General features: G+C 46.5%; 1 long non-coding RNA gene across 1 annotated transcript; it reads right to left on the reverse strand.

Moving 5' to 3' along the window:
- Positions 1-4,479: 4,479 nt before the first annotated feature.
- On the reverse strand, positions 4,480-52,770 carry LOC136625720 (uncharacterized). The gene is made up of 5 exons (XR_010792571.1): positions 52,656-52,770; positions 42,265-42,348; positions 8,895-9,395; positions 7,825-7,915; positions 4,480-4,759 (listed from the first exon to the last, which is right to left on the reverse strand). It is a non-coding gene; the product is annotated as an uncharacterized lncRNA (long non-coding RNA).
- Positions 52,771-72,089: the final 19,319 nt, after the last annotated feature.

Raw genomic sequence — 72,089 nt, forward strand, 5'->3', positions numbered from 1 at the left:
GGGTGGCTCTCTGTAGCATCCTTGGGTGAGCTTGGGCCCAAGGAATAATGCCGACACAGGAGGTCATGAGGCCCAGGAGCCTCGTTGCGTCCCTAATCGTTATTTGTTTCTTCTGGCCGCATTGCTGTGCTGCCAGCCTGAGGTTTTCCTGCCTGGGTGGAGGCAAAGACAAGATCTGAGACGCTGAGTCTATCTGTACCCCCAGGAGGTCTTTCGCGTCTCGGGGAGAAGACTAGATTTAGGGAAGTTAACTATCCACCCCAGTCTCTGACATAGGGAGATGATTCAGCTGGTATCCTCTTTGAGGATCTTCGGCGCGGATGCCATTACCAGGAAAACGTCCAGGTATGGGACAATGTTTATGCCTGCCACCTGGAGATGCGCCACCATCTCTGCCACTATTTTAGAGAATATCCTGGGTGCCGTTGAAATTCCGAGAGGTAGGCACTGGAATTGAAAATGGTGTACACGGCTGCGCATCCTGATGGTAAACCGCAGGTACTTGTGATGTTCCGACAGGACTGGGACGTGGTAGTACGCGTCCTTTAGATCGATGGTACTCATAAAGTCCCCTCTTTTGATCAGAGTTACTGCAGACCTGATGGTTTCCATCTTAAACCTTTTGTAGGTAATCAACCTGTTCAGGCCCTTCAGATTAAGGATCATCTGAAACTGTTGTTCGGTTTTTTTGATCAGAAATAGGGGTGGGTAGAACCCCAAGCCCTGTTCTACTGCGGGGACCTGGACTACCGCCCCCATCTGTAGCACCTTAGAAATTTCATTTCTAAAGATACCCTGCAGGGCGGGGGATTGCGTGGGGGCCGGGAAAGCTCAATAGTCTGCCCCCCACCTGGTACTTGCCTACAGGGGAAGGGGTTGTTTTTGTCTTACTCCTGCCTCCTTTGGGGTAGGACCAGCACCCCGTCTTTCCTTTGCCTCGGTATGGCCTGAAGGATGGCTGAGGTTTGTGGGGAAATCCCGTTCTTGCTCGGTCCGGGAAACTGTGGGTCCTGTCGGTAGCTCTTTTTAGGATCTCCTCCAAGTCCGCGCCAAAGATGTGCTGGCCATGAAACCGAGATGTTACACGGCCTTCCTTTGGAAGCCATATCTGCTTTCCATGTTTTCAGCCAGACCGCCTGTTGCTGATCTAAGTAGAGGCATGCATTCCAGTAACGCATCTCTAGGGGCCTTCTGTTTACTCTGGTCGTCGAGTTCCCCCAATCAGAGGAACATCGGCCTCGCCACAGAAGTCGCTGCGATATTGGACTTCAGCGTATAGGCCGTTGTTTGCCAGGCTCGTTTCATCAAGGCGTCAACCCTGTCCATCGGGTCATTAAGATGAGGAGTCCTCGAATGGCAGGGCTGTCTTTTTGGCCATTATGGCCACCTGTGCCCGATGCCGCGCGCGGCCTCGCCGGCATGCCTGGAGGAGAGAGGCATCTGAGCCTATGGCCCGCCGCTCTCCCCAGCTGAAAACAACTGCGCCGAGCTGTGGCAGAGGAAGGAGGGGCCCAAGGACCTCTGGTCCGCCGCTCCGACGGTGAATCCTGGGCGGTCAGACCTGTGGCCTGCCGTGCTCCCGGACCGCGCGTAGATGCTCACGTCTTTCTCCGCAAAGCGGAGTCCCTCTTTATATACGCGGGACAAATAGAGGTGTTTGTCCACGCAGCGCACTCATCCCTGATTACTTTCTTCAGGGTATCATTAACCGGAAACACTGTGCGGTTCCTTGGTCTGAGCCCGCCGGACATGTCGTCCTGTACGGACCTTGGCTCGACCACATCCTCGACCTTCATCGTATCCCTGACTGCTTTGATCGGGTCAACCAGGTCCCCAGATGAGAAATAGTACTTTTTATTCTCATCCCTGGCGTCAGGGGGACAGTCAAAGAGTTCGCCATCTGACAAGTCGCCCAGGGATTGCTCAGACTCTGAGCTCGTTAGCGGTATGTGGCTCGCCCTTTTAGCGGCCCTTCCTTCCCGCTGAGCTGTGAGCTGGGGGGAGACTGGAAATTGATGCCCGGACCTCCTCTCTAACCAGGGATCTAATATCTTCCCTGAATGCGCCTGTTCATCCGTAAGGATCTTGGAGGTACAATCGGGGCATAGCGGCTTTTTTATACGCCTCGTCCAGTTTTTTTTTTTTGTTTTTTGTTAAAGACACAGAGCGCCTTTCCTGTGTTTTTTCTTTAGGTCCTGTTTAGACCGAGTGGATTCCCTGTCCTGCAGAATATACACATAAGGGAAAACCCCCCACACAATGGTAAATCCCTGAGCATAACATCCCTGCAACAAGTAACACTTACAGTTTGCAGGGCTTCCATCTCTGGTTCCTTTGTAGTCATGATGCAGAAACGCAGACAGAACCAGATTAGACAGATGAATCCTTCTCTGAAGGTGTGCTGTCAGTGGAAGCTTTCCGGGGGGTCTCCATTTTCAAATCTCCCGCTGTTCCGGGTCAGCTGACGGCGTCTTGACGTCACCGCGTCACGCCGCGTCATTGGCTCCGCCCCCCGACGCCGCGTGCGGCCGCGCCGGCATGCCTGGAGGAGAGAGGCATCTGAGCCTGTGGCCCGCCGCTTTCCCCGGCTGAAAACAACTCCAAAGTGGAAGAGGAAGGAGGGGACTCAAGGACCTCTGGTCCGCCGCTCCGACCGCTTCGGTGGTGAACCCCGGGCGGTCAGACCTGTGGCCCGCCGTGCTCCCGGACCGCGCTGACTCTCCGGAGGGGAGGTAAACGGGGAAGCAGCCCTGTGGACCGTCAGCCCCGCTTGTCAGCAAGATTCCTCTTGGGAAGGTGAGAGGGGAAGCGGCCCTGTGGACCGTCAATCCCGGTTGTTATCCTGCAGCTCCCTGGAGGGAGCTCCTCTTGCATGTCCCTGTAGGGACAGGAAGCACTGGTGAATGGGAGACGGGAGGAGCCTTTTAAAGTCTCTTGCTTCCTGTCCCTACGAGGTCAAGGTGCAACCTCCATGTCTGCCGTCAGGATGACGCCGGGAAAAAATCTTTTTTCAGGCCTCATGTCCTCGGGAAAGGACGGTCCCGCTGCGGGATTCTGCATGGAGAAATCGCGCGGGCCTGAATTTCCAAGTGCACATGAGGCCTTAGGGCTCCCACACACTTGCGATTGCATTTTTTGTTAACGCGATTGACAATGGGACTAATGTTAAAAACGCAACGCACCAAAAACGCAGTTGCGTGCATTGCATTTTTTTTTACAATAGAAAGTCCCATTGACAACCGCGTTAAAAAACGCAAACGCAAGTGTGTGGGAGCCCTTAGGGTGCCATTTCACAAGTGATGGCATGCACTTCTAGTGCTCACGTTTTCCTGACAATTGCCAGGCGGTACCTAGGAGTGCAAGGTGTAACAGTGCCATTTACTGGGTGGCATCTGCGATCACCGGTGCAGACTGGCAACTATTAGGAAAACACTAGCGCTTATGTAATAGCATTAGGTCATGTTCACACGGCCAGATTTTCTGCAGAAAGTCTGTATCAAAACCTGCATCATTTGATGCCAAATTTGCCATCGTTTTAACACAGAAGTTATCGTGGAATTGACACTGGAATCCAGCTCTGCAGCATGTTCATTATATTACTGTTGAAATTAAGACGACTGAAATGCCACAAAGAATGTAAATTTCTTCTCGGGATTCGACATTTGGACGAAATTTAGAAAAGGTCATCTACAACATCTACAAGGCCTTAGAGTGAAGCCACATGGCACAACTGACCGCACACAACCAAACCACCCCTGCATGAAGCAAAATATTGTAGTTACGCGCTGTGTGGGAAGGGGTTTGGTCATATATTCGTGGTTTTATCCCCAGGGGGGTTTTCCCACCAACATGAATCACAAAGCCACAGAACAGATGAAGAATGACAAATCAGCGAGCGACTAACGTACAGATTCTATGGATACACAACTTAAGGTCTCAGTAAGCAACCTTTCCTAATATCTATTCCTTCAACTGCTGCAACTATAGGTTTAGCTTCTAGAAAACCCCTTTCACTCCTTAAAGAGCAAAGGTCTGATTTCTGTGACTGGAGGAATAGGGTAAACTAGAAGTCTTGGGCTAGAGAGTTACATCTTAATCCATAAACAGATTGTGCCGGTGAATGAGTATCTAGTAGTAGTCTAATGTCTACAACATAAAATGTAACAGTAAACATAAAACCTAGAACACACTAATGTACACTGCTTATGATTTTTACCACAGGGCTTCAGAAGTAGTGTTTTACATAAAATGATTTATGCCACAAACTGTAGAATAAGCCCCTTTATGCCAACATGTACCTCAGATGGACGCCATCAGTCACCATAGGCCCTCATGGTAGAAAAAAAAAAAAGAAGGTTGATGTAAATCATTTTTACTGCATGGTACAAGACAGTCTCATTTTTGTTTCACAGGAAATTGTAGTTCGTAACTGAATTCTAGCCAGGGTAACGGTGGACACAGATAGAAGCTTTACCTCTGCTACTTCGCGCTCTAGTCTCTGGTGTCTCCATAGTCTCTCGTTTCCATACTACAATGACTTCCATCTGTGGATCTTTGATTGCTATCCAGACGCTGGTGAGGTCATGTGAGGATTGTCTTGAAGGTTTGCTCAGGTGATAATCCATATTTTCCAGACACATCATCTTAGTGCCAGAAGATAATAAACTATCTTTAGGGTAATGCTTCTGTAGATTCAGAGAACTGAACAGGAGATGAACCTGCCATAGTGATCTCTATGGGTGCCAACATCCGGGTGCAGCTGGAAGGGAAGCAGGAGATTAGTCCGTATAGACAGCAATTCTGCCCTAGAATGGCAAATTATAGTAAGATTTTGTCACCACATAATAAAGGTTGGATAGGCAAATCAATAATTGATCAGTCGCTCGAGCCCTGACCGATTAGCTGAGCGGGCACAAGATGTTAGCGCTGCAATAGCAGAGGTCGGATTGGAAGCCTCCGCGCCGACCTCTGTAGTGGCCGGCTCTTGTAACTGCAGGCAAGGCTCCCACTGATTTCAATGAGAGCCGTGCCTAGTTACAAGTGCAGGCCACTACACAGAGGTCAGCACGGAGACTTAGGGCTCATGTCCACGGGCAGATTTGATTTACGGAAAAAACACAAAATACAAGCTGTCCAAAAGGAAACATGGGCATCCACAAAAGAAATTAAGCTAACCGATTGGATTTCTGGACCTTTTGGTCCAGAAAATAAATTACAGCATGTTCCATTTCAGTGTGGATCCCACACAGATTGCTTGCATTGAAGTCAATGGAAGCCATCCGATTTGCAGACAGGCCGTGGATTCCGTGGGAAAGCACGAGTTTTGTTTTTTTTAAAAAATAAAACTGTTAGCGCTGCAAATATACACAGAGGTCGGAGCTGAAGCAGTGGAAGCCTCCACGCTGACCTCTGTAGTAGCCGGCGCTTGTAACTGCAGGCTGGGGTCTCCTCAAAATAAACGCAAGCTGTGCTTGCAGTTACAAGCCGCGGCCACTACACCCGCAAACCTTCAGTTAGCGAGAGCTTAGGACTGCATTCTGCTGTCTTAACACTCTACACATTAGGACATTTTCTAAAATGTACGTCTTGAGCTCTCCAGACATTACATTATCTTATGGCATGTGTCAAACACAAGGCCCGCGGACCAAATCCGGCCTGCTGCCTCATGCTATGCGTCCCGCGGCATGCCGATGGCCGCTCACCACTAAAGAGATAACCAGCTGGGGTGCCGCAGCTCCCCATTGGTAATCACTGTTAGCGCTGATTCCGGCGCACACGCTGACGTCAGTGTGCGTCCAGGATCCTCCTCCCGAGTCCCCTGCTCCTCAGTTCCACAAGAAAGGACTCGGAGGAAGCGTGCCAGGTGCATATTAACTTATTCCACAACAATTAGGTTGGTGGAATTGCTGAATAGGGCAGAAATGTTGTGGAAAAAGTTAATATGCGTGATGTCAGTGTGCACCCAGGGATCAGTGGAGCAGTGTAATCCATCACAATCCATTTTGGACAAACGGAGGATGAAATTGTGGACAGTCGCCTTCAATATTAATTTTTATGTTCTGTACTGTTGCCTACCGTGGTCATGGCTTTCCTTTTCTTGTTGTTGAGTTACAGTCCCGTACATTAGCTTTTGTTTCGTACTAGTCGGGTAAGACATTTCAGGACAGTTTCACTTTCTGCAGGGTGGTGTCATCTGTGTAGGTTGTTGGCATTTCTGCCACTGATTGACTCAGATTTCTAATTTGTCCAAGCTGCATCACCTCATGATCGTTTCTGCGTAAAGATTGGTGATAGAATGCAGACTTGCCGTACAACTTTCTAAATTCCTAACAAATTCGTGTTTCCATAAGCTGTCCTGAATGTTGCTTTTGGTTGTTGTAAAGAGACCTTATAAGCTGTTCAATATGTTCTGGGACACCCATTTGCTTCAGACACTTCCAAAGCTTGTCATGTTCGACACAAATCAAATGCTTTGTTGTAGTTAATGAAAACACGTACACATCCTTGTAATACTACCAGGTCTTCTGCTGGTGCGGTAATTGGAACATTCTTGAGCACCACTTTTTTGGGAAGTGTGATCAAGACACATCTTATCCAGTAAGTTGGTTAAGATTTTGACTGACACTGGTCTGAGCAGTATGGCTGGTATGTGATTAATACCCGGATCTTTCCAGTTGTGACTTCGTTCAGATGTTATTTTTTTGGATGTATTCTGCGCGACAAACTTGATTTGCTCCCATAATTCATTAGGGTCTTACCCGATGGCACATAGCACTTCAAATCAGTTACTTAGATTGCATATCATGAAGGGATTTTGTCTACATTGAAACAGCATATTGCTGGCGGCCTCTTGATGCATTATCTGGTGACTAGCGCCATAGCCTGCACCCAGATACGTTCTTAATGCAGTTGACATGGGATGTAGTTTTGCTTTCAGTGCACGTCATTTGTGGCTGTCTGTGTGTACAAACGGTGTTTCAGCTCCTCGAACCATGTGTTGATGATCGATGGTCAGTTTTCTGTGCAACATTGGACCATACAGTGGCTTGCATTACTGCGCTTGCACAACACGAATTTGCCAAAGACTAGTAGTTCTTCTCCAGAGCAGATTTTTGCATTGCAATCCCCTTTGCAGGGGATATCCTTGGCAGGGGTGATTGACTTCTCGCTGGAGATTGGCATAGAATTTTTCAATGTTCTCATCTGTTGCATCAGTTGACGGTGCATAAAGTTGCAGAATTGTGATCGAGCGAGAATTCCCATTCATGTGTATGCATATAATCCTATTGTTTATGGCATTGAAACAATGGACTGTTTTGGCGACTGCATTGTTTGTGATAAATGCCACTCCATTGCATCTGATTGTGTCATTGCCGGATTAGAAAACAGTGTAATCATTGCCATTGAAAAAACAGTTGCCTGTCAAGTGAAGCTCACCGATATACAAACAGGTCAATGTTAAGCCGCTGCATATTTAGGACTACCAATTTGCCCATGTTCATGCCATGGACGTTCCAAATGCAGATGTTGTGAATCTTTGAGAAACCCGAACAAGACCTCTCACTTAGAGCTGCATTAGCAGACCGGTGTCCAAGTGGATTTGTCTTGCTCGCATCATTAATAACCCAACTATCCCAGTTCCAGCCTTGTTCTTCCCTCTTGGCTTGACCGGCACATCCTGGCCCAGGGGGGGCACCTTCCAGCACCAGATTTGAATGCATTTGGTTTTGATGCATACATCTCTACAATCTGATAAGTTGGCTTTAAAACTAGATGCTAAAATGATAAAAAAAAACAAAAACCCAGAAAATAAAGGCCACTCACATGTAGAGAACGTTTGCTTGAGTTTTTACAGTTATCTTGTGCAGTAGCGATGCAGGCAAAGTAAGCTGGTGACGTCATGTTTCCTCCCCTCCTGATGGTATAGTAAGCAGTGTTAATGCTGTACATAGCGGTTTACAGCGTTAACGTACCCCATTTATGTCAACGGGAGATGCAGGGCATTAAAAACATACTGCAAAGTGCAACAGAACATACAGTTTTAGTTATAAAGTGTGTATAAATGCTGCACTAAAAAAAAGTGTGAAGTAAAAAAAACTGGAGACTTTATGCATTTCAAGCCCTAAAATACTAGCCTTTAACTCCTTAACGACCTTCCATAGGTCTTTTGATGGCAGCCTTTAAAGGGCTATATTCTACGGCTTTGTTTTTGGATGGCGGATGCATCAGAAGCCTAGCACGGGTCTCCCAGATGACAGCCAGGCACTTCCTCAAACACTGGGTACCAAAGACACCTCAAATCCCCGAAGATTAACCTTTTCCACGCCGCAGTCAATGCAATCCGCATGTAAAAGGCTAACAGAGGGATTGGGCTTCCTCTGTCAGAGAAGAAACAGGGGTGCAGCAAACACAGCGGTCCTAGAAGCTTGGGTTTAAGATGAATAGCTAAAAGCCAAAAAACCTTAGATGGATAGTGGAGCTGTTACCAACCAGAAGAACCCACCAACAGTGGGTGCGCCAAATATGTGACGAACAAAAAGGGGGGAAAAAAATCTGGTGGATAACACGACTCTCCAAAAAAGGTAATGGGACGGTAGGATGCAGTATCCCATTTTTATTAAGTAAATTAAAACAAGCATAAGCTAAGTTTTTTGGGGAGAGTCAAGAAGAAATAAACTACAAAATCACGATAGAAAAAAAAATAGCAAAAGTTTTCCTATTTCGCCTTACAAAAAAAAAAAAAAATAGAATAGACTGTGATCAAAACCTTGCACAGTTCAACAGATAGTGCTATTATAAAAAAGGTACAAATCATAATATATTATACACGCAAATATAAAACAAACGAGGTCTTTTAAATGCAGCGTCAAAAATAAAGTGGGAATTTATCCTACCGTTAATTCCCTTTCTCGAAGTCATGACAGCATACATGTGGAGGTTGTCCTCTGGACTCCTGTTTGGACAGGAAGCGAAGCATATCAAAGAACCACACACACACACACTGATTCACCAGTGTGTCCCAAATAAGTATGTTCTTCACCAGAAAGTGTTCCTTATTGTGCTCAAACACCTTTAAAAACAAAGCTGAAAAATTTTACGTAGAAAGCGTTGAAGAACGTTCAAGTATGGAGGAATGCCAAATCAAAAGGAAGGTCTTAGGGTGGGACTACAGCCTGTAACTCTTCTTTTGAAGGCTGTATCTTGACTGGCCTCCAGATCTAATCTAGAAAGTTTGACAAAGGTGTGGTTGTTGGACCACCTGGCGGCTCTGCTAATTAGATCAGTGGAGGTGTGAGCTCTTTCTGCCCAGGAGCAAGATATTGTCCTGGTGTAGTAGGCCATCAATCCCATCGGGCGATCATATTCTTAGAAGTGGCCTTTTCCTTGGCTGGCCCCTGAAATTGAGAAAAGAGGTTAGATATCAGCATTTCTGAAGGAATGTGTTGCCTCTAGGTAAGCTAGTACTGCCCTTCTGAGGTCTAGGTTGTGAAACTTCCCTACCTTCTCGTTCCGGGGTCCTGGTAGAAGGAAGGGCTATTGATTGCCCCTTATGAAAGTCAGTCAGGACTTTGGATTAAAAAAAGGGATCTAGCTTAAATACCATTTTGTCCGGTTAGATCAACATATAGGGAGCCTTATGGGAGAGGGCATGTATCTCTCCCACTCGTCTAGCTGATGTAATTGCTACAAACAGGGCTACTATATACACACACGAGTAGAAGTAGGCAAAGCCACTAATTTTGGAAAATAGAAGTAAAAGGAGATTTTTTGGGCGTACCACTAAAGGCGTTAATTAGGGAAGTGTTCCCACTCAATGCAACATAAGCAGCAGTTGGAGTCCTGGGTTTACAACACTGTCAGGAATCTAACCAGGGGTCTCCCGAGCCATCCACTTGTGGACTGCTTGATTTATTGTTAGGGCGGATGTAGCCCCAGCTTCCTGCATCACACTATCCACTTACTATCCATGGGCTCCTGAAAGTGGGAGACACACTAGACAACTAAAGGCAGACTTCCTGCATATTTTAGAGATTATAAATATCCCCCGAGTGGATAAATCCAAGACTGCTATATCCCTCTGAAAATAGGAGTCCATCTTTAAAGTCCTTTCATAAACACAGGATTATGCTGTGTGTATTTGAATTAGGCGTTTCAGAAATCCGATTTACCAGAACCACAGGTTTTTAAGTCAGGGTATAAGACTTCCAAACATCCTGCCCCCTTGTATGGAACAAGGTTGCTGTATTTCTTCCTCCATTTGCCCCCTGAGAGGTTATGTAACCTGGACTCAATCCAGAGTCACAAGCCTTGTCCTAGTAGATGTAGAAGGGATTGCTGATGGAAGCTAGACATAGGGTTAGACTGTGTATCCTTGTCCCGCAAGACATGGAGTGCAGATGATATAGTGAGACATGGTAGTAGTGTGCATTGATCAGCCCATTGAACCACACATGGTTTGCAGGTCTGATTCCTTTTAGCAGACATCCCAGGGGCAGATCTAGCAGAGTTCAAAGAGCATCTGCAGGAATTGGAGCTAATCCCTACTTACATCTGCAGAGCTTTCCTTGCAGCTCTATCTCATTTTGAAATCTTTGTGCAAAGCCACAACCCCTCAGGTTATGGCTGAAGGTCAGACGTTAGCGTCAGATCAGAAAGACACCTCCTGACGCTGGTGAGAGCCATGAGGTGTCTGCCGCTGAGATGACGCCCAGCTGCGGCCTGCCGACCCTTACTTGAGTTCCGGCCTGCACAGATACCGGTGAGGCTGGGCTGTGAAGATGGAAACCACTCCAGGCTGCCATACCATCCAGCCAGCTGCATCTTGTCCCGGCGGGTGAGAGCCCTGCATATAAAGTGTCATCCGCACAGTCCCCGCCACCCCAAAAGGGAGGAGACCTCCCCTGGGTTAACTGGCTGCAACTTGCTATAAGTCTCCTTCCTACATATGGTAGGTTCACCCGCTTGGACTCCATGTGTATGCTGTCATAATAAGGAGAAAAACACAAGGTTTTTTTTAACCCCTTAAGGACACGGCCTACTTTGGGCTTAAGGATGCAACCATTTTTGGCGGATTTTCATCTCCATTTTTCAAAAGCCCTAACTTTCTTACTTTTCTGTCAACGCGGCCGTAAAAGGTTTTTTTGGGCGTGGCAAACTGTAGTTTTTGTTGGTGTCATTTTTGGGTACATAAGATAATAGGATATGAATGGCAGCAGAGTGGCTTAAGTGTAAAACATAGGCATTTATTCCAACCTTTAAAAAAAAAAAAAAAGGCACAAGCAGCGACATTTCGACCACTCAGCATGCTTCATAAAGGAGGCTGGAACCGGCACACGTCATGGGGCGGAGCTACGCGATGACGCGTACAAGGGGGCGGTGCCAAAACGCTGATGCTGCCGAGCGGAGCCGAAGAGAGAAGACCGCACAGCGCAAGCGCGTCTAAAAAAGCTAGAAGACACCGACATTAGACGGAACCATGGCGACGGGGACGCTAGCAACGGAGCAGGTAAGTGAATAACTTCTGTATGGCTCATATTTAATGCACGATGTATATTACAAAGTGCATTAATATGGCCATACAGAAGTGTATAACCCCACTTGATTTCGCGAGACAACCCCTTTAAGCCCCTCTGCTGCCGTTCATATCCTGTTATCTTATGTGACATGAGAAGTAGAGTTCAATCTCAGATGGCTATGCAGGATTTGCCTCCCCAGATTTGGGCTTGGATCTGAGTGCTGCTGGTGCAATTTTCTTAGGATTTTTGGTTACATAGACTATCATAATAATTTTTTACAATATAACCGGGAGAGAAAACACATCAATTCTGCCATAGATTTGTTTGTTTTTTTTGCAGCGTTAATCATGCAGCATAAATGACAATATATTTTTTCTTCGGGCTGGTACGATTACAAGGATACCAAGACTTGGAAATCTTTTTTTCCATAGTGTCCATTCTGACAGCATACATGGAGGTTGCCCCACCTGTGCTCGTTGGGGCAGGAAGGAGAGTTAAGGCCACCTCGAGTGTTTTTTACTGTCCCAACGGACACAGGAGTTCTGTGCTGGAGGAAGGGCGCTAGGAAAAGCTGCAGGATCCACTCACCGTAGGTTTATTCTCAGCCGGGGGGTAGGAGCTTCAAAGCGGAAGAAGCATGTCGTCCGGCACCATCTAGGAAGGTCAGGAGACCTTGGGCCGGCGGCTGGTACTGCTGTGCCTTGCGCCTAGGCCCCAATGTCCAGCAGCGGCCAGCTCGCACTGATAAGCGCGGTGCCGCGTTGTACACTGTCACTATGCAACAACGTCACACGCAGCTCGGCAATTCCCCTCTAAAAGGCGGCAAACTCAAATTTCAAAATGCTGTCTCAGTGTTTGGGACTCCATAGCACCTCCTGGCAATAAGGAAAGTGCAGAGGCCAATAAGGGGATTATGCCAAATGTAAGTAGTCCACTTGCACCCAAGGGTAAAATATTTCTTTGTAATGAGTTGGTAAAAATGGCTTCTATTACAGGAGGAAGCACTAAAAAGGGAGATAAAAAACGCATTAAAAAGGTGCGCAAAAAGATTGGAAGAGAAATGTCAAACAATTAGCCCTGACTGTACCTCTAAAATAGTGAAGGAAGAACAAAATATACTTCAAGGGATCGGCACTGTGGTCCGTGAGGAAGTACAGGCCCCATGGTCAAAACAGATACCTGACCCGCAACAAGGATCTTCCAGACAATTGAAAAGAGCGCGTACCAGCAAATAAAATATCTTCCCCTGAAGCGTCGGACTTGACGAATCAGAGGATGAATTTTCAGAGGCTTCAGCAGCAATCCGAGGAGAGGACGATGAAAGGAAATACTACTCCTCCAATCAGAACCTAGACAAACTTATCACCGCAGTCCAACACACCATGGAAGTCAGATGTTCCTCAAGCAAGATCAGTGCAGGATGACATGTTTGGTGGCTTAGGACCAGACATAAGAAAAATTTCCCGATTAACTAAAATGGTGACAGATGAAGGGCAAAAGATTAAGGTCAAGCCATTCCCAGGGAATTTAAGGAAAGTCTTATTTGCACCTGAAGATACAACCCTATGGTAGGCAATTCCGAAGGCAGACATACAGGTAGCCAAGAAAACATCTTTACTAGAGATGAGCGAACGTACCTGTTTAGGGAGATATCGCAATCGAGCGTCGTTTTTTTCGAGTAACTGATTACTCGGGCGAAAAGATTCGGGGAAAGCTGTCCCCCCCCCACTCCCCTCTGCAACCCCCCCCCCCCACTCACCCCCCCCGAACCTTTTCGCCCGAGTAGTTAGTTACTCGAAAAAAAGCGATGCTAGATTGCGAAATCTCCCTAAACGAGTACGTTCACGCATCTCTAATCTTTACCATTTAAAGATTGGTCTCAACTAAGGGATTCAATGGATCAGAAGATAGGCTTCAACCCCTTTCCTCCCAATGCCTTATTGTAGCGATCATTGGTGGCATGGTTTAAGTCTTTCAAAGGGACACAGATTGTGTAACATCAAAATCTACATTTTTTTACATTTAATTTTTATACAACACTTACCGTATATACCGGCGTATAAGGCGACGGGGCGTATAAGACGACCCCCCAACTGTCACCTTATACGCCGGTATACAGTGGAGAAAAAAAAAAAAATTCATTACTCACCTCCCACGGCGTTCTGTCGCTCGCTCCGGCAGGCCGTCGCTCGCTCCGGCAGGCCGTCGCTCGCTCCGGCAGGCCGTCGCTCGCTCCGGCAGGCTGTCGCTCGCTCCGGCAGGCTGTCGCTCGCTCCGGCAGGCTGTCGCTCGCTCCGGCAGGCTGTCGCTCGCTCCTCGTCCCCGGCGCAGCATAGCTTTCTGAATGCGGGGCTTGAAATCCCTGCTTCCAGAAAGCTAATACACACGCCGGCAGCCATGACATCATTGAATGGCTGTGATTGGCTAAAGCACACGTGGCTTCAGCCAATCACACTATTCAATGACATCATTGAATGGGTGTGATTGCTAACACGTGCGCCTTCAGCCAATCACAGGCATTCAATGATGTCATTGAATAGTGTGATTGGCTGAAGCCACGTGTGCTTTAGCCAATCACAGCCATTCAATGATGTCATGGCTGCCGGCGTGTGTATTAGCTTTCTGGAAGCGGGGATTTCAAGCCCCGCATTCAGAAAGCTATGCTGCGCCAGGGACGAGGAACGAGCGACAGCCTGCCGGAGCGAGCGACATCCTGCCGGAGCGCGACAGAACGCCGTGGGAGGTGAGTAATAAATTTTTTTTTTTTACACTTTTTTTTTTTTGTATTACCGGCGCATAAGACGACCCCCGACTGCAGAGCAGATTTTTCGGGGTTCAAAAGTCGTCTTATACGCCGGTATATACGGTATAATAAAAAGAAATTAAAAAAAGAAACACATTTGGTATCGTCGTGTCCGTAAAGACCCATACAATAAAATCGAACACTTTATCCTACACGGCAAAAAGCACAAAAAACTGAGGCAAAAATGTTAATTTTATGCATTTTGCCTCCCAAAAACGCAATAAGTGATAAAAATATATACCCCAAAATGGTACCAATAAAAACTAGAGCTAGTCTCAAAAAATAAGCCCTCAGAGCGTCCATGATAAAATAAAAAAAAGTTATAGGACTCTGAATGCAGTGATTTAAAAAAAAAAAAAAAATCCAAAAAAAAAAGGATTAACAGAAGTGTGGAAAAACCTAACAAAACGTGAGAACTTTGCCATTGTTGCAACAGGACAGGCCTGCACAAAAAAAAAGAGGTGGCGTCATTTTTGCTGCATAATTAATGCTTAAAAAAAAAAAAATCTATGGCAGGATTGATTTGTATTCTCTCCCTACGATCATACAAAAAAAATCTATTAAAAAAAAAGTTTTACAATATGGTCTATATACCCAAAAATGGCTGATAAAAACTACAGTTCGCCATGCAAAAAAAAAAAGGAAAAAAAACAAGCCCTTATATGTCTGCATTGATTGGAAGGAAAAAAAAATGTTATGGCTTTTGAAAAATGGAGATTAAAATCTACCAAAAATTGTTTGGTCTTCCACACCAAAATAGGCCATGTCCTTAAAGGGTTAAAGGAGTCTGGGAATTGGTGTCAACTGTAATCGAAGCAAATTTTGCAGCGATGTCTGTGGCAAGGTCAATGTACATATGGCTGGATCAGTTAGAATTACATCTCCAGCAGACAACTTCCAGAGACGAAATCCTAGATTGCATCCCATTAAACAAAAACACAACACCCTTTTTGGCGGACGCCTCAGCCAAATCAGTAAAATTTGCAGCAAGAAACGCAGGGCTGGAAAATTCCTCCAGAAGAACTTTATGGCTTAGGGACTGGTCAGCCGATACAGTATCCAAGAACAACATTTCAGGGAGAATTTTTATTCGGACCAATTCTGGATAAAATTCTAGAAAGAGCCGCAGGCAGGAAAAGGTTTTCCAACAATTTTTTTTCCAAAGGAGAATGCCATCCTTCCAGAAAGAAGCCTGACCAACCCAGAGCAAGAAATAAAAGGAAATCGGGCAGATGGCACTACCCAAAAGCAGGGAAAGGTAAAAGCTATGGCTTTTCCGTTAAACCAGAGCCCAGATAAAAAGGATTGCGGTAGGGGGTAGACACTGTATCCAGTGAGATGGAGCCAGATTTCTGGTAATCCCTGGGTACTGGGAGTTATCACGTCGGGATATAAAATAGACCTAGTGTCTCTTCTCCCTAGAAAATTCGTCACCCCGACACAAACCCCTTTCCTCTGAGAGACTGGAGGAAGGGATCGTATTCGTTAACTTACTGAAATTAAACGCTATTAAAACCTGTCCCCGTAGATGAACGAGGTCAGGGTTACTATTCAACCTCATTTTTAGTTCCGAAACCTAGCAGACTGGTCAGCCGATACAGTATCAGCTGACCGATTAGGGTCATTAATTTCAAGTTACTAAATAGTTTTATTTAAAATTCTACTTTTAAGATGGAAACTTAGATCCATGGTTCCGTTAATAGGATCATCTCACGTTATGTGCACAATTGATTTAAGAGACGCTTATCACATACCTATCCATACTGCATCCCAAAAGCTTTTGAGGTTTGCGGTAGGGAGTGTTACGATCGTGTGGGCAGACAAGCACAGAGCCCACATGATAGCGACCAAAGGAGACTGTGTACGCACACGGGTATCAGGCAACTGGCCCTGTGCTACAGGGAGGATGAACTGGCCCTACCTAAGTGGGGACATTGCCCCAATAAGGGCAGCCCAGTGGTCTTCAGATCTGGGTCCTAGCTGATCCTAGGAGCCACGCACCAAAACAGGACATTCTAATGCCACATGACAGGGACTGAACAGGACACAGAGCCAGAATACACAGCATACAGCAGCCACAATGCAAACACTAATAGAGGATAAGCTGAATATAAATGCAAGGTGTTAGTACATTGGCAAATGAACTTAAGCTGCAAGCCCTGGCAAGGCCCCTCGTATCTTGCAGTCCCTACACTAGCAAGACACATCTACTAGAGGGCCCTAGAGGCCAACCTAGCGCAGACATAGCAAACAAACTCAGACCAAACTGACAAAATAAACGTACAAACGGACATGAACCGCAAGGCACAGATCACACAGCAAGCTGCAACAAAAAACAGATAGGTCATACAGCAAGCTGCAACAGTACACATTGCAGGTAACAGGACACCTGTCACAGATACATCCAAACAGTACAAGACCAGCTTGAGACTGACCAGGAGCTGGGTTTATATGTGAGCACCGGCCCAGGGGATTGGCTAGCCGGAAGTATCACACCCAGCCAGCTCAATCATTAACCCCGAGAGTGCTGTGCTGCTGGAAACAGTAGTACATGTCTCAGCAACACACGTAACAAGAAGAGGGAGTATCTTCCATTTTCAGTTTGTCTGCTTGCCGTTTGGCATTTCCTCTGCCCTGAAGGAATTCACTATGGTCCTAATGGAGCCAATTAGTTATTTTCGTGAAAAAGGCATCAATATTATCCCCTATTTGGATGTTTTTTTGTTAACAGCAAAGGATACAAACCAGCCTCACTTAGTCCAAACTCAGTCTATTCTCTTAAACTGGACTTCTGGAAGTTTACTATCCAGCCTGCTACCCAATACTAGAAAAAATTTTCTAGGGGGTCTCAGATTCAGTAAGTGAAGTTTCGTTCCTCCTGGAACCTAAAATATCAAGCAAGCCGAACCACAGTAAGTTTTATTGCTCCAGCCTGGACAAAGACCATGGTTTCCAATGCTGACCTCTTTGGTGATACAATCCCCCATAACGTGCCTCTCAGGGAGGACCCCTTATCTCTAGGTCCAGTATTCTTCCAGAAAATTCAATGGCCAAAATTGCTTCTCAATAGCCAGGCTGTCAAAGACGAAAAACACAGGGCTTCTCAAAAGGTAACTGATACCCTATCAAAGATCTACTCCAGGATTTGGGATAGATTTTATGTATGATACATACCCGATTGTCCAGGTATGGATAAACCGGATTATTCTAAAATCGTAGATTTTTTTTTAGTCGGGATTAGATAAAGGACTTAATCAAAGGACCTTGCAAGTCCAAGTAGCAGCCCTTAGCTCATTGTTTGATGTTCTTATCGAGAACAAATGGATCAAAAGGTTTTTAACAGGGGGCGAATAGGATGAAACCATTTAAGGCATTCGGTCCCCTCATGGGACCTCAACATTGTACTCGAGTGATTACATGATTCCCTTTTGAGCCCATTCACACAAAAAAAAAAACTTGTCTATAAAAGTTGCTTGTCTAATAGCCATAACATCCGCTAGAAGAATTGGGGAACAGGAGTTATCCTGTAAGGAACCTTATCTAAAGATTCTAGACGACCGGGTAATATTTAGAACTACTTCGGATTTCCTCCCAAAGGTTGTTTCCTCTTCACATGCAGCAGGAGATAACCCTACCTTCCTTTTACCAAATTTTTAGAAATAAAGAGCAATAAAGAATATGTTACTTACAAACCTCAGTCGTTTCGTCAATCGGAAAAGTTTTTTCTACAGTTTCAAGGTCTCAGCAAGGGTAGAGCAGCATCAAAAGATACAATAGCGAGGTGGATGAAGCTAGCTATCCAAAAGTCCTACAAGGTTAGGGACCTGCCGGTTCCAGAAGGGATAAGGGCCCACTCCACTAGGGCCCTGGCCTCCTCGTGGAGATCAGGTCTGTAAAGTGGCGACTTGGTCCAACGGCCATACGTTTACAAAACATTATCGAGTAGATCTTCACTCTAACTCAGAGGTGGCCTTTGGATGGAAAATCCTCCAGGCGGTAGCCCTCCCCCCCAGGGTTATGGTGATCTGGTATTACCTCCATGTGTGCTGTCAGAATGGACGCTATGGAAGTACAAGAATTATTTTCTTACTGATAAAAGGAAAAAGAAACCAGTTTCTTCTACGATTACACGTATGACCATAACAGGTTATTGATATATTTTTCAGCAAGAATAATTCAGGCCACGGGTCCATTGTGATGATTTAAAAAGACACTGGAGATGGATATGGGAGGTGGCCTTAAGAACTCTCCTTCCTGTCCCAATGAGCACAGGTGGGGCAACCTCCATAGGTGCTGTGATGGACTCATGGAAAAGGAATTATCAGTAAGCAAATAAGTCTAGTATTTTTCTAAATCACTGCATTCAAAGTTCTGCAACTTTAATTTTTCTGTTTACAGAGTCTGGACCTTTTTTGCAAGATGAACTGTAGTTTTAATTGGACTATTTTGGGGTACATACAGCTTTTTTGATCACTTTTATTGCGTTTTTGGGAGGCAAAATGCTAAAAATTAGTATTTTGGCTTAGTTTAGATTTTGTGCCGTGCAGAATAAAAATAATGTGCAACTTGTTGTACACGTTGTTACGGACACAACGATACCAAATGTGAGTTTTTTTATATTTTATGCCAATATGAGAAAAGGCACCTAAAGGGTTTTTTTAACATTTTTTTTTATACATTTTCTTCTTCACCATATAGCACTGATGATCGCTGTGATAAGGCATTGCAGGACTTCACTAATAAGCAATTAGGCATTGCAGGAGAGATCACAGGCACTGGCAATACAGGACACCAGTATCTGGCATCTTGTTGCCATTGCAGCCAGTTGGGCTCTCTGCGATTATATCGGGAGAGCCCGACAACGTCAGAAGGGGCACGCTCCCTCTCCACCCTTCCCAATCTACATAGATCGCAGCAGGGAAGGGGTTAACAGCAGGGGCACATCCCATGATGCACCCCCGCTGTTCCATCGTGAGGCCGGCTAGCACTGACAACTGACTCCCGCTGTCGCATAGTGCGAGATCGCTTATGATCTCGCGCTCTCTAGGATGCAAGTTTACTCCCTGTTTCCCAGGAAGTACCCTGCTGCCAGGATGTAAACTTACACCCTGGAGCGGGAAGGGGTTAAATGCAGCGTTAAAAAAAATAAATAAATGGGGGCGTGGCCAAGCAGCCAACCTGACCGGCCGCATGCAAGTAGGGCTCCTGCTCAAACCGACCAAACGGTAATCCTGCACTGATCCTGAGGACTCCCAACCCCGACATAACACCACCGGAGGAGAGGGGGAAGAGACTGGACCCCAAGGCACTTACCCCTGACGAACGAGGTGCAGCGGGACCCGAGCTAGAGACGAGCCTGTGAAGCGGGGAGCGCCGCCGTTGCGGAGCGTGTGTCACCAGCCGGCTGGCGGGCTCTGGATCTGGAGCTGCACACAGCGGAGGGCGAGGAGCGGAGTGCCTAGACCACCGGCGGGGCTGCGAAACGCTGTGGCACCTACCCGACACCGCAGCAAGAAGACCCTGAGGGTGAGCGCGGGAAGCTGCCGCCGCCATTTTGTGGGGAAGACTCCCGATCGGCGAGCGACTTCCCGAGCCTGTCGCCCCCCCCTGCCGGCACAGAGAGTAGGAAGATCGGGCGCTGGGTGAGGTGTCTGTGGCGCCGGCAGCCATAGCGACGCCAGACTTGCAGCGCCGCGGCTGACACGGCCGCCATCCTGAGAACGGGGCAGACGGGCCTAGCAGCGGAAGGCCGCATAGAGAGGCCGCATAGAGGGAGGCGGGAGGCTGAGACGACCGGCGGCGCCGCGGGGCACCGAGGCACTCAAAGTATTCCCCGACAGCAGGGACCTGGAGGGTGAACGCGCGGTGCCGCAGCTACCGCCGCCATCTTGCGGGGCAGACCCAGCCAGCAATAACTCGGGCCCGACGAGCCTCTACCAGCATAAAGAGGGGATCGGACGCCGGGCGAAACAGCCAGAGTACCGGCAGCCACAGCAACACAAACGGCAGATCTGCACTACCGCGGCTGACATAACCAGTACCTAGTGGGCTGGGCCGGAGGACCTGGCGGTGAGGGGTCAGGAGAAGAGACCGCACAGAGGTCCCCTATCTGGAGGAGAAAAGCAACACCAGCAGCAATAATCAGTTAAGTGTGCTGGGGTGGAAGGGGAGGAAAGAAGCAGCAGTTATTGTACCCTATATAAACAAGCCCCTAGAGAGTGGGACCCCCCCCCCCCCTCCCCCACAATACCTAGAGAAAAGGCCAAAGAAACAGCCCCAGAACACCCCCCAAACAAAGCGGGAGAAGAGCGTAAGGCCTGCAAGAGACCACCACTGCTGATAACAGAGAATAGGGCAGACGTCACGTGCGTAAGCTCTGCACCGAGTATACTGGTGAACCCAGCACTATAAAACACAGGCAAGCAACCGAATACGCCGCTAAATACCTCTGACAGAACAGCATGGGGCCTACCAGGCAGAACGCTGCAGCAGATAAATTAAAGGCATTTGTCAGAAACGAAAATCGCAGAGATGCAAGCTCCGATTCCGCGCCGCCGGCCCCGGGGGGCTCACCCCCTCCGACAAAGAACACTAATCCAAACCCAACAGAAGGGACAGTTCAAACCCCACAACAACTATCCGACCAGCTACTGACAGCAATCCAGACATCCACGACTACTCTTACCAGTAAAATTGATGAAGTTAAAATGGATGTCAGTCTCCTTAGACAAGACCTTCAAAATCTGAGAGAAAGAGTCACAGCTACGGAAGATAGAATACCTACGCTGGATGACACCGTTCCCCCAATGTCAGCCGCAATAAGAGACCTTACGCAGAAGGCCGACTATTGGAGACAGAAAGCGGATGACCTCGAAAATCGTTCACGACGCAATAATTTGCGCATAGTCGGCCTGCCAGAAAGAGCCGAGGGACAGAGACCGGAAGAATTCTTAGAGAAATGGCTCCGTGAACTTCTTCCCAATGCAGAACTGTCGCAGGTCTTTGTCATCGAACGGGCTCACCGAGTGCCAATGAAGCCACCCATACCCGGTGCCCCACCCAGACCACTGCTGGCAAAGCTACTCAATTCCCGTGACAGGGACAACATTCTGCAAGCTGCCAGAAAGGGAGGACCCCTACGCCATGATAACGCCACAGTCTCCATCTTTCCGGACTTCTCGGCGGACCTCCAGAAGCAAAGAGCCTCGTTCTTCAATATTAAAAGGCAACTTAGAGATCTGCAGCTCCCGTACTCTATGATGTACCCAGCGCGACCGAGTGATTGACGGAGACCGCACCCGCTTCTTCTCTTCACCATCCGAGGCAGAAGAATGGTTGACCACCAGACGACGGCCAGAGAGACTAATGTATATCAAAACCTAACCATTATTTTTGCCCTCCTTTAGGTGACGGGACTTTCATACCACATATAAAGGGCCCATCAAGGCCGCCTAATTGTGCTGCAGGCTGCTGGCCTGGGGGGGAAGCACCCCCCTCCAGGTTGCCCCTGGCAATAGCCGCCCCGTGTTGACCTTCCCCTCCCCCCCCCCCCAGATTTTCTTGTTCCCTCCCACCTCCCCGGAAGGGAGTCCACCTAACTAAAACACAATATGACATGGTCGGTTCACACCACTGTACCAATAACCAAACAGAACCACAAGTATAGCGACGATGGAGCTATGCTAAGTTGGTTCCCCCGAGTTAAAGTTAGCCACGAATACTAACGCAACGAGGTTATAATCAGTATTCAAAACCTGTTCAGTTACAAGTTGTTGTAAGAGTTTTAACTTGGTAGTGCGCTACCATAATGTTCACAGAGTATATGCACCAGATGTTCAATGTTTTTTCTATAAATGTACTGAAGTGCGATTGCATGGCGGGTAGGAGAGACGTAGTAGGGCGTGATGGGGGGTCTCCTAGCGGACAGAGTGACAAACAATTTCATCCGGACCCAATTAAACCATCTTTGCCAATGGCTGAGATAACTTTTGTGTCCTGAAACGTCAGAGGCATGGGATCCCCCAGGAAGCGAGTCATAATAAACTCCTTAATACGCTCCTGGCGACCGCATGTGTTGTGCCTACAGGAGACCCACCTCACGCCCGAAACCTCTAAATGCCTGCCAAAGCCATGGGTTCAGTGGTCAGCACACCGATCTGCATGGTCCTTAAAAAACCAGGCCCCCCTGCAATTAGGAATCAACGGATACACCCGTTCTGGCTTTCACTGCTTGGCCCAAATGACCGATTAATAGACCAAATTCAGATATACTACGAGGCGCATGAGGAAAGCCGGGATAGGATGCTGGTGTGGGAAGCCTTTAAAGGGGTTGTCCCGAGGCAGCAAGTGGGTCTATACACTTCTGCATGGCCATAATAATGCACTTTGTAATGTACATTGTGCATTAATTATGAGCCATACAGAAGTTATAAAAAGTTTTATACTTACCTGCTCCGTTGCTGGCGTCCTCGTCTCCATGGTGCCGACTAATTTTCGCCCTCCGATGGCCAAATTAGCCGCGCTTGCGCAGTCCGGGTCTTCTCCTCTTCTCTATGGGGCTCCGTGTAGCTCCGTGTAGCTCCGCCCCGTCACGTGCCGATTCCAGCCAATCAGGAGGCTGGAATCGGCAATGGACCGCACAGAAGCCCTGCGGTCCATGAAGACAGAGGATCCCGGCGGCCATCTTCAGCAGGTGAGTATGAAGACGCCGGACCGCCGGGATTCAGGTAAGCGCTGTGCGGGTGGGTTTTTTAACCCCTGCATCGGGGTTGTCTCGCGCCGAACGGGGGGGGGGGGGGGGGGGTTTAAAAAAAAAAAAAACCCGTTTCGGCGCGGGACATCTCCTTTAAGCCATACCTTAGAGGATCCTTTAAATCCTCAATCTCCTTCATTAAAAGAACCGCAGCTAAAGAGGAACAGTTAGCGCAACAATTCTACCAAGATCTATACCAGTCCCAGATTAACTATACCCCAGCAGAGCTAGAGAACTACCTAACCAACATAACATTTCCAGTCATACAAGAAGCACATAGATCCCTATTAGATGGCCCTGTCACAATAGAAGAAATACAGGAGGCAATGGAGGGCATGGCAAAAAATAAGACCCCGGGTACAGATGGCATACCAGTGGAAGTTTATCTTCAGTACAGAGAGGGAATAACACCACAACTACTCTCGCTGTATGAGGATATATTTGAGAAAGGACCCTTCCAGAGTCGATGTTAGAGGCTAATATAGTCCTTATACTAAAGCCTGAAAAGAACCCGGAGGAGTGTGGGTCGTACAGACCTATCTCCCTCTTAAATACAGACTATAAAATCCTCGCCAAGGTACTGGCTTTCAGGCTGAACCAAGCAATTAAGGATATCATACACCCGGACCAATCCGGATTTATTCCGGGAATGTCCACGTCCGATAACATCAGAAGAACGCAGGTAATTACGCAGGTGGGACGGAGGTGGAGAAAAGGCTGGGCTCTGGCCTCATTGGATGCCGCCAAGGCATTTGACTCAGTGGAGTGGCCATATTTGATGGAAGTTCTGCGGAAATTTGGATTCGGGGAGCCGTTCATCAGGTGGGTCTCCATCTTCTATACTGCACCGACGGCGAGGGTAGTGGCAAATGGCTTGATCTCCACCTCCCTCCCACTTCACAGGGGAACCCGACAGGGCTGCCCACTTTCCCCCCTTCTATTCGCGATTGCTATAGAACCCCTAGCACTAAAAATTCGACAACACTCACTATATAGGGGGATCCAGATTGGCCCCAGAAAAGACAAGATAGGATTGTATGCGGACGATATAATACTCTACATGTCGGAACCCCAAAGCACCCTGCCCTTAGCCGTCTCCCAGATAGACAAATTCGGGAATTTTTCAGGCCTACGTATCAACTGGCAGAAGTCTACTCTTATGCCGCTGAGAGAGGAGGAGTGGAGGGTGGGGGAGGTATACCACAACCTGCAAATTGGCCCCCAATTTAAATACTTGGGAGTCTACATTACCAGGGACCACACTCAAAGTTTTAATCTAAACATTGCACCCCTAATAACAACCCTGCAATTAAAACTAAAAGCTTGGAGCTCCCTGCCACTATCTGTGGCAGGGAGAATAAATCTTATTAAAATGATAATTCTCCCCAAATATCTATACCGGCTAGAACATGCAGAAATAACTGTAGCACAAAAATTCTTTAAAACAACTAACTCATTAATAACATCGTTCGTGTGGGGGAAGGCTAGAGCCAAACTCCGTATGGAAACTCTACAAAGGCCTAAAGAGCTAGCGGGGATGGCGCTGCCGGACTTCAAAATATACTACCTGGCAGGGCAAGTCCGATATATACGTCACTGGCTGTCGGGCGCCCCTCTCCCGAACTCCGAGGACACCTCTTGATGTACTTCCTTTCGGAGGCATCCCTCTGGATCATCTTGGAAAAACCAGGGCTGTTGACGAAACCAATGCTGCCCATTCACAGACTCGCAGTAAGTGTCTGGAGGGCATGTAGGAAACTGACGGGGCAAGAAGACACCCCCCTGGAAACCCCCTTATGGAACAATAGAGCGTTGCCGCATTTATTGAATCTTCCAGACAGACAATTTTGGCTAAATCTGGGAATTACCACACTGGAACACCTATACATTGACGGGACACTAGTCTCCTTTGAGCAATTGCAGCAAATATACCAGGTACCTAGAACAGGATTTTTTAGATATCTGCAACTCAGACACGCATTGACAGCGCAATTCCCAGAACCCAGAAGACCCTTCTCCACATACCCATTAATAGGTATACTGCGCACACAGGGCCCTAGGGGCCTAATCTCAAAGTTATATACCCGCTTGTTATACTCTAAGATCCCCAATACACAATTGGTGGTACTGGAGAAATGGAGGGAACTTATCCCAACACTGACTGATGAGGACTTGGAGACCGCAATGGCCACTTACACCAGGGTCTCACCAGCCGCGAACAATAAACTGACCCAGTTATATATCTTACATCAATGTTATCTAACACCAACTAGACTCCATAAAATGAACAGATCAGTGACCAGTCAGTGCCACCGATGCCACGCTACAAACGCAAACTTCAATCATCTAATATGGGGATGTCCGATGGTATACACGTATTGGGAAGAGGTCACAGAGTTTCTGACCCAACTGGTGGGAATACCAGTACCACTGGACCCAGCAATGTGTCTGTTAGGGATCATAGATGAGGAACAATGGCAACATTATGATAAAATATTCCTTACTAAAGTATTATTTTATGCCCGCAAAGTCATAGCGCTGAGATGGATGGACAGGCGCCCTCCGACAGTTACAAAATGGCAGAGTATTATCAATACCATCCTACCATACGAGAAAATAGTTTACAAAAACAGGAAACACCCTGAAAAGTTCGACAAGGTGTGGGGGATTTGGTGCGGGACAACAAACACAAACTTCACGCAAGAAATGTTCCAAAATTTATTAAGACAGTACACCCAGACTTGGCAGGTAAAATGAGCAATAAAGCTACGAATATTACAGATGTATGTATTGAGATATGCTGAGTAAACGTAGAGGAAATGTAACGCACTTGTGTACCGAACACTGTTACCAAAGAACTTTCTGATGTATGCAAAGTTTAATTATTTGTTAGTGTATGTAAATGCACACTGTTTGAGAAACTGCTTATTCATGTAATGTATAATACATGTTGTTTAATAAAACGAGTTTAAAAAAAATAAATAAAAAGTTAACACTAAGGCTGGGTTCACACGGGGCGTATTCCCGTCGGAAATCTCACGGTTTGGCCGCAGCAAAAACCGCAAGACTTCCGCCGGGAGAACCGCTGCGGCGGCTTTGAAGCGGCCCGGTCGCTCGCTTTTCCGTTGCGGCCGGCGCTCCATAGAGAGCGCGGCTGCGACGAAAACAAACAAAAAAAGTAAATAGACATGCTGCATCCTCTGAAACCGCGGCTGCGGTTTCAGCCGGACTTACCCCAGCGGATTGGCCGTCCCGTGTGGACTAGATGTCTGAGAAATCTCGTCCACATGGCTGGCTAATCCCGAGATTAGCGGCCGCCCTGTGTGAACCCAGCCTAACACCTATATCAATTTAATATGGGTGTAATCACACTGGCCTGCAGAATGAGTTTAACATATTTAGGGGGTTTATGCAGACGGGCGTATATCGGTCGGGTTTTGACGCCCAGCCGATATACGCTGCCTCTCTGCAAGGGGAGGAGGCGGGATGGGAGCTGGTTCAGTGAGTTCACGTGCCCTCTTTTTGCAATGGGAGGGGGGGGGGGGGGGGGGGCAGAACTAAGCTGCACCCCCATCCCACCCCTCCCATTGCAAACAGTGGTGAGGGACAGAGGGGGCAGGAGCTCCGTGCACTAGCATCAGTCCCACCTCCTCCCCTTGGAGAGAGGCAGTGTATATCAGCCGGGTGTGAAAACCTGACAGATATGAGCCCGTCTGAATAAGCCCTTATACTGCACAGTGTACGCTGTAAAAAGAAGGGGGGGGGGGGGGAAATAGTTTTTGGATTTCAAATACCCTAAAAAAAAAAAACACAATAAAATTACAATATTTTATATTTATGCACCCTAAAATGCTGCCATTAAAAATACAACTTGTCCTGAAAAAACAGGTCCTCAATAGGGCTATGTTGACTAAAAAAAATGTTATGGCGACTGCAATGGGAAAAAAAACCCTGAAAAATTAGTGATGAAGCCTATTTGCGCCTTAATAACCAAGGGGTTAATCATAGTCAAGTTTCCAATACAAAGTGCATGTTTAAAAAAATAATACTCCCCCTATACAGGTGTATGTACTTACACCTGTGGTCACCATTAACTCCTAATGCACATACACTACAGTAATGATCCATTATACACATCAGGTCCGTATTACCATAGAACTGGTATATACACATCAAAATCAGACGGAAGATTCACAGCCGCTATTCAAAACCAGTATCCAATAGGCTTCTCTGTTTCTATACATGAAGCTGCCAACATATTGCGGCTAGCTCCATATATAGCATCAAAACATACACCACATAACTAGCGATCAATTAAAGGGGTTTTCCAGTGAAAACCTATTGATGACCCATCATCGGGATAGGTCATCAATAGTTGATCTGCCCAGGTCTGTCACGCGGCATCCTGACCAATCAGCTGAGCAGGCGCAATCTGTTAGCGCCACAATAACAGAGGTCCACGCTTATAATTGCAGGCATGGCTCATTGATTTCAATGAGAGCTGTGCCTGCAGTTATAAGCGCCAACCACTACACAGAAGTCATCGGAGACTTAGGGCCCATGTCCACTTACGGATTTGATGAAGATCCATGTTTCCCTATGAGAGTCTTGATTTGCGGGTGACCACAAAATGAAATAAAGCATGCAGATTTGATTTGTAGACCTTGTGCATGCTCCAATTCAGTGCAGACCCCTCAAGGACAGCTTCCATTTAAGTAAACGTAAACTGTCTGATAAGTGGGTTGTCTGCAATTAAATTGCGGACAGCCTTTGGATTCCATGAGAAAGCAAAACTTCACTGTGCATGTGCAGCAGACCGCTTTTTCGCACACAACTGCAGTGGGGAAAGTGAAGACCTGGACGGGTAAGCAGAATACCCGCAGTGTCCTCTGCTGTGGCAGTCAGATCCCGCTGCGGGCTCCAGCATGCGGAATCCAATCCGCTCATGGACATGCCTTCAGCTTCGAATTCTGTGTTTTTGCAGCGCTGACAGTCTGCGCCCACTCGGCTGCTCAAACGGGGTCCCGAGCGGCAGACACCGGCCAATCAACTAATGATGATCTATCCTTAGGATAGGTCATCAGTTGTTGACTGGAAAACCTTTTTAATAAAAGTGAAAGTGTGTAAATTAGTGTAACAAGCCCAAAAGTCAAACAAGTTAGTTAATTTACATAAAAAGGTACTTAAAGGTTTAAGTCCTGCAGTTGTACCAAGAAATTGGGTGGTGGGATTGTAACAGATTTAGGTTATTTGTGCAGCCAGGAGTGGTTCAGGGGTTTGGACTGAGTTAAGTTGGCGATTTCAAAGGAAAAGGGTGTTTTTGGATAACGGGAGTTTAGGTTAAATTATTTTCTGGGGAACGTTCGTGGTTGAAAGATGGGGTCCATTCAAATGATGTGGTGACGTATATGTGGACATACTCTCCGAGCCGGGTGTACGGTTGGAGGTAGTTCGTTTATGGGTTTAAGCACCAGACCTTTGTGGCCCCAAGGACCTTCTCCTTATATAAAGTGGTTAATATTTGTTGGTTCAAAAATAGACCTGCTGTAGCCAAAATAGACAAAAATTAATATGGTCATTGGGATTATACAGTAATAAGTTAGGATGGGTCACAGCAGATGTGACTCTAGAATACCAATGTCAAGTAATACATGCATCGCTTTAACTTCTGTCCCAAAGCCGGTCAGAAGGGTGGAAAGCGGAAGGACCCCATTATAGATAGAGTCCGTCTGCACTGTTCGGTTCTGTCCAGAGGACTGTTTGGCCGTGGGGATTCTTCTTCCCTGCTCCCCGAAGAGAGCAAAAGAGTGGAATCCCTAATCCCCTGTATATAATGATATGGAGCATGCTGGTATAACCAGATATCTCCTGAATATTATGTATTTAAAGCTGGTTATACATCTCCTGTATATAGTGATATACCAGCATGGTCTAGATCACTACATACAGGATGTATAGCTTATACCAGTAGTACATATTGTTATTTACAGGGTATATACGGCTTCCCAGCAAAGGTAAGCCAGATGTGGAGGAGACCATGGGCAAAAGTAAGATGGTGGTCACGGGTGGCTCAGCTATCTCCTGATTGACAATGGCTGGAAAGGACCCTTGCTGGCTCACACAGTGGAAAACAGGATTTGAACTTAAAGCGTGTAAAATCTAGTAGTTATGTCACAGGTGACGCCAGTACCTTTATGCTGTGAACTCCAGTAGATGGAATGAGAATGGAGTCCACCGTTTTGTTACCAACTGAAGGCACACAGTTTACTAAGGGCTTATTCACACAAGCATGTTTATATGCGTACATCGGTGCACACAAGACTATGCGCCCACAGGTCTGTGCCCACTGCCTTCAATGGGGCAGTCGCTGCTGGCCCCCCCATTTAAAAAAGCGATGGTCTGCTGGCAATTCCTGCAGCAATTTTCGGGGAAAGGCTTTAAAATAGGGCCTTCCCTGAAAATCATCCCTGGTTTGTGTGTAAAAATTCACATCTCCACCGCTGTCTCTGGCAGTGTTGTGAAGTTTTCAGCAGCCGTGGAATTAAAATGCCCGCCTGCTGAAAGGCCTGAATCTGATTGGCTGAGTGCTGTGACCAATCACAGGCAGCGCTCAGCCATTCATTGAATTCAGTTAATTCATTAGAAACATGCCTTTCAGCAGGCGAGGATTTTAGATGAACCCATCCATGCACGCATATCCTATGTTTTGCAGAACTTCACTACACTGTCGAGGACCCAGCTAGTTGCACCTGAGCCTCGACCCTGGCGGAGCGCGACTATATTATCAGTGTTTAGTGACAAGGGGACGCCTCACGGGGAATATGGACATGCAGCACAGACCTATGTGTACATGCATGTACTATGTTTTGCAGGACGGGTGTTTGTACGCCTGTAAAACACAGACCTGTGAACACACCATAGGGAACCAATGGTTTTAAACAGACATGTGGTCTTGTGCGCACATAAAGATGCTCGCGTGAATGAGGCCCAAGTCTTTAGGTTATGAACATATGCACATTTCACGTCAATGCAGATTTCAGTTGTACAAAAGACTACAACGCGGAGATCAATACATTCAAAAACATTAAGCAGAATTATCTTCAACGCGCTCTGTATTTAAGATTAGAGGCTTCTTTAACAAGAGCACATATCGTCTGGCCTTTTCCCGGCCGGCCGATATACGCTACATTGGGCGAGGAAAATCTGGTGAACGGGTGAACAAATCAAATGTTTGTGCGCCCGTTTATATGGCCTGGTAAAGCAGGTGCAAATGCGTCGAGCTCACCAGGCCACCGCCCATTTCCCCTCCCACCCCATCGCAGGCTCACTTGTTCCTCCCCGCCCACGTCCTGCACCTTGTCCATAGCCATCAAGGAGCCCATGCAGCAGCCAACGTATTCCTGTCCCGAAAGATAGTTCCAGGACTATCTTTTTGGGCCCGACATAAAAATGCCAGGTGCTGTATTGGCCGATTTCACATCTCAGAAATAAGCCCATGTGATCTGATTTATTGAAATCTAATGCATCAGATCACAGCACATAACGTCCGGCCGTGAAAAAGTCAGCCGATGTGCACTGATGTGAAAGAAGCCTAAACAGGATTCCCATCAGTCCAAGTTATCTGAGGGTTGGTTTCGTTAGATTACAATGCAGACTGTGCTTACAAGCCCCTGTTATACTCAAGTCAGAGAAAGCAGTCTCACCCAAGTCTCCATTATAACACTCACTGTTCTGCAGTAAGATCTCTAGCTATACTCCTCCACACTGCACTGGTATTGCGAATCTTGTAAGCTTTCCTCCATTCTGGTCAGCATTTTATCCTGCAGCTGAGCTGTGTACAACTCTTTCTCCACAGCATGTCCACTCTCCATGCGAGTATAACCTAACATTTCCTGTACATAATTATGTACACCAGGTATAATTCAAACTAGCTATACTTCATTGTACTGCATGGACCCAACTCTGCTCCCTGACACTATCAGTGCACAGACGGCCGGCCCAACCACGCAGCCGGCAGTGCACTAATAAATGGCAACTGTGTCCAATCACAACTTCAGTGTGAAAGAAAGAGGAGCACGCAACCCAGGTAACAGTCCCTCCCCTCGAGTGTCACCTGCAACGGTAACACCCAGTATTTTGCCCACAGGTCCTCGTTTGCCGGGTGGCCAGTTCCCTATCACGTCCCCCAGTGATAGGTTGGTGCATCTAATCACGCCACAAGTCTAACTTGCATATTTGCCTGAGATGTAACTGCACAGTTATGCATGTAGGACTTGATTTTTGCTGTATAACTTTTTTACACAAGCAATGCATATACAAACTGGCCCTTAGTGATACATTTGTGCCATTATATATAATGTACTGATAACTGTACCATGCTAATACATATACACATACTACACTGATAAATACTGCAGCATATTCATACTGACATATGATACGTACACTGGACCACACTGATATACAACATACCATGCAACCTGACACAATTAGTGATGAGCGAACAGTTTACTGAACTTTTGCTGAACAGCTTGGTTTGGTCCAAATTGTTCTGAACCAAATTGGAAGTTCACCAAAACCCCTAAAACTGGTGTACAATAGTCTGAGAACCAGGGAACCATAAAAGCCCCATATTACTCAGAGCATCACAGCCAGCTCCCTCTTCGTGATAGTGCAGGCTCACTTCTGAGACAGTCATCCACAGGCCACACGTTTATGTCCTGTTGTGTTAAGTGCCCACTGGCCAAGACAAACATATGTTCTGTGGCAGTAAGGGGTTAAAATATCACACTGTTGCATGGTTATAATAACAGAAAAAGGTAGTGTCAGAATTGTCAGGTTTTTTTTCTTACCCGGCTTTCCAAAATATTGGAAAAAAAAATTAAAGTGTGTACCCCCAAATCATAGTGGTAAAAACCCGAACTTGTACCACAAATAAGCCTTCTGACAGCGCAAGCGACAAAAAACAAAAACTTGTGGGTTTGGGTGTACAGCTCCGGTCACATCCCTTCTCTTCCATGGCTGTGACATCATAATTCACATGATCCCCCATCCTGGATTGTCACTGCCCCAAACTATGCCATGCCATCACTCCACTATCACAGACTTGTCATGTTCATGAACGGTCAGCGACAAGAACAGAGTGTTTCCATCATGGAGCTCAAGCGGAATCGCCAGATGGTTAAAGTATCAATGGACACAATTCTGACAGTTATGGGGGTTCCAGCGCTGCCTACCAACCATCAAACATTTGTGCCATCTCCAGCAGTCCTTGTACTTCCTGCTCCTGTGTACTGAGGGCGGGTGATTGCACTTGGGGACAGATGGTGACATCTTGTTAGGTCTAGGGAGGGGTAAGGAAACAGGGTGGGGTGAGTCAGTAGTACGAACAAAACCTAATATGGGCCTAATTTATCCAAACTATCTAACAGTAAAACGGTCTTTGTTGCCCATAGCAACCAAAGCTCAGTTTTCAGTTTACACTGCAGTTGTAAAATAGAAGCAGATTGGCTGCTATGGGCAATAAAGACAGTTACGTTAAATCTTCCCCATAACATTCTTCTCTATGGAAAAGTCCGGACAAACGTCCTAATGGGCAATTAGGAGCACATCATGAGGGACATTACATCACAATTGGTTCAGAATCTCCAAAGTTCTAAATGTCAAGCATCTTGTGGCAGTTGGGCTCGGTGCCTTGAAGAGGACGAGTCTAGGTAAGAAGCTCAGGGTACATTTAGACAGGACGACTGGTGGGCGCAGAAGCAACCAACCATAGTCCCAATGACTATCACTCCTGTGCTTTCTCACCGCAGTAATGGTAGTTGAGTGAATGGAAGCGGAGCGCGCCGGAGATCTTCTTGCCAACAACTCCATTCACAGTGAAAAAGCAGTCGCTCAAAGAGAATACACAAGTCGCTTACTAGTCATTTCATTTCAGTGAGATGAAACAAAGTGACTAGCGACAAATGAGCGATTTTTCGTTCGGTACCGATGACTGACGGCCCATGTAAAAGTAACCTTAGTGGGGAGGGCTTGTTCACACATCATGGAACTAGGTGAATTTGTGGGCACTCTGGGACAAATTTGTTAAATCTGCTGTAGAAAAGTCACACAATTTGGCACGCAGCATCTCTTATGTCAAAATGCACAACCTATTAAAATTGTGCCAACCCGGCTATTTATTTTTAAAAAGTGGGAAAGGCTTAGTATAGTTTAAAATGCGCCTCATGCAATTAAAATAAAAATGCTTTTTAGCCAAATTAAAAGTGGACTTACCCGGTACTAGAAGGGTTAATCTGGTGAGCAAGGAGTTAACCCTTGTGCACCTGTTGTCCACACTTGCCTTAAAGGGGTTGTCCGGCCATAAACATTAGGTCTCATTACTTCTGTTTGCCCATTTCCATGCACTTTGTAATATACATTGTGCATGGAAAATGAAGCAAACAGAAGTTTTGGACTTACCTGAAGGGATGGCCCCCCCCCCCCCCCCCCCCGTGTTGCTCCTCAGTCGTCCCTGGTTACCACAAGAATCTTCTCTTCTTGTCGGCCCAGCTCTTGTCGGCGCGGGAACGAGCCCCTTCTCATCCGCGCATGCACAGTTCTCTCTGCAGCCGGGACCGATATACGATCTTGTGTGCAGGGGGGAAGGGGGGGGGGGGATGGAAGAGCCTCAGAGCAGGAACTGAGCTCCCGCCCCCTCTCTGCCTCCTCTCCGCCCCTCTGCACTATTTGCAATGGGGAGAGCCGAGACGGGGGCTAGGCTAATTCTTTGACCTTAGCCCCGCCCCCGTCCCGCCTCATTGAAAATAGTGCAGAGGGGCGGAAAGGAGGCAGAGAGGGGGCGGGAGCTCAGTTCCTGCTCTGAGGCTCTTCCATCCTCCCCCCCCCCGCACACAAGAAGATCGTATATCGGTCCCGGCTGCAGAGAGAAGAACTGCGCATGCGCGGATGAGAAGGGGCTCGTTCCCGCGCCGACAAGAGCTGGGCCGACAAGAAGAGAAGATTCTTGTGGTAACCAGGGACGACGGCGGAGCAACACAGGGGGGGGGGGGGCATCCCTTCAGGTAAGTCCAAAACTTCTGTTTGCTTCATTTTCCATGCACAATGTATATTACAAAGTGCATGGAAATGGGCAAACAGAAGTAATGAGACCTAATGTTTATGGCCGGACAACCCCTTTAAGTCAGTTTCTTGCTTCTCCATGTATTTTATGTTCTGGAGCGGCGTCCGGGGATTTCCTATGACTGTGCTTGTAGGCACGGTCGGGTTGAACTACGTACGAAAAGTGGAAAAAAAGCCCAAAAAACTAAGCCAGCACCGTAGCTGGAAACTAATCTTTATTTGTAAACTAAACAAGGTGTTTCAACACTATATGTGTCTTTCAAGTTAATACAGACATTGTTATGCATGCTTTCTTATATAGCGTAGAGTATCTGATTGTGGGCCGCACTACCTGCTCACTTAGGGGTGTGGTTTTTTAACAAAGGTGATTTGTTAATCACCTGTCTATCTCCGGAGCTCACTTGGAATGCCATTGCGTTCCATAGTTTTTATCTTTTAACTTTGTTCTAGATTATATTGTTTCCTCTGCTTGTTATACCTAGGATTATAGTTAATACCTAGTATTGTTTTACTGGTGCATGACATTTGTTCACTATATTCTATTTTATAAAACGACACACAAATATATAAAATTATTTTATATCTAATTGATAAGTGTCTTTATTTGTATTTATTTTCATTAAAATTTCTCCAGCACTTCATTTAAACCTTTTGGCATTAGAGTATTTAATCGATAGATCCAGAACCTCTTTACGTCTTGATTTGATTATTGAATTTTGTTGTATAGTCTCTAGGGGAATTAATTTTAATTGTTTACTGTCTGTTTTTCTTTAAAATGTTTTGATATACTATGTTTTTCATACCCTCTATTTTTGTAGCGGTGCTGATTGATCCTAATATTTCAACTGTCAGTTCTTACAACGTACCTAAAGTCGCAAGGGCATTCTAATAAACATTTTTACTTCTGCATGTAATTTTTTTTTTAATATCTATTTTTTCGTCGCCTTTTTTGTATGCTGTTTTGTTTGTGACTCGTGTATGCAACATTTGAATTTAGTACTGTAACATCTGTAACCTCCCATTATTGCTTTTTAATTCCATTTAATGGATTAATTCTTTTTTATTTAATGGATTTGATAGAGTTAGACTATTACCAATTGTTCTATTTTTTCTGAATATGATTCTGGGTTTTTTTTCTAATGTTTTGCCAAGATAAGTATCATTTTTTAAGATTGTCCAATTTTTTGGTATAATTCTTTCTTTGTGGTTATGATCTGTACTAAATTTAGTTAAAAATGCATTTACTATAGGTGTCATTTTTTTTTTATTAATTTTTCGCTTTTTAAAGTTTTGGTAGGCATCTTTTAGTAGTTGTTTTGGGTAGTTTTTATTTTCAAAACAAGAGATTATGTTTTTAGCTTGAGTCTCAAAGATGTTTTTCACTGCAGTTTCTGTATACTCCCCACAATTGGCTGTATGGTATATTCTTTCATTTTTTAAGATGACAATTATATTGTAAATAACTTTACTTTTTTAAAAAGTGTTTTTGTATTCATATTATTTTTGATATATAGAACTAAGTCTAGAAAGATAATTTCCTGATTGTTAATTGTATCCGTGAGTTTAAGTTGATCATTTTTATTGATGCCAATAATGAATTTTTCTAGTTCTAGTTTAGCTCCTTTCCAGATTATTAGTATATCATCTATATAACGACCATGATATACTAGATTTGTTTTTTAATTTCTCAGCTTTGAATTGTCCCATATCTAGATTTGCAAATGTAGTTGCAAATTTGCTACCCATCACTGTACCAGTTAACTGAAAAGAAAAATTTAAAAAAAAAGAAATTTAATGCAAAATGTAGAAATTTTTGTAATTATTCTTTGTGTCTGTGGCATGAGTGGATCACTTAACTGCTTTAATCTTTAATTCATGTGGTATACTTGTGTTAAGTGATTCCACATCAAGTTAACACCACATGTATTCTTTATTTTATTTTGTGTAGTGTTATTATTTGGCTTGAGTCTTTTATATAAGTGGGGAGGCTGGTTACGTACTTCTGCAGTATTTTTTTATGTATTTTGCTAAGAACTAGAAAAATTTATAATTAACATCAATCAAAATGACAAACATAAAATTCACGGATACAATTATCAGGAAATTATTTTTCTAGACTTCGTTCTATATCAAAAATGTAATACAAAAACACATCTTAAAAAAGTTAACAAAAACCGTTGTTTACAATATAATAGTTGTCATCTTAAAAAATGTAAGAATATACCATGCAGCCAATTGTGACGAGTATACAGAAACTGCAGTGAAAAACATATCTTTGAGACTCAAGCTAAAAGCAATCTCTTGTTTTGGAAATAAAAACTACCCTAAACTACTAAGATGCCTACCAAAAAACTTTAAAAAGCGAAAAATGAATCAAAAAACTGATACCAAAAAAAGTGAAAAAAAACAAATTGGACACCTACAGTAAAAATGCATTTTTAACAAAATTTAGTACGGATCACAACATAAAAAGAATTATACAAAAAAAATTGGTTAATCTTAAAAATGACCCCTGTCTTGGCAAAACAGAAAAAAAAATATTCAGAAAAAAATAGAACAATTGGTAATAGTCAGGCTCCATCAAATCCATTAAATAAAGATTAACTCAATTAAAAAGGGACTAAAAAAGCACTAACAGGAGGTTACAGATGTAATAGTACTAAATGCAAATGTTGCATAGACATGAGTCAAACAAAACAGCATACAAAAAGGCGAAGAAAAAAAAAAAAAAGAAGAGAAAATTACATGCAGAAGTAAAAATGTTAAATTTATTAGAATGCCCTTGTGGCTTAAGGTACGTTGGGAGAACAACCAACAGATTAAATGTTAGGATCAGCACCGCTACAATATAAAAAGCGGGTATGAAAAACATAGTATAGCAAAACATTAAAACACAATAAAGACAGTAAAAAATGAGAAATTAATTCCTCTAGAGACTAGACAACAAAATTCAATAATGAAATAAAGACGTAAAGAGATGTTCTGGATCTATCGATTAAATACGCTAATGCCAGAAGGTTTAAATGAAGTGCTGGAGAAATTTTAATAAAAATAAATACAAATAGACACTTATCAATTTCTTAGATACAACATTTTTTTTTATATATATAATAATGGACGTTTATAGAATAGAATATAGTGAACAAATTTTATGCACCAGTAAAACAATACTAGGTATTAATTATAATCCTAGGTATAACAAGCAGAGGAAACAAGAGAATCTAGAATAAAGTTAAATGAAAAAAAAACTATGGAAAGCAATGAATTCCAAGTGAGCTCCGGAGATAGACAGGTGATTAACAAATCACCTTTGTTAAAAAACCACACCCCTAAGTGAGCAGGTAGTGCGGCCCACAATCAGATACTCTACACTATATAAGAAAGCATGCATAACAATGTCTATTAACTTGAAAGACATGTAGTGTCGAAACACGTTGCTTAGTTTACAAATAAAAAAATAAAAAAGTTAGTTTCCAGCTACGGTGCGGAATAAGTTAATACTTCTTTCCGTACATCGGGAAAGACTTAGTGTCACAGAAGCTGCTTGCGGCGCATCACATTTACTCTAATTTATAATGTGGAAGCAGCATACCGATGTGGATAGCAAAAGTGGTGCAGAGTTTTCTGCTGCATTTCTGACCCGTGTGAATGTACCCTTAATGGAGTGATGTCTGCGCACCTGTCCTGCTGTATAGACAGCCCATTTACCAAACTAGGTAGTGTAGCTGGCTCTGGGGGCGTAACTTAAGGCACAAGGGGCCCAGGTGAAGGGGAAAAAACCTCAGGCTCCCCCCCCTTCCCTGTACCTATACCGTGCTGCATTGACTACAAGAAAAAAAATTCCATAACTGTTCAATTTTGCGGTGTATTATGCATGACTGAGCCCATTGTTCTCTATGGGCACATAATGCAATTACACTTGAATGGCACATGAAATCTTAAACACCGGTCGTGTGCAAGATACGCTGTCATGCTCAGTACAATTTCGCTGCCGTACATGGCAATAGACAGGGCACTCCACAGCGATAAGACGTTCGTGAACACACAGGGTTTTGTGCTTTTGTCAGAGTTCATGTTTTGAACCACAATTAAATCAAACTCTGATGTTCAAAGGCCACATGTTACGACACTGCATACACAAAGTCATGTGGATTTACACAATAGAAGCATTTTTCAAGTGTGTGTAAAGGGTTGAATTATACACACACGTGTTATACCAGCATGCTCCATATCACTACTCACAGGGAGATTTATCAACATGTCCTGTATACAGTGATATCAACCATGCTGGTGTAAGCCCGGTGTCACATCTGCGTCAGGCCCTTTAGCCGCAGGTTCGTCACAGATCTGGCTCAAAATACTGAAATAAAAAGTGCTGCATTTAGTGCTTTTTATTCGCTCCAAAAGCCAGATAGCTGGGCAGAAAGCAAGTGGACCCCCGGACCCCATTATAGTCATTGGAGTTCGTCCTGCGCTGTTCGGTTCCATCCAGAGAAGCAGTTTGGGGAGCAGGAAAGGGGAATCCCCACAGTCAAAGGGAGCACAAAAGTGGAATCCCCAAAGCAGATGTGAGACCACCCTTAAGGCGCCTTCACACTGGTATGAAAATCATGCGATATTTGTACGTTGCGTTACACACATCTCGTACAAATATGAAGACCATTCTTTTGAATTAGCTCATATACATGAAGGAAGTTTCCCTGCATGGCACTGTGTTGCCATGTAGGAAACAAATCGCAGCATGGTCTATCTAGCTGCAAGACTGCAGCCAACAGCCCCATTGAAAACAATGGGAGAACTCCGCAATCCTCTGCCACGGCAGGGAATTCTTTCAGCGCCTCAGCGATGCGAAGCAGTTTTCACATAAAAAATCCCTCACAACTATGGGTTTCACATGGATGACTAGGGTGATATCAGGCAACGATCCACAGCCAAATATCACCCTCGCCACTGAAGGAGCCCTAACCTTGGCATCTCTTGTACATTATATATGTATAGCTGCTGTAAGTTCTACATCCTGTATATAGTGATATACCTTGTTATACCAGCACTGACCATATGACTAGCTACAGGAGATATCTAGCTTATACCAGTAATACATATATAATTAGGGCAATCGCGTCTATGTCAATCTTAAATTATATATACACAGCAGGTTAAATAAGATGCAGGGTGACATCTTATCACCACATCTGAGGTCAAACCAGAGTATCTGCCCTCAAAAGGACTAAGGCCTAGTGCCCATGGCTGTGACTGGCTCCGCAAGCAGAATTCCGCAGGGGAGTCAGTCATGGCACCCCCCCAGAGACCCCATATTTGCCTACGGATCTGACGCCTGACATCTCACATGACGCTCGGTGCCCACAGCGTCACATGACGCGCCCACAGCTATGCTACAGCGGAAGATAGCGAGACGACAGTTTCCATTGACTGCAATGGAAGCCGTCCATGCGAACCATCGCGGTAAATAGAACATGCCACGGGTGATTACGGATGATTTTAGCATTGCTCCATTAGGTTCAATCGAACTTAATAGCTGCGAGGCAACGCCGTGGATTTCCACCGTATGATACGTGGTGGAAATCCGCCCGTGGGAATTAGGGCCTTACTCTCTGGGGAATTTTTTGCCTTCTTCTGGATCTTTGGGTCAGGTGGCTCTTACTTCAGGTTAATGAACGGTTCATAATGACCACAGCAAGTTCTATGGTATCCACCAGCCTCACCTGCGAGTCTTTGTGATCATAGCTTATTCTATAAAAGGGACGGTAATAATTACAATGTTGCTTTTCCAATAAAGAAAAATTCCAAAAAAACACCACATTGCAGTGCTTGTCTTTTGTCTAGAACAGCCAGAGCCCATACTTCACAAATTGTATCGTCTCTCACACACGGAAACAGCAGTTAGACCGGAACGGTCGCAGGTTTCATATATCAAGAATACATGACTCCACCTATAGCAACATCAGCTCCTGTCTCAAGGTACAAGTGTTATGGGGTTCACTCTCTAATGGGGCTTTAACATGGTCTGTGCCCTCACTTCCACACAACATACTGCCTGAAGGACAACTGAAGACAGTCACCAAGAGCAACCGAGTACAGAAGACACAACAGGGGTCTTGTGTAAAGATAGGTCACAGACTAAAGAGATGTTGATCATTGAGGTGCAACAAGTAGCTATGTGGAACATAGCCCATGTAAGGGAACGCTGCTAAGCAATGACCAGTATTAGACAGCAGCTGGTATTTACTAAAGTTATATATTATGCCAGTCTAAGGAAAGGAGACAGTCAGTGATTTGTGCCAAGTTTATTGAAAGGCGAATGGTCGCTAAATAATGTGGTGCATTTGGAACCCTCTAACAGCAAGTCCAATGTACCTCTGCTATGAGCAGGGATGGAGTCGCACCAACATGTTGGCCGTTTTCAGGATTTTTACTTAATAAATGCGATACAAATACAAAACATTATCAATCACTGATAAATATTCTAGTAATTTATGCTGATAGGTAGCCAAGTGATATCTACCTAGCTGCAGGAGATTTCACTCCTTGCTCTCTCTCCCCTGCCTCTCAATTGACTTAACATAGTGGCCGCTCAATACAGTACAGCTACTATTTACACTGAACGCTTATTATTGATCAGCCACTATGTTAAGTCAATGAAGAGAGGCGGGGGAACGTGAGGAATACAGTCTCCTCCAGCCACCAGGCTGTCAGCCGACACTTGTGCAGTAGCACGGGAGAGCATGAGCGGGGACAATTGTCAGGCATAGATTGTCTGACATTAGTCTTGTCTACATGGGCCTCAAGAAGTGTGAGGTGGGGAGAAGGTCAGCAGTATGGATAAGAGGAAGGCCAAAATCAGTGACGTATTTGTGCAGCCATTTTTCACATACAATTAGAAGTGAATAGGACCCGTTGATTTCAATGGGTTCATTCAAATGAGCATATTTTATGTACACATCTCATTCGTGTAAAAAAAGCAACATTATCTATTTTCAGGCGCATTTTCATAGGCAAAAAACACACTAATTACACTTAGTGCTTATTTCAGTAAATTGGAGCGTATTTGCATGTGTACGCTAATGCACACAATTTGCTTGCACAAATAGTTCAGTAAAGCATGCACACAAATACAAAGCCAACCACATAAATGTGAAACTAGCGCAAGACAGGTGTACACTAGCGTATTTTAGCATATTGTCCATGTAATTCCACTGACAGCTCACGGCTCCACTTTAGCCTATAAGGTTACACAGACTTTATGCCACCCCATGGTCTACATGATAAAACTCTCAGCATAACTATTCCTGGAATGTGCCGTGTCCATATATATCAGGTTTCCGTGTCCTATCCAATGTGAGTTGCGCCCGAGTCTGTCGTATCTGGCATTTAAAGCACCCAGACTTTATCATACAGTACATACACGAAACCCAACCATATGTGATGTCATGACAAGTACTGCCTATCAGACATGTCGAAGGGCAACATGACTCGGAGCGCCGCCTATCAGTACTTTTAATAGCACCACAGCGCAGTTCTTATATGCATACCATAGCGTACTACCAGGGGTTGCAGTGGTGACCAGGACTGTGCACTTCAAGGGGCCCAGAGGCCACCCTCTGCCATATACAAATGTACTTTAAAGTCACTGTTAGCCGTGTCTGTGTGCTTTGCTGCTCCGGGGTCACGACCGCCATTGATTTAAGGTATGCAATGGTCCCAGAACTGTCAGAGGAGGCAGTTTCCTTGGATTTGTGATGCTATATATCATGTAAAGTTGCAGTGCATTTCATACCACTGTACATGTAGACAAGGGGTTTTTAACCGCTCAATACTATAGGACGTACCCTGACACTGCAGGATGCATGTATTAAGCAAGATAGCGTGGCGCTCTACCTCCTTACAACACGGGCACCGGCTCTTTCTTACATCAGACATCCAGCGGCAATAGCTCTGAGAAGCGCAAGTTCATTGGAGCCGCTAACCCTTTAAATGCTGCAATCGATTCCGACATTTAAAGTGGCATTTAAATCCCCTGGCCGATTTGTGGCGTGGCTCAATAGAATTCCTACCTGGTCACAGAATGATGTAGTGCTACGGTATTACTTCATACTACTGCAGGAGCGATCAAAGCATCACAAGTTCCTCTCTGGGGACTAAGAAAAAAAGAAAAAGTTTAATTAAAAAAAAAAAAAAAGTTCTTTTTAAAATAAACCTTTATTTATGACTATCTAAATAAAACACAAGTACATATTTGGTATTGCTGCATCCATAAAAGTCTGATCAAAACAATGCATTTACCCTGCACGATGACTGTTGCCAGAAAAAAAAAAAAAGCCAGAAATGCACTTTTTTGGTCACCCTGTTTCCAAAATGATTAAAATGTTGTATGCATTTTAAAATGTTGCAATGTAGACTGCATCCCACCGACAAAAAAAAAAAAAAAAAAGGCCCTCGCACAGGAAAAAATAAAGTTCAGATAGCGGCAGAAAGTTAATATAAATATTAAAAATACAAGTCGTAGTGCAAAAAAAAATAAAAATAATATTAATATACATAGCTAAGTGTTTTTTACTTAAAAATTTAAAACAATCATAAGTGGGGAAAAAAAGGGTCAAGTCATTAAGGGGTTAAACTGCCTCCACAAGGAGACCACCACATTCTAGCAGCACCCTTATCCCCTTAACTCCTTAAGTACATGGCCTATTTTTGTGTTGAGGACCCTTTCCAATCCAATGTAGGGCCTGCCCCAACATCATTTCCCACCACAGCTCCGATATCGGGACAGGCCTGACCCTGCAGTGCATCTGCACTCGATCATCAGAAACATTGGGTGCAGATGCACTCCTGCACTGATCCTCATCAAGGACCCCCCCCCCCCCGAGAAGGCAGAAAGGGTTTAACCCTTTCTGCCTTTACACATTACATAGCGCTCAATTAGCACTATGTAATGTAGATAGAATCCGGCTGGTCATGTGACCGCCGGTGTTACCTGACCCCCAGCAGTCACATGAACGCTGAGCCGGGAGCCTGAAGGGAGAATGCAGAAGTATTACTTCTGCATTCTGCCTGGCGATCATGTGACTGCTGGGTGCCACCTGACCCCAGAGGTCACATGATCGCCGAGCCTGGAGGCATAAGGGAGAATGCGGAAGTATTGCCCCCACGGTGCAGTGAGCACCTGCACCCTCCTGAACTGTCAGATCAGGAGGGTGCAGGCAAAATGTATTTTTTCTCATCCATTCTCCCCAACTCTAATTTGGAGCTGGGGAGAATGGATGAGAAAAAATAAATCGATTGGAAAGAGTTAAATCCATTTAGTCCATAAAATATATGCAATGTGTTTCAGCTCTTCAAAAAGCCTCTCAACCAGAGACACGTTGCATATATTTTACGGAATAAATGGATTATTCAGATGGAGTATTGGTACTGTATTGGCAGATTGGGAAAACCCCCTTGCTGGGAAAACTATTGCTTCTCTGGATTAGGGGTGCACTTTTCAACCGTGCATCTGGAGCACTGTTTATTTTTTTAGTTTGTTGCCACTTTACACACTTTTATTCTGTTTTTTCATGGATAGTACTGAGGGCTTGTTTTTTTGCAGCACAAGCTCTAGTTTTTATAAGTAAATAGGCTTTTGATTACTTTTTTGTTAGTCAAAATGAAAAAAAAAAACCTAAGCATTTTACCTCCAGTTTTAGATTTTTTTCATGCTTTCTGCTGTGCGAGACAAAGGGTGTTGAATTTGTGCGAGTCGTTACAGATATGACAATACCAAATGTGGAATTTAAATTTTGAAATTTTCTTCTATTAATATGGGGATGGTGGGCACAAAAAAGCCATTTAACTTTTCTACATTTTATTTAAATAGTTTTTTTTAACATTGTGTCCCTGTGGGGGACTTTACTATAGCAGTTATGATCGCTATGATAAAGCATTGCAGGACTTCTGTACTGCAATGCCTTATAGCTTGTTATAGCAATCATAGGCACTGGTAATATAGCTGGACCCTTGCATCTGGCACACTGTTGCCATGGTAACCGGACAGCCCTCCATGATTACTTAGTGGTCTGATGAGGTCACAGAGGGAGGCAGCTCCCTCTGTGAACCCTTCACATTGTGCAGTGTAAGGGGTTAACAGCGGGGGTTGCTGTCCTGATGCACCCCCAATGTTACAGAGGGAGGCCGGTTATCTGTGACAGCTGGCTCCCGCTGCCAGATAGCATGGGATCTCTTCTGATCTCGTGCCATTCCAGGGCGTAACCGAACGTCCTGTTGCGTTAAGTACCACCCTGCTATAAAGTACAGTTACGCCATGGCGTTAAGGACATGGTGTATTTTAGGCTTCGGGATGCATTGATTTTTGGGGGATTTTCAGTTTCCCTTTAAGAGCCATAACTTTATTTTTCCGTTGACACGGCTGTAAGAGCACGTTTTTTGCGTGGTTAACTACAGTTTAATTGGTATCATTTTTGCATATAAAGCACTGTAAAAAACTTTAACCTTTTATTAGCGACGAAGCCTGTTTGCACCTTAGTGACAGAGCCAAATTTTGGAAATCTGACATGCGTTGTTCAGCATAGCATAACTCCGTAAAGGTTTTGCATATCCAAATGATTCTGACATTGTTTTTTCGCCACATGTTGTACTTCATTTGGGATGTAAAAAGAGACCGATATAATTTGTGTACATTTATTAAAAGTACCAATATTGGGAAAATTTTGAATTGTCAGTCACATTTTCAACTTTAATCTTAAATATGTCCAAACATACTGTACAAATTTTTGATAAGATATATATTTCCATCTGTTTACTTTATTCTGAATGCACACTTGAAAAACTTGCGTTTTTTTAACCATTTAGATGTACAAATTTAACATCACTTTTCAGCATTTTGAGGAACACTTTGTTTTCCTGCACCAAGCCAAGTTTGCAAAGGCTCATGTGTCAGAATAATAGATACCCCCCCAGATAACCCCATTTTTAAAAAACTACACCCCTTAATGTATTCACTGAGGGTTGTCATGAGTATTTTGACCCCAACTTTTTTTTCAGCAATTAATTCAATTTAGAGAAAAATTAGAATCATTTTTTGCAAATATTTCCTTTTAAAAACATTTTTTTCCTATATTGCCCATGAAAATAAATGGATACCCGTTTCTCCCGTGTTCAGAAATATACCCATTGTGGCCCTAATCTTATGTCTGGATACACAACGGGGCCGAAAATGAAAGGAGTAGTCGGTGTCTTTCAGAACAGAAATTTTGCTTGAAGGCGTTTTAGTCCCCATAGCACTTTTGTAGAGCTCTTGAGCGTCCAAAACCGAAAAGAACCCCCACAAATGAACCCATTTTGAAAACTAGACCCCTTAACGAATTTATCTAGGGGATTACTACCCATTTTGACTCTACAGTTTGAGTGAATTCAAGCAAAGCAAAAAGGAAAAAAATTGTGATTTTCATTTTTTTGGCAATTGTCATTTTAAAAACAGCTTTTTTGTACAGCACACACATGAATGAAGACTTGAACCCCAAAATGGATACCCCTGTTTCTCCCGTGTTCAGAGACATACCCATTGTGGCCCTAATCTTATGTCTGGATGCACAACGGGGCCCAAAATAGGAGTAGGTCGGTGGTTTTTAGAACAGAAATTTAGCATGAAGGTGATTTAGGCCCTATAGCCCACTTGTAGAGCCCTTGAGCGGCCAAAACGACAGAGAGCCCCAACAAATGATCCCATTTTGAAAACTAGACCCCTTAACAAATTCATCTAGGGGTGTACTGCGTATTTTTACCCTACAATTTTTGAATAAATCTAAGCAAAGCAGTAGGAAAAATTTACAATTTTTATTTTTTGGCAGTTATATCAATTTAAAAACATTTTTTTTGTACAGCACACATAGGAATGAAGACTTTCACCACAAGATGGATACCACTGTTTGTCCCGTGTTCAGAACCAAACCCCCCCCTTGTGGCCCTAATCTACTTACAGGAGACATGGCAATGCCTATAATGGAAGGAGCACCCGTTGGATTTCAGGGTACAACGGAATAAATTCCAGGCCCCATTGCCCACTTGTAGAGCCATTGAGCCGGCAAAACGCTAAGGAACCCACTCAAGTGACCCCATTTTAAAAACTAGACCTCTTAATGAATTCATCTAGGGGTGTACTTTGTATTTTGACCACACAGTATTTGAATGAATATAAGCAAAGCAGAAGGAAAAAATTACGATTTTCATTTTTTTGGCAATTGTCAATTTAAAAACAGTTTTTTTCCCGTACAGCACACATAGGAATGAAGACCTTAACCCCAAAATGGATACCCCCGTTTGTCCCGTGTTCAAAAAAATACCCCTTGTGGCCCTAATTTACTTACAGGACCCATGGCAAGGCATATAAAAGAGGAAACATCCGCTGGATTGCAGGGCACAACTGAATACATTCCTGGCCCCATTGCCCACTTGTACGGAATAAAAACTGACATCTTCAACACCCCCCCCCCCCCCCTCCGCGCCCTTTTTGGCGATCCCTAAAGCTTAGATAAAAGTAATAATGTGAACTGTGTAGGATTTCCAAAGACAGGGGTAATTACGGAGGCTGGTTGGGATGGGTACATGGGGCAATAAAACAGGGTATCCCCCCTCATGCTTTTTGGGGGTATTTTGTGACCTCAGTAGCGGGTATGGGGTGTAAAGTGACGCTCTGCGAGTTTCCATAAGCTTGATGAGATTCGGCGGTCTCACACAGAAGGCGCTCAACAAGGTGCTCCTAGAACTGCAGGAAGGCGAGCGTTCCCGGGGCTTCTTGTAAATTGCGTATTACAGGTAGCGGTCTGAATGACGCCAGGCTCACGCAGCCGTAGGCGGAAACCGCGTGCAGAGGCCCGCAGCGGATCCCAGCTGTGACCCTGCGTACGGCCACGTAATGTACTGCGCATAACTGCCTACTCACAGGCGGTCATGGGCAGTAAATTTTTTTTGTTTGTATTTCCCGCACCGTCGCTTAGCGATGATGCGGGTACTCGCAGCCCGTATACAAGGTCGTTGCATATGGGCTGCAGGTATATCCGCGACCATGGAGCACAATGGGCTCTATGTTGCGGATATCTGCGGTAAAATAAAACCTGCTGCCTTCTCTCATCTGCGAGTGGATTACGCAATTCCGACCCACTAATGTGAGCGGAATTGTGTAATCCAATGCGATTGATCTGCTTATTACCGCGGATCAGACGCATGTGAAATCCGTAATTCCTATCCGGTCATGTGAGACCAGCCAAAGGTAGATCGCTACCTTTTTATCACGTGACTGGCGACCGCTCAACAAGGTCACTGCTCCAGGCTCTCGGCGACATAAGGGGATTTTAAATTTCCTGGGCTCCCCGCCTCCTGCACATGCGTCCGTGTTTTGCTGGCGGTCACATGGGCAGAATTCGGGAAAGTTCACGTCGGGGTGCAAATACGGAGGCCTCCGGTAAAAAGTTTCATCTCCTCTCACCGATCGCATTGGTGAGGGGAGATAAACCTTCACCTTTTTTTACTTATACGTGATCGCCATTATTCATTGGATAACGGGTAACACATGACCAGGAACCGCTCACCGCGGCCCCCTGTGAAATCTCCAGGCTCTTGGCTAATTTTTGTAGCCAGGAGCAGGGAGATTTTAAATTACCCTGGCAATCCACGGCTTTTGCGCTGCACCTGCCATTCTGGCGACGAGCGCGTGCGCAGAAGCTGGGGTAAGGTCCGCAGATAAATCCGCGGGCCTTAGGTACGTCATTTCATCCTCCCTCACGGATATGATCCGTGGGGGGATGAAACGTAAGCTTTTTAAACTTTTTTTTACTTGAAATGATCACTTTTACCCATTGGATAACAGTGATCAGGTCCCTGGTGACATCCCTCTGCTCCGGGCTACACATGGCAGCCAGGAACAGAGGGATTTTAAATTTCCCGGGGCTCGAGCCTTTTTGTGCACGTGCCCGATTAACATCGGGCGCGCATGCGCAGAAGGGGACCTCGGGTCACGGGAGACTAGGACATCGCGATGGACCCGAGGTGGGTATTTTTACCTCCCCTCACGGATCCGATCCATGAGCAGAGGTGAAAACAAACTCTTAAATTTTCGCGATCGTCACTATACAATGGATAGCGGCGATGGCGGGCCTGGGGACCGCTAACCGCTAACTTAACACACTGTTTATGTCACTGGGGGGACCTGATCCATAGCATCTATGATCACTATAAGGCATTGCTGGACTTCTGTACTGTAATGCCTTATCACTTGTAACGGCGATAACAGGCAGTGGCAAAGCAGGATGCCAGTACCTGGCGTCCTGTTGCCATGGCAACACACCAAACCTCTGCGATTACATTGCAGGGGGTCCGATGATGTCAGAGCGAGCGCTCCCCTCTGTGAACCCTTTACATGCCACAGACAATATAGATCTCAGCATGTAAGGGGTTATCAGGGTCACTGTTCTTATGCACTTCCGCTGTTGCAGCGAGTGACCAGCAATCTGTAATAGCTGGCTCCCTCTGCCAGATGGTGCAGGATCTCCGATCTCGCACTATCCACATGACTTAAGCTGATGTCATTTTGCGTTAACACCATGGCAGTCAGGTACTTATGCATTTTTAACCCCTTGCAAAGCATAGTAATAAATGCAGTCATCCTGATTTGTTGAGCTTTAACAATAAAATTTATTGTGACAAATATACACCACAGTTAACTCCAGGTGCTGGGGGGCTCATCATGGCTTCTACCCAGCTCCCTAACGCCCCCACGGAGGCAGGATCCTCACCCTCAGTCTCCTGAGACAGCAGCATCCCATAGAGTCTAGAGATCACGTACTTACGGAGTGTGGGGGAAGGGCACAGTCGTTCAAACTCCGTTGGCGGCCCTAGCTCGCTTATAAGTGGCGTCACTGCACACACAAAACTTCTCAGCTGGAAATACGGTAACCACGTCCCTGGCTGGGTCTCACTGTCTCCCAGGATCTCCTGCAGCGATTTTAGGCCCGATTCAGACACTACGTCCCCCAGTCTTGGGATTGGGTTGTTTGATAGCGTCAGGATAGGAGAACCCCGGAAAGTGGCCTTATACTGAGGATTGAAGGTTAGGGGTGTAAGTGGACCCAACACTCCCACAAGGCCCTTTGATGCCGCGAAGCCTGTCCAGTTCTTAAGTTGGATACAGAATGGGGACTAAATAAGTAGAGCCTTAATCAGTTTGGGGGGGGAGGAGATCTAGACAGCTGCCTGTAGGTAGCCCTCAGCACCCTCATGTTCCGCCTCCACCCATAGCTTCGAAGATCTGTTTAAGAATGTCCAGTATAGTTAGAAACACTAGCCCTATATAGTAAAGGGTGAAATCGGGGAGGCCTAGGCCTCCATTCTCCTCATTAGGAGTGCGAGGCACATGTGTGGTTTGCGCCCTCTCCACACAAATGCTGTTAAGGCTCAGTTTCTTCAGATATGCCAAACTATACCGATTAGACTTTTGAGAGCATAAGTAGAGAAATTTTGGCAGTATATACATCTTGACCACATTGATCCGGCTGCTCCATGAGAGAAACAGTTATCTCCATTTACTCAGGTCTCTCCATTCTTTCTGCGAATAGGAGGTAGTTGAGTCTAAATGCCTTTGAGACATCTGCCGGGAGCTGGATACCTAGATACTATGTTTGCACTGCGCCAACGAAAGGTGAACGATTTTTCTAGGTGGGACACCTCCGTCTGCGCAAGTGTGATATTCAGGAGCTCAGATTTTTGAGTGTTAACTTAATAATTGCTGACCCTACTGAATCTTTTGTACTCCTCGAGGAGGATTGGCATGCCAATTTGGGGATTGGACATATACAGAAGCAGGTAGTCTGCGAAGAGAGCCATTTTATGCTCCAGGTTCCCAATTTGGATTCCCCTGATGGCCCCGTTGTTGCGGATGGAATTGGCCAGTGTCTCCATGGTCAGGACATATAAGAATGGCGAGAGTGGACAGCCCTGCCTGGTCCCAATCCAGAAGGCCTCAGACAGCTCCCCATTAACCAGGGGTCTTGCTGTGAGGCTGTGGTATAGTGCCAATATCCACTGTTTTATCCGCTCCCAGACACATTCTGTCGAGTGTGGCAGAGAAAGGGCCAACTTACTCAAACAAAAGCCTTTTTGTCATCAATCGCCAGTAGGCATAGAGGGATTCCGCAATGCTTGGCTCCATCAATAAGCAGCATCTTTATGGTGTTGTTCACAGGGAGCAGGTGGGCTTTGTCCCAGGCAGAGAGGCAAAGGACAAGTTGTGGTATATTTTGGAATCTGTTGGCTATAAGTTTGGCAAACAATTTGATATCTAGATTAGTAAAATGGGTCTGAAGTTCCCACAGACCAACACATCCTTGCCCGGCTTGGGGGATGACCGTTGTAAGCTTGTAGAGCCTGTGAAGGGAAGGGCTGACCCAGACTAGTCACATTGAATGCCTCCAATGCCATGGGGGACAGATCTTTCTGGAATAATTTGTAGAACCTGGCGGTAAACCCGTCCGGCCTGGGGCTCTTGCCCACTTTCAGATTTTGGACTCTCAGACAGTTCCTGGGTGGACAAATCCAACTTCAGATCTCTATGTTTGAAAGTTTCCCTGGAGCATTAGCTGCGAGATAGGCCTCTTTCTCTGGATTTCCGAATGGCTCGGCTCCAGGCTCAATACTATATACTGTATTTTTCGCTTTAAGACGCACTTTTTTCCCCTCCAAAGTTAAGTGAAAAAGTCAGTGCGCCTTATAGAGCGAAAGTGCCGAGATCAGACCTGGCAGGAGCAGAAAAGGATTTCAAATCCTTCTCACCGAGCTGCTGGCCGTTTGCATACAAAGCCGGCACAGCAGTAGAGCAGAGCGGCCGCACAACAGCTGACTGCTGGGGGCGGGGATTAGGAGCAGGGAGCAGAGCGGCCTGGCCCACACAACAGCTGATTGCTGGAGGAGGAGCAGAGAAGCCCGTACAACAGCTGATTTCTTGTGGCGGGGGGAGGAGCAGGAAGCTATTGTACAAACAGTCGGCTCCTGCTATATTGCTGACAGTGTGAAAGATAGCAGGTCCGTTCCACACCAGCACCCATACAACAGCTGATTAGTGAGGGAGCTGCTGCTCCCCCCTGCCTCAGCAGTCAGCTGTTATGTACAGACACTCACATCTGCCAGCTACAACGAGAGGGAGGGGCAGAGGGAGAAAGCTGTGTATATATTTGTGCCTAGTTATGCATAACCATAATGATACATGCCATGCAGGGTTCCTGGAAAGTTGGGTGACAACTAATGGAATCATTACATTGTCACTCAGCTCTTCCAGGATCCTGAATGCCAACTGCAGAGTTATGCAAGCATGCATACCACATGCATTGCCATAACTATTCAACGTGGGATTCAGGGCTCCTGGAAAGCTGGATGCCAAGTAATGAGATCACCATTACATTTACACTCCGCTTTCCTGGATCCTGAATGACAGGTTGATTTAGTGGTATATACTTCATTCCGAGGTGGTACTACTGCCGTTTATTTCTCCTGTAATACCTCCCTCACTGCCTGGTCTGGGGAGTTCAAAATATTTTTCTCTCATTTTCCTCCTCAAACCCAGGTGTGTCTCATCTGATGCGTCTTATATGCGCAGGAGAAAAGGGAGGGGAAAAAACAAACAAAAAAAACCCGGTAATTTGCTATAAAAAGGTCCTGAATTCCTCCAGGATATCTTCCGTCTTGTGAAGCAGGTGCTCCCCGCGCGACTATTTCAGGGATATTAGTTAATAGCGTTCTAGGGTGCAGGGTTCTGGCCAGCCAACTACCGTATTTATCGCCATATTCGAATGATCCTCTTAATTTATCTCTATATATTAGGGATCTCTGGTCGACGATGGTCAAAATCTGCTGCCTGAAGGATGAGATTTGGGCCCTGAGCGTGTCGGATTGTTGGTGTTTGTTGGTTGTCTTTGATGTCAAGTTGTCAGGAGGGCGTTCAGGGTGGCAGACCTCTCCTTTAAGGCGTGTTCCATGTGAGATCAGGACACCCCTCAAAACACATTTTAGAGCTTCCCACTTCTCAGGGGACGGGGTGGTATCATTACAGTGGACTTCTACAAAATCCTGGGTTTTCCCCCTGATGTCTGAAATGCTGATCGCTCAGAGGGTCCACACCTGGAGATTGAACGACAGTCTCCTCAGGGAGCCTATTTTCCCGGGAGCCAACCCTTTTAAGACTGGGGAATGGTCTGACCACAAAAAGTTTGTGTGAACAATTGGGAGAGCAATCCAGGAGACCCTGGGAGACCATAAGAAGGTCTATTCTGCTGTAGGAGTTATGTGCCGCAGAGTGGAAGGAGTAATCCTTGACAACCGGGTGGAGTACTCGCCATAGGTTTCCCTGATGTAGCGAGACTGTTTTTCTAAAGGGACCGTATTGCCGCTCGAGAGATTGAGGACTTACCGGAAGACGTGTCTAGGGCGGGGTCCAGTACCAGGTTAAAGTCTCCTCTTGGGACAATCTTCAAACTGTCCGCAAACTCCATTTTCCCTCAAGATTCTGGTGGCGTGTGAGGTCTGGTTCTGGTTGGGGAGATAAATGTTGGCAAATGTTATGTTACCCATCACTTCTAGTTTGTGAAAGAGGAATCTGCCCTCAGGATCCACACAAGAGGAGACCCCATGGCGCTGTAGGGTTCTGTGAAGTGCAATAGATACTGCACTCGCTCTCCTTGATGGGTGGGCCCATGGAACCAGAGCGGATAATTGTGCGATTTGCATATTGGGACACCTACCAGTTTGAAATGCATTTCCTGTAACAGGGCCACCATGATCCCCTTTTTATGAAGATGGTAGATGATTTGTTTTTTTGTGGCATGTTCAGGCCTTCGACGTTTAACGTGCAGAAAGTTAAAGCCGCCATGGTGACCACTGCTACAGGATCTGCAGCCTAGACTTGCTTCCCACGACCTCCGGTCAGGACTGGGGTAGGGGAGTGAGGAGGGAAAAATAGATGCGACCAGACTAGGGGTAGGGATGGACATAACCAAATAACAAAACAAGCAGGACCTGGGGCCCCTAACTCAGACTACAAGCTGCCTAGTGCAGGCAGTTAACAGCTATCAACTAGCCTGTCTTGCCTAATTGGGTAAGCGGTAGCCCCTGAAGAAACATGCCCCCCCCTGCCACTATGCTAAATTATGAACTTTTTCAGAAACTGCAGCTGCCTGCCGCTCAATGACCCATCTCGCTAAACAAAGCTAGCTATGTAGGGAAGGGTTCGGTGCTGTGCCAGCAGACACACTTGAATGGGCTTTACTGTCTCTCCCCCTCACATCTGGTGAAACCACTGCCGCTGACTCCAGGGGAGGTCGTGCCTGGGCTGGCATACTTAACGATTGCTGGGCTTGCCAGCCAGGTGCGGGACCTGTGGCCAACATCTGCAGGTGGGCTTCTCCCTCATGCCGTGCTCCGGCGCCATCTTGCAGGCATCCTCGTGGGTGTCTCGGGCCGTCGACTTGCGGAGGAACGCCGACAGGTGTCCTTTGGCTCCCTCCTGGAGTGTCTCTTCCTTCTCTGCCATCAGGTGCGGATTTTATGGGTCTTGGCAGGTCTGAGTGCTGTTAATAGCGGGCTGGAGCAGGGAGCTTGGCCAACGTGCGTCTTAGTCCTCCATGACGTGTGCCGATACCAGCCTCCTGATTGGCTGGAATCAGCACACGTGACGGGGCGGAGCTACGCGATGACGTGTAGAAAGGGCGGAGCCAGAACGCCACTGCTGCCGAACCGAGCCGAAGGCAGAAGACCCTTCTGCGCAAGCGCGTCTAATCGGGCGATTAGACGCTGAAGTTAGACGGAGCCATGGCAACGGGGACGCCAGCGCAGGGAAGGTAAGTGAATAACTTCTGTATGGCTCATATTTAATGCACGATGTATATTACGAAGTGCATTAATATGGCCATACAGAAGTGTATAACCCCACTTGCTTTCGCGAGACAACCCCTTTAAGTTCCTCAAAGTACTTAATAGCCTACATTCTGGAGGGACAAATATTTTAGGCTTAGATAAACAAGAGGAAAAGCAGAAAGTGTGAACAGAGCCACACAAATATGTAACCAGCAAGGGAAACTGAAACAGCATATGAAGCTAATGTAAGAGTGGATTTGATGGTTATCAATACGTCTGCACAGATTTAGATGCAACAGATAAATGCATTAAAAAGGACTTCTAGTTTGTTCAGAAAAAAATTATGATTTGTACTGTGATCTGAAGATTTTGTGATGCAGAACAGGAGTATTCGGAGGAATGGCATCTTGCAGCACATTTAGCAAGCATAAGTTACAAACTGATAGCATGAGGATTGCAAGTTGCTACAAATAGATAGGAAACAATGATTTCAATTTTCTCTTAATAGTTGAGAAGACACTAACACATTAGTAACACCTTCAATGCTTTAATGAGTATCAATTAGTGGCTATAATTAGGACATATTTTCCCATTTTTTCCGAAAGTAAATTTAGATCGACTGAAACCTGGAAGTAATTTCTGTGCTGGGAGAAGTTGCACTAATGGAACCTATGATTGGTAGCAGGAAGTGCATTTCTCCAACTTAGTTGGATCTTACAGGTTACCATAAATGTAGGACCACTAACAAAACCTACTGCATTTTCAGTTTTAATAATTGCTCTACCACTTATGTGGTGTGGGTTATTACATGCACCATGTGTGGATCTGCGATCAGACCCTTACGGGAACATATTACTGACCATATTTTTGATGCTATACATGCAGCTAGCTGTAATATGGTGGAAGCTTCACCATATTTTATATGACAAAGGTAATATAACCACACTTGATGTAATAGGTATAGAACGAGTGTGCAGACCATCCAGGGGCGGTGATTGGGAGAACAAATTGGGAAACAGAAACCTATTGGATAGTGGTTTTAAATAGCCAATGTCCTGCAGGCATCAATTTGTGGAGTATTTCATGTGTATATATAAACACACTAGTTCTATACGTTAATTGGATTACGAGTTACTGATGGGTGAAGCCTAACAGAGCATGTGTGCAGCGTTGCCATAACTGAGCTCCCACTACACTCCTTGTATACAATATACCGTATATACCGGCGTATAAGGCGACGGGGCGTATAAGACGACCCCCCAACTGTCACCTTATACGCCGGTATACAGTGGAGAAAAAAAAAAAAATTCATTACTCACCTCCCACGGCGTTCTGTCGCGCTCCGGCGGGATGTCGCTCGCTCCGGCAGGCTGTCGCTCGCTCCTCGTCCCCGGCGCAGCATAGCTTTCTGAATGCGGGGCTTGAAATCCCCGCTTCCAGAAAGCTAATACACACGCCGGCAGCCATGACATCATTGAATGGCTGTGATTGGCTAAAGCACACGTGGCTTCAGCCAATCACACTATTCAATGACATCATTGAATGGGTGTGAATGCTAACACGTGCGCCTTCAGCCAATCACAGCCATTCAATGATGTCATGGCTGCCGGCGTGTGTATTAGCTTTCTGGAAGCGGGGATTTCAAGCCCCGCATTCAGAAAGCTATGCTGCGCCGGGGACGAGGAGCGAGCGACATCCCGCCGGAGCGCGACAGAACGCCGTGGGAGGTGAGTAATAAATTTTTTTTTTTTTACACTTTTTTTTTGTATTACCGGCGCATAAGACGACCCCCGACTGCAGAGCAGATTTTTCGGGGTTCAAAAGTCGTCTTATACGCCGGTATATACGGTACTTGACCAGGCAAAACCCCATAAAAACGGGAATTTTTTCTTACCGATAATTCCCTTTCTGGAAGACATCATGACAGCATACGCTGGAGGTTGCTCACCTGCTGACCTGAAGGGACAGGAAGAGGCAGAGTATAAAAAGAACCTGCCCTCCACCAACACCAGTGCGTTCCAAATGACCACAGTGACCAGCTATTTAACCAGAAGGTGTGTTTTTATTGACATCACACACCTCAGAAAACAAAGTCAAAGCATACACATTACCTCATGTGTTGGACAAACTAGGGTAACCATGTTGGTAAGGGGGCTGGGGGGGGGGGGGGGGGGGGGGGGGGAAGCCCATATGCTGTCATGATGTCTTCCAGAAAGGGAATTATCGGTAAGAAAAAATTCCCGTTTTCCCCATGACATCATGACAGCATACGCTGGAGGAATACCAAATAAGTGGCATGGGCTTTTTAGGGCGGGATTACGGCTTGGAGCACCTTCCTACCGAAGGATGCGTCCTGACTATATTTAAAGTCCAGCCTATAATGTTTAATGAAAGTATGGCCTGAAGTCCATGTGGCTGCGTTACAGATTTGCTCAATCGACACGTGCGCTCTCTCTGCCCAAGAGGATGCCACCGCTCTCGTTGAGTGGGCCTTCAATCCTTCTGGAGGGGGGATGCCCTTGGCCTTGTAAGCCTCCTGGATGGCTCTCCTGAGCCACCTGGCGATCGCATCTTTAGAAGCGGCCTTTCCTTTGGCCTGCCCCTGAAATTGAACGAAAAGTTAATCAGACTTCCTGAAACTTTCCGTTGCCTCAAGGTACGCTAGTACCGCTCTTTTGACGTCTAAATTGTGGAGCTTTTGTTCTTTTCCATTTTTGAAATTTTGGCAAAAGGCTGGAATAACTATTGGTTGGCCCTTGTGGAAATCGGTCGCAGAAGGCCTGAAGGACTATGGTCAGATCCCAGGGTGGTGCCGTGGGCCGTGTGAATGGATGTAATCTGCTCGCCCCTCTAAGAAATCTCCTAATCCACCTGTGCTCCGCCAGCGCGAGATCGAAGAATGCCCCCAAGGACGCAATTTGGACTTTGAGGGTATTCGGACTCAAACCTTTATCCAGGCCCGCCTGGAGAAAATCTAAGATTTTATGGATGTCTGGCTGGTCCAGCTGCTGGATGTCCTGGCCTAACCACTCCGAAAAATTTTTCCAGACTTGAGTAGATTTTGTGTGTCGAGGGTTTAAGGCTCTCGCTAATGGTGGAAAGGTAGGATTATACCTACCCGATAATCAGGTTTCCAGGAGTCTCCACAACAGCACCACCTGAGATCGCCTCCTCCTGATAGGACAGGAACACACCGAGAGGTTAAAGTTCCCCCCCCGTCCTCCCCTCCTCAGTGTATTATAACGAAACTGCCGGGGTAGGAGCTAACTTAAATTTTTTCCTATCTGGTATATTTTTTATTTTATTATCTTTTATTTATTTAATTATTTTTATATACATATATACATTATTCTTTCTTTGGGAGGGAATGTACGGGTGCTGTCGTGGAGACTCCTGGAAACCTGATTATCGGGTAGGTATAATCCTACCTTTCCCAGGGAGTCTCCACGACAGCACCACCTGAGACATATCAACTAAAGTAATTCTAGGGTGGGATTGCCGCTGAGAGGACCTTACGACCGAAGGACATGTCCTCGTCTAGCTGCACCTTTACCCTGTAGTGTTTGACGAAAGTATGGGGCTTTTTCCATACTGCTGCCTTACATATTTGCTCTACTGATGCCGAGCCATGCTCGGCCCATGAGGTCGCTACTGCCCTTGTGGAATGGGCTTTAAGAGCCGAGGGGGCCTCCTTCCCCAAAGCCTTATATGACTCGCTAATGGCCAGGCGAATCCACCTGGCTATAGAGCTTTTGGCTGCTTTCTTTCCCTTATTAGGGCCTGAATATTGGATGAACAGGTTGTCGTCCTGCCTCCATGGGCCTGTGGCCTCGATGTACGTCAAGACTGCTCTTCTGACGTCCAAACAGCTTAGGGTTCGCTCGCTCTCGTCTTTTGGGTGATTATAGAACGAGGGTATTATGTCATGGGCCCTATGGAATGGGGATACCACCTTAGGCAAAAAGGTCGGGTCTGTTTTAAAGACTAACTTGGTATCTGTAATCTTGAGGAGCGGGTGGCGTATGGATAGGGCCTGTAGCTCGCTGACCCGCCTGGCTGAGGAAATTGCCACTAGGAAGATAGTTTTTACTGTGAGCATTTTTAATGAGAGCCCCTCCATTGGTTCGAAGGGTTCCCCTGTCATGGCCCTCAAGACTAAATTAAGGTTCCAGTCTGGGCATATATTGGTGGACCTGGGTCGTAGCCTATCTGCCGCTGCCAGGAATCTATTGATCCACCTGTCCCCGGATAACCTAGTGTCAAATAGGGCGCTAAGGGCTGCCGTTTGGACTCTTAGGGTGCTTGGGGCGAGGCCCATATCCAGGCCGTCCTGTAGAAAGTCCAGGATCAGAGGGACGTCCGCACTGCTGCCTGAGGAGCCTCTCTTGTCTCCAAGAGGTAAACCTCCTCCAGATTCTCTGGTATATGCGGTTGGTAGTCTCTTTCCTGCTTGCCATTAGCGTTCTGACTACCTTGCTTGAGAATCCCCTGCCCCTCAGTATGGATTCTTCAGTAACCAAGCTGTTAGATGAAGTCTGCTTACGTCGGGGTAGTTCAGGGGTCCCTGCGTTAGGAGATTCTCTTGAGCCGGAAGGGTAACTGGCTCCTGGATGCTCAAGTCTCTCAGGAGGCTGAACCAGCTCCTTCTTGGCCAAAAGGGAGCCACCAGGATCAGGGTGCACGGTTGTGACCTGAAGTGCTGTAGTACCCTTGGGATTAGTGGGATCGGGGGAAATGCGTACGCCAGTTCTCCTCCCCAGTCCTGGCTCAGGGCGTCCACCGCTGTCGGTTGGTCTTCCCGTCTGAGGGAGAAGAAGTTCGTCACCTTGGCGTTTTGTTTTGACGCGAATAGGTCTAGTTGCGGGAGACCCCATTTGTCCGTCACTATCCGGAATGCCTCCTGGGATAAGGACCATTCCCCTGGGTCTAAGCGCCTGCGGCTGAGGAAGTCTGCTCTTTGATTCAGACATCCCTTTAAGTGTACCGCTGACAGTGAGATGATGCGGCCCTGCGCCCAGCGAAATATCCTTTGCGCGATACTTTGCAGAGCTGGTGACCCCGTGCCCCCCTGGTGTCGGATATGGGCCACTGCTGTGGTGTTGTCCGACAGTACTCGTATATGTTGGTTTCTTACCGTCTCCCCCAGGTGCTGCAGGGCCTTCCAGATTGCTTGTAGCTCCCTGTAGTTTGAGGATTGACGCTTCGTCTGCGGTGGCCATGGGCCTTGTAGGAGCTGGTCTCCGACGTGCGCCCCGCACCCCCAGGAGCTTGCATCTGTCGTGATCTGTACTGCCGGATGCAATATCCAGTGGACTCCTTTTCTTAGATTTCTTGGGGACGTCCACCAGCGTAAGGATACCTTTACCGAGTTCCTGATCTGTATTCTGTTTTCTAACGAAGCCTGCCTGCCGTCCCATGCTGCGAGGACTGCTGCTTGCAGGGGTCTGGTATGTGCCTGTGCCCATGCTACCCCCGGGATGCATGATGTTAGACTTCCTAGGAGGGACATATCCTCCCGGATTGTGCATGACCGTCTCTGCATAAAGGATTCTACCATGTGCCGAATTTTCTGCCCCTTTGCCTCGGGGAGGAAGGAGCATTGGGCCTCTGAGTCGAGTGTTATGCCCACAAACACCTTCTCCGTGCTGGGGTTTAGGCTGGACTTCTCCCAATTTATGATCCAACCTAGGAACTGTAACAGGCTGAGCACTGTTGCTAAGTTCTCTACTAGGCGTTCCCTGGACTCGGCTATGATTAGTATGTCGTCCAGGTATGGGATTATTAGGATCGACCTCTGCCTTAGGTAGGCTGCGACCTCCGCCATGATCTTCGTGAAGATGCGGGGTGCTGAGGAGATTCCAAAGGGAAGGCATCTGAATTGAAGATGCCTTGTCTTCCTGCCCATTTCCAACGCGAACCTTAGGTACTTCCTTGAGTCCCTGTGGATCGGTACATGCAGATAGGCGTCTTTCAGGTCGATCGAGGCCATGTAGGCCCCCCTGGGGATCAACTTTACCGCTGATGTGATGGACTCCATCCTGAATTTTCGATATTTTATGAAAACGTTCAGGGGTTTTAGATTTATTATCAGGCGTGAACCTCCCCCGGGTTTTTTTACTAGAAAGAGTCTGGAGTAATGCCCCCAGGTCTCCTCTTCCTGTGGCACGAGGGACACTGCCTTTAGACGTCTTAGGTCCTGTACCGCCTGCTGAAGCGGGTACAGTTGTTGTACTGGACCTCGCGTGATAATATATCTTCTCCTAGGGGGGGGATACTAACTCGATTCTGTATCCCTGCTGCAGGATCTCCGGGATCCACGGGCTCCTGCAAATCGAGGCCCACCGATCCGCAAAGCCCTGCAGCCATCCCAGTGGGGGCGAGGCGTCAGGGCTTCTGCTTGGCTGGGTCCCCCTGGTGCGGGTTGAAGAGGAAACTTCTCCCTCTGCCTCCCTTGGGGTAACTCCATCGGCCCATCTTGCCTTTGCCTTTATAGGGTTCCGATTGTTGTGCTGGGGTTCGGAAGAAGGTCCTCCCCTTACGTTGTTTTTCCTCCGGGAATCCCTTCTTATCCGACGCTTTCTCTAGTATTTTATCTAGGTCCGGACCAAAGAGGAATTGGCCGTGAAAGGGTAGCGAGCACAGTTTATTCTTGGATGTTAGGTCGCCCGACCATGACTTCAGCCAGAGGACCCTCCTGGCCGAGTTGGTTAGGGCCGTTGCTTTTGCCGAAAGCTTCACTGACTCCGCTGCTGCGTCTGCCAGGAAGTTAGTGGCCATCTTTAACATAGGGAGGGAATCTATGATCTGCTCCCTTGGTGTTTTGCTCGAGATGTGCAGCTCCAGTTGTTCGAGCCACACACCCAGGGTTCTGGCGACGCACGTGGCTGCCACCCCTGGCCTGAGCGTACTGGCCGCCGCCTCCCAGGATCTTCTCAGTAGGCCCTCCGCCTTGCGATCCATTGGGTCTCTAAGCTGTGTGGCGTCTTCGAAGGGCAATGTTGTCCTCCTAGCCACCTTAGCCACTGGGACGTCTACCTTGGGTATTTCCTCCCAATTTGCACATACCCCCTCCTCAAACGGGTAGCGCCTCTTCACCCCCTTAGACGAGAAGGATCCCGTGTCGGGCTTCTCCCACTCCTTAAGTATTAATTTTGTTACGTTGCTATGGACCGGAAAGGTATGTTTCTTCCTCTCTCCTAAACCCCCAAAGACCTCGCCCTGCACTGAACGGGGTTCCTTGGGTTCCTCCATTTTCAGTGTAGCGCTAACGGATTTAATCAGCTCCGTTAAATCTTCTCTATGGAAGAGGTACTTTTGGTATTCCTCTTCCTCTGAGGACTCCTCAAACATCAGCTCTTCCGGTTCAGATCCCGAACTCTCTGAGTCTGAGAGCTCCTGCGGGGTATGCGCCTTTCTTCGGCGCTTTGTCCCCGATGCCCCTCTGGGTGGAGTTTTTGGGGTCGAAAGCGCTGACCGCACTTCCTCTTGGACGAGTTTTCTGACGTCCTCGAGGAATCCCCCCGATTCCTCCTTGACCAACTTGGCTATGCATGCTTTGCATAATGGCCTGGCATGCGAAGCCGATAGTCTTGCGCCGCATTCTGCGTGCTTTTTAGCTTTGGCTCTGGGAGGGGCAACTCTTCTATCCCCCTGGCAGACAACAAAATTTACGTGTAAGGATGCAAAATTCATTAACATATACGAATATGCATGCCTTGTTTGCCCCACTGGCTACTTACGGTTGCCGCCGCGGTGGAGCATTCTGCGGCCTCTGGTGCTGGAGCACTCATTGCTTTATTACTGGTGCTGCAGACACTCTTGGGTCGTTTAAGCCAATACTCACTGAGTGGCTTCCTTGCTCGGCGCCATCTTCTCAGGTTCCTTTTGAATCCTTTCTCTTTTTTTTTTTTTTTTTTGAATTTTGGCGTTTTTAAATTTTAGCCCCGCCCTCTCCGAGCGCCGGTCGTGCTGCGCAATGTCGTCATCACGCTCGCCGCTTGCCGCGGCGCCCCGCCCCCTCTCCTGCTCGTTAAGGGGAAGCCGGAGGCGCCGCGCACGTTCCTAAGCCGGCGCGTGGGAGAGCTGGAGCCCCGCATTGCACCCCCCATGGGCCGCCGCGGGAGGAACCTGGCCCGGGGGGACCACCCCATGTGGCGTCCCGGGAGTCGCTCTGCAAGAAGGGAGGACAGGCTGGACCACTGCCCTCCGATCTGCCGGTATGCTTCTTCCTTCCGGGCTGGCGTCTCCACCAGCCCCTCTCGGTGACCCTGCCTCCTGGCAGGACAGGAAAACACTGAGGAGGGGAGGACGGGGGGGGGGAACTTTAACCTCTCGGTGTGTTCCTGTCCTATCAGGAGGAGGCGATCTCAGGTGGTGCTGTTGTGGAGACTCCCTGGGAAGTAACATTAGGGGAAAGACCCTTCCCTAGGAACTTTACCCGCTCAAGCTCCAGGCCGTATGCCTGAACTTGTGAACTTCCGGGTAAAGAAGAGGGCCCTGCGACAGTAGGTTCGGTCTTGTTGGAAGGTGGAAGGGCTCTCCCACTGACAGGGATCTCAGGAGGGGGAACCACGGTCTTTTGGGCCAATATGGTGCTACAAAAATTACTGTTAGGGTTGACTGCAGTAATTTCCTTAGCAGGAGCGGGATTAGTGGTAGAGGGGGAAAGGCATACGCTAGGTCCCAATCCCAGGGGTGAGAGCGTCCGTGCCCAAGGCCTGTTTCTCTGCGCCTCTGGAAAAGAAAAGCCGGCATTTGGTGTTTGTGCTTGACGCAAAGAGGTCTACTTCTGGTACCCCCCACTTCTCCACAAGAAGGCTGAACACCTCTGGATGGAGTTCCCACTCTCCTGGGTCCACTTTCCTTCTGCTTAAAAAGTCCGCGGCTGAGTTCTCGGCTCCTTTTATATGAAAGGCCGATAGGGACTTTGTTGTGCCTTCCGCCCATTGAAGGATCCGCCCCGCCAGTCGTTGTAGTGGAGGATTCCTGGTGGTACCCTGGTGGCGAATGAGTGATACTGTTGTCATATTGTCTGAGAAGATCCTCACATGCTTCGCCACTAACCGTGTTTGCAGGCTACGCAGGGATTTCCATAGCGCTTTAAGCTCCCTAAAGTTCGATGAGCTAGCTTTCTCGTGAACGTCCCAGGCCCCCTGTACATAACCGCCTTCAAAGTGGGCCCCCCACCCTTTGGCGCTGGCATCGGTCGTGATTATTACTGCCGGGTCCAAATTCCAATCGGATGCCTGAGACAGGTTGTCCGACGACACCCACCAATGGAGTGAAGCTCTGTCTTCCGCAGAAATAGGGATTGTCTGATCAAGCGAAGCCTGCAACTTGTCCCAATTCTGGAGAATTAGTGACTGGAGTCCGCGACTATGGAACTGGGCCCAGGGGACCACGCCGATGCACGAAGTCATTAGTCCCAGGATCCGCATTGCGTCTCTTATCGTTACCCTATGTTTTTTATAGAACATTCCTTTATGATAAGATGTTTTCTTAGGGGAGGAAGGGACGAATTTTGTAGACTGGAATCCAGGATGACACCCAGGAATTTCTTCCTGGTTTCTGGCTCCATGTTGGATTTTGACTCGTTAATAATCCAGCCAAGCTCCTTAAATAATTGCAATGTGGACTCCAAGTGTGATCTCAGAGTAGACGGGGAATCTGCCACCAATAGGAAGTCGTCCAAGTAGGGGATGATCATGACACCCTGATTTCGTAAGAAGGCCACCATTTCTATCACGACCTTGGAAAAAATTCGCGGAGCCGAGGAGATTCCAAATGGGAGGCAGACGAACTGAAAGTGGCAGATTTCCCCCTCCACCCTCAGCGCAAACCTCAGGAACTTTTGTGAGTTGGCGTAAATAGGGATGTGAAAATAGGCATCCTTAAGGTCTATTGTAGCCATTACGTTATCTCTGGCAATTAGAGGAGTTGCAGTTCTAATGGTTTCCATTTTGAATTTCCTATATTCAATGAATCTATTCAGTTGTTTGAGATTGATAATGGTGCGGGTGGAGCCATCTGGTTTGGGAACCAGAAAGAGGGGGGAATAGAAACCTTTTCCCTGTTCCTTCTTGGGGACCGGGATAACCGCGCCGAGACCCTGCAGGCTCCGTACGCCCTCCAACAGAGCCTGTTCTAGGCCTGGAGACTGGGTTGGGGTTATCATAAATCTGTCCGGGGGGCGGGATAGTAGCTCGATCCTGTACCCCTCCGCCACTAGGTGCAGTACCCACTCGTTAGTTGTAATACTACGCCAGCTATTGGAACAGCGAGCCAGTCTACCCCCTACCGGGCCCGAAAGTATGGGCTGAGGGACAAAAGTTAAAGTCTTACCCCTTCCGCCCTTTGGATAAGACCATCTTCCGGTCTTCCCCTTCCGGGCGTACGTGGACGAGGGATGAGGAGTGAAGGGTCTCTTGGGTGGTCTGGTGGCAGGCAGTCCGTGACTCTTGTCAGCTGCTTTCTCCAGCAGACGATCCAGGTCTGGTCCAAATATGCGCCCGCCCCGGAACGGTAGGGTACATAGTTTATTTTTGGAAGCTGAGTCCCCCGACCACTCGTTTACCCACACTGCCCTTCTGGCAGTGTTCGATAGTGCTGCCATGCGGGCTCCGAAGCGGACTGTTTCCATTGAAGCATCCGCCAGAAACCCTGTTGCCATCCGTAGCAGAGGGATGCCACTTGCGAACTCCTCCCTAGGGGCTTTTTGGTCGACTAGGGCTGCTAATTGGTCCAACCAGATTGCCATGGAACGAGCCACGGAAGTGGCCGCGATGTTGGATTTCATGATCAGACCGGAGGTAGACCAGGCTTTACGCATGGTTGTGTCCACCTTATGGTCCAACGGGTCCTTTAAGTGGGACGTATCCTCAAAGGGTAATTCGGATTTTCTGGATACCATGGCGATTGCCGCATCGACTTTTGGTATCTCGTCCAAAAAGGACACCTCATCTCCCGGAAATAAAAGGCGTTCTTTGAATTCCCTAGGGATTAGCGGAGCCTGATCCACGCTCTCCCACTCATTTAGAATCAGCTGCTTGAGCGTGGCGTTTACGGGGAATGAAGATTCCCGTTGCGGGAGTAAGCCCGCGAACATATCCTCCTGGACTGTGCGGGGTTGCTGCACATCTTCCTCCACCTGCATGGTTCTGCGTACAGCTTTTAGCAGTTGATCCATGTCTGAGGTAGAGAAAAGATATTTCTTGTCCTCCTGCGTCACTTCCCCGTCAAAATCCACATTTTCCGCTATGTCGGAGTCAGACTCAGACACCGCCGGAACCGACCTGCGGGTAACCCCGGAAGGCCCAGGTTGGAGGTCCGAGAGGGAGGACTGCACTTCTTCCCGGACGACCGACCGAATTTCGGCCATAAGGGAAGTTTTTTCCTTCTGCAAAACTTTTGCGGAGCAGGTAGCGCATAACGTTTTTGTGCAGGAGTCGTCGAGTTTGGTTAGACATACTGGACATTTTTTACTCCTTCGTCTAGCCTCCCTCGGTTTTTGAGTATCCCTGTCCTGTAAGACAAGGGAAACTCTGTTAGTCGGGAAGTGTATGTAGTGCAGGTGTAGGTTGGTCCACCGGACCACTTACAGTTTGGAGGGTCTCTGGGTCCTCTCTGGCCGACATCTTGCGTCTTGCAGGAACGCTTCCTGTACTTAGGATCGTTCCTTAGCGTGGGGAAACACCACCAGCTGATGCAGGGGCAGATTTTTAAATTCGGCGCCGGCTGCGCCAGGCCACGCCCCCTTCGCAGGCCACGCCCTTTTTGCGGAGCGTCTGATGTCACCGCCGAGACCCCCCTGGAGCGCTCCTGTCGGCTGGACCCGGAGATGGCGGCCGCCTGAAATGACAGCCGCAGTGTTGACGGCAGCCCGTACTTGGACCCCGGCCCACACAGTCCCCGGAAAGCGCCCAGATGGGGTCCTTCCCACTGGGGTTGCCGGGGCTGCGCGAAGAAAAACGCCGCCGCTTCGCCGGTAAGTCCTCCTCCGGCATGGGACAGCGTCGCTGGAGCTCTGCCGTTGCTGTCCTGAAGGGACAGGAAAAACACTGGTGTTGGTGGAGGGGAGGTTCTTTTTATACTCTGCCTCTTCCTGTCCCTTCAGGTCAGCAGGTGAGCAACCTCCAGCGTATGCTGTCATGATGTCATGGGGAAATTAGGATTACAGACTTCCGGTTCCAGCGCCATGGAGTAGGCAGCAGGGATGCAGAGCTCTGGCAACCCGGCTCCAGAATCGGCCCTAATTACAGCTGCTGTCCTCCCTTCAGCCCTGAGAGCCTGACCCCCGGTACAAGGAGGCACCACAAACCTCCCGAAAGAAGGGAGACAGCGGCGTCAAACCTCACCAGCCACCTCTTCAACTCCGCCACCGGCCGTGCGGCAAAGCACCCCCATAGTAACCCTGGTGCCTGCGTCCTCGGAGCCTACTTGGGCAGACCGCCGCTGACTAGGGAAACCCACGGAGCCCCACCGACACAAGCACTGACAGCGCTCCTGCCAAAGCGCGAACGGAGCCCCAGGGAGCCGGCGGACCACAATTACAAGAGGGAGACGGTAGGAGACACGTGTCCCCCTCCCCCCAGGCAAAGCCAGCGGTGGCCATTTTGGCCTCTCCCCTAGAAGCAGGAGATTGATAAAGCCCCACAGAGGACAGGGATCTGGGAACCTGTCTCTCCCTGCGGGCAGTCTAACAAAATAGCTGAAACCGGACAGCGAAAACTGAAACCCCACACAAACACATGGTCAGCCCCCAGTACACACCTGGAGCCATTGGGGCATGAAATGTAATATACCCTAAACAGATCCTTATACCCCTGAAACTGGTGCACCAACAAAACTTGCACTAGAGGTTGGCTACCCGGACACTCATACAGTACTACACCTAAAGAGCGGCTCTCTCCGTCGAGACGCCCATGAGCAATATATTTTGCGCACATCTACAGCCCTGTCACACGCGCAATATAATCTGCGCATAACATCTGCAGCCCTGACACTTGCGCAACAATAAACTCTCCGCATATCAGTCCTGCCACTAGTGCAACAATATACTCCGCGCATAACGTCTGCAGTACTACAACTCGTGCAACAATATACTGTGCATAACGTCTGCAGTTTCTGCTTCTCGTGCAACAATAGACTGTGTATAACGACCGCAGTCCTACTCCCTGTACAATATACTCTGTGCATAACGTCCGCAGTCCAGCCACCCGTGCAACAAAATAATCCGCACACGACGACGAACTTTAACAAATATGGAGGAGTTTGTGGTCAAAACAAGGCGCAACAAAAATAAGCAAACGGATACACAATCAAAAACCCCGTTCAAACCAACACTAGGGAGAGAAGACACCAAATGATGGGGCCCCACTGGGAGAACTCCTGGGGTCTCCTACACCACCTGACCAAGAGAACCCAATAATTAAAGACGCAACACTAAATTACAAACACCTAGAAGACAATCGGATGTCCCCGCTACATTAAGTGACCAACTCCGCAGGCCTGCACCGGAACCTACAAATCCCCCGTGATTTCCCAACAAGGTCGTGAGTATACGACCTCACGTAATGGACATTAGGGAGACATTTGGGAAGATCGCTATGGGATAATAGCTTTGTTGAATAGGGGGGGTACGGACTGTATTGCAAACCTGTACATTTGTTTTAATTTGTTATTACAATATGCAATTATCTGGAGCAGAAAGTTAAAATTAACGTATACAAGACAAAAATGGAGTTGGGTTTACCTTAATTCCATGTTGTAATCTACAGGAGCAAGATGTTCTAATAATCTGAAAACATGTACAGTCGCTGTTGCGCGACTAACAAACAGGCTCCTAGACGACGCTTACGAAGTTGAATTGAAGGAGGTTAACTCATGCGCATCTTACCCTAAGGGAAATTGCATTAATACCCCTATTGCTATAAGACATAGGGGCTTAAAAGAAGAAAGCAGGTTAAAAGACTACTTAAAGTTAATTGAAAGTTAAGAGTTTAAAGTTATTGCTTTTTATTTCTCTGTTTGACTGCGGGGGGGCCCCTTCAAGCATCCAAATTTGCACCTAAAGCTAACTAGAAAAGAAATTAGCACTATGCAAATTATCTCATGGAATGTAAAAGGTCTCAGATCACCACAAAAGCAGTCAATAATAATACGCCACTTAAAACGTCTGAAAGCAGACATAGCCTTGCTACAGGAAGCACACCTAGGAGAAGAGGACTACTTCCGTATGCGCAGGATGTGGGTTGGGGAAATATACGGGTCAATAGCAGTACAATCCAAGGCAGGGGTAATGATTTTAATTAAGAAGTAATTAAATATTGAAGTAGAAGGACACTGGCACAACTCGGAGGGGAGGATAGCACTCTTACAGATTAAAATAGGAAGGGAGAGCTACAACATTTACAATGTCTATGGCCCCAACACCAACAATAAGCAGTTCTTAGAAAATCTTTTGGACAAAATACTGGCAGACACCGAAAAGGGTAAAATAGGGCGCGACTAACGCGGCTATTAAGATGGGAGAAGACAGGCGTAGCCAGGCGTCACGGAGCGACCGGATCAGGTATCACGACTTAAATTTTCTAAACTTCCTAAACAAAACCGCATCACAGAAAGGGAAATCAAGAATTAACAACAATCACAGAAAATGGCCTTTACTGACTGAGGAGTGCATATAGATGCATCCTCCTCTCACCATGCAGGTAGCTGACTACCAAATGAGGGAGCTACTAACACACCACAGGTGTCTAATTGTTGGTAAACAAAACCGCTCTAAAAGACACATGGCGTGAACTCACAGAGGGGCGAGAATATACTCATTTTTCACATGTGCACAATTCATGGTCCAGAATAGACTACATACTAATGCCGTCCATTTTAATGCCAAAACTCATAAAAATCTCTATAGGGGATATGGTGATATCAGACCACGCGCCAGTGATACTATCGCTGTGTGAAGAAACCCCGAGGTTTCCAACATAACTAGCAGAAGATGACATTCTGCGCACTATTGAAGGGGTGGCAGATGGAATTTATGTCCGACAAGGAAGCTCACTCAGACAACCCTCAACTACTCTGGGACATAGCCAAGGCAGTTATCCGGGGCAGGATAATCACATACGTGACCTCTTTGAAAAGGAACATTAAAGATATCAGTAAATTCAATAAGCAACTATGCGACACATATACCCAATTCCAAGAAAAGCCAAATAACCAAAATAAACAAAATTGGACAAAAACAAAGGAAACATATGAGACCTGGCTACAAAAAAAGGAAGCGAAGCGAACATTTCATGCCTGAAAGACTACAGAAAAACCACTCAGCCACCCAAAAATTAACATTCCTTAAATTTTATTCAAAATTACACTCTAAAGCACAACCACACATAGCTACTGGAGGAGACCTATTTTCAGACATATTGTGGCCCAGATTGACCGAGGAGCAAACAAATTTACTAAACGCACCGGTATCCCAGAGGGAGATAAAAGGTATCAAAAATATGGTAACTAACAAAGCCCCGGGGCCAGACGGATATACGAGCGAATTTTATAAAATATTAAAAGACCAAACGACTCCATTGCTCTCGACACTATTCAATGGCTATATGCAAGATAACCTAATCCCCTCGGACACAAATGTAGCCCACATCAAATTACCCAAACCCGGTAAAGATCCCACAGAAGCTAAATCGTACAGACCAATCTCTCTAACACCAATTTGAAATTAATGGCCAAAATTATGGCAGATCGCCTGGCCACCATTATGCCCCGCTTAGTCTCTCCAACCCAAGCGGGCTTTACAAAAGGACGATCAGCCATTACTAACATAAGGAGAATCTTGACAATCCTAGATGATATTAAGATACACCCGAATGCTCACCCTTCTCCAGCCCTTCTCACAATAGACGCCGAAAAGGCTTATGATTATGTCTCATGGTCTTGGCTGAGGGAGGTGATGGATAAGATGGGTTTCAAAGGACCTTTCTGTGCCTACCTATGGAAACTTTACTCCTCTTTACAGGCACGAATTCACACCCCGGGCTTCCTATCCCCAAGCTTCCCCCTACAAAAAGGGACGAGGCAAGGCTGCCCTCTGTCACCACTTTTATTCAACCTTGCAATTGAGCCATTAGCATGAAAGCTAGAGGGCAACACCGAGATTAGGGGTATAGAGGTCCAGAAGAACACCATAAAAACCATGTTATTTGCGGACGATATATTGATAGCGCTCTCCTGACCAAAATCTGACCTACCAGGAGTCTCTGCCATGCTGGAAGACTTTGGAAAATATTTAGGATTTAAAGTCAACACCACGAAATGCGAACTATTAGATATCTCCCCTAAGGGTAATCTTAGATACAAACACTAGAAACTACCCTGTCAGTATGGCAAAGACACATCAAATACCTGGGCATAAACATCGGTAAAAAAACAGAATCCCTTTATACATTAACTATACCTGAATAATACTTAAAATGGTAGGAGAGCTGAATGGATGGAGTAATCTCCCGCTCTCCCTCACGGGAAGATGCCACTGAACCAAAATGATCAGCTTCGCAAAACTTCTTTACCCTCTGCAGACAATTCCTCTATTACTTCAAAGGCACGACTTAGCAAAATTACATACCGCATTTACGACCTTCGTGTGGTCGCGGAAAAGACCACGTAAAGCCTTAAAAAAAACTAATGCTCCCCATAAGCGGAGGAGGACTTAACTTCCCGAACTTCCAATTATACAATGTGGCGAGCCTTATGAGACACTCATTAGATTAGCTACAAAACTCCAATGACTACTCGAACATGGACATAGAAACAGAACTGTTCACTCCATGGAGCTTGAACGCCTTACTACACACCTACTCTAATCTTCCAATAGAGTGCAAACACTCAATGGCAAAAGACACTATAGCAGCTTAGAAAATAGTCCGAAAAGCTTTTGGTCTACCGTACAAGCTCTCCAAACATATGGACTTGTGGCAACACCCAGAATTTAAGGAGGGGAGAGAAAATAAGATGTTCGAAATGTGGCGAAATAAGGGAATTATGAAAGTGTATCACCTCATCCATTCAAAATGCCCCAGATACAAGACCTTTAAAGAGATGAGGTATATAACCTACCTCTGTCCCACCTCCTACCATTTGCTTAAGTACGCAACTTCCTCCGGGACAGACTAGCGGACATAACAAAGGAGGCGATACTCAACCCAATAGATATCACGGTGAAAGACTACACATACAAATACTCAATTTTAAAACTTTACACTAAACTTAGAGAGGGAGGGGTGGCGGAAAATAATTTCAACCCCAACCTGTTTAAAAAATGGGCCCGAGAACTCCAAGACATAGGGCTACCTGAGAAATTGACCGAGTTGGCCTGCGGTGAGACAGGCGATATCAAATGAGAGATGGAGGGAGACCTATTTCAGAATAATCCATGGAGCTATATATGGATTTGACAAGCCACACAACCCAAAAGAACCTACTAGACTGCAAGCATGCCCTAGGTGCGCTCAGCCAAAATCTGACTTCCTACATGGCATATGGCACTGCCCCAAAATCCAAGGCTATCGGGCAGAAGCGCAAAAACTAATCCAGGACATAGGGGGACAGCTGCTACAACTAACTCCGCAGACGTACATTTTCAACACTTACCTAACCAGACGAGAAATTCTAAAGTGAGTCACTATATTACTGATCAGCAAAAAAAGTCTTCTAAATGACTGGCTGTTAACAAAACCCCCTCGCATAAAGGACATTATACAACAATTAAAACATCTTTTGAAAGTAGAAAGGATAGAGTTAGAAAGACAAGTAGAATCCCAAGCCTTAAAATGTTACAAAAAGTGGAAAAGATTTATAGAGAAATTGCTCAACCCTCACGAAATATATGAATGCATGAACCAATTTACCAACACTTCTTGGTACTACATCCAAAAAGACACAAACCAACTGGGATCCCTTGAGATTTGATAATGGGACACAAGTC

Source organism: Eleutherodactylus coqui, chromosome 4 (genome assembly GCF_035609145.1).
Source record: "Eleutherodactylus coqui strain aEleCoq1 chromosome 4, aEleCoq1.hap1, whole genome shotgun sequence".
Lineage (NCBI taxonomy): Eukaryota > Metazoa > Chordata > Amphibia > Anura > Eleutherodactylidae > Eleutherodactylus > Eleutherodactylus coqui.